Below are 72,089 nucleotides of genomic sequence, written 5' to 3'. Positions count from 1 at the left end.
GTGAGGCTGACTAGCTTGTAGTTCCCCAGATCCTCCTTCTTCCCTTTTTTAAAGATGGGAACTACATTAGCCTTTTTCCAGTCATCCGGGACCTCCCGCGATCGCCATGAGTTTTCAAAGATAATGGCCAATGGCTCTGCAATCACATCCGCCAATTCCTTTAGCACCCTCGGATGTAGTTCATCTGGCCCCATGGACTTGTGCTCGTCCAGTTTTACTAAATAGTTCCGAACCACTTCTTTCTCCACAGAGGGCTGGTCACCTCCACAGAGTGCAGCAGTCTGGAAGCTGACCTTGTTTGTGAAGACAGAGGCAAAAAAAGCATTGAGTACATTAGCTTTTTCCACATCCTCTGTCACTAGGTTGCCTCCCTCATTCAGTAAGGGGCCCACACTTTCCTTGACTTTCTTCTTGTTGTTAAGATACCTGAAGAAACCCTTCTTGTTACTCTTAACATCCCTCGCTAGCTGCAACTCCAAGTGTGATTTGGCCTTCCTGATTTCACTCCTGCATGCCTGAGCAATATTTTTATACTCCTCCCTGGTCATTTGTCCAATCTTCCACTTCTTGTAAGCTTCTTTTTTGCGTTTAACACAATCTGATCCCTGATCCAGCATGATAGGCTTGAGGTTTGAGAGACAATAAAAACATCTTTGGCTATACAATTCCAGAAAATGGACACAAGTGATCCTGATTCTGCCCTCACACAGATGTAAATCTTGAGTCCTCTTCTTACTGGATGCATAGCTTGCCAAGCCAATTTGCGGCAGTCTTATCAGCAAAGTACATAGCCCTCAGATCACCATCAAATTTGGTCAGAGGGCAGTCATCAGTGACGTGTGACATTGTCCATCTTTGGCCACAGTCACATGTAAGATCCTCCCATTGGCCCCAGGTGTGAAGGTTGGCTGTACATTGACCCTGTCCATTCATAATTGGTTCAGAAGGGCCCAGGAGCGTCATGGCAAATCAAAGCCAGGTGCACACATGGTCAGGTCAGTTATGAGAGACTGGTTTCAGATGTCAGCTGCAGACCATTCTTCATGCCACACTGATGTCATAAAGAAATCTAGGCAGGGCAAGAGGGCCCACAATGGACACATTAACGACAAGCACACTCTTCGGTGGTTGAAGAGTTCTGAGTGGTAGGCGTGGGTTTCCCCTGATCTTCTCAACCGTTCTGGCTGTAGCACCCTCATGATGGATGTGTGGAGGAATGATGTTGCTTAACATGGGGAGCCACAGGACTGGTGTGGGTCGAACTGTCCTATTTATGATGAGCATGGTTGAGTGTAGTTGTGAGTCAACCAACTTGACGTGAGATAAATGGAACCAGACCAGAGCACGGTATTCTGCTGCAGAGTAACGAGGGGGCAATGGAGCAGTGTTCTTGTTGCGCACCCAGTGAGTATCTGGTTCATACCAAGGAAATTGATGATCCAATCAGCGGACCACATTTGACCAATCAGCGGATCTTTCTAGACAGAACCTCTGTCACTTGCCAGCCAACATTCATGATGCAATTCCATCCCTGAAACACTTTTACTAGTACTATGCAAGCATTAGACTAGCTTTCAGAGAAGGAACTTGCAGAAGATCCAAAATGAAAACCCCAAGAAGAAATTGATCCAAGAAGCAAAAAGGAAAATCAATTAGTTGGAAAAGAGATGAGAACATAGAGCAATAAAGTCAATATAAATAAAAAAAATAGAGGAAACAGAAAACTAAGAGAGAATCAGAGACTGAAAACTGCTGAGAGGAGGCAGTGTTTAAAATACAGTGGAATCTAAGCATGCGTTTATATAAGCAAATCATATATAAGTTACTCCTGAATTACACCAGATAAGATCAGAATCAGGCCTATTAACTCAAAGTAAATCATAACCTAATTTAAATTTTAATTTTAATTATTTCAGTCCAGCCACCCTAACTTATGTCTAATACTTTATTCCACCAGAACTCTGACTGAAATCAAAGGCTTTTTGAAAGACCACATAAATTATGTCATCCAATCTGTCTTTAGCCACTATTCTGCTGACATGCTCAAAGAATTCTAGTAGCTTAGAGACACAAGATTTTCCTTTATAGAAGCAGTGTTCATTTGTCCTTGTCATATCATGTCATCTGGGTGCTTTATAAATCCATTTTTAATTAGCATTTCAACCAAATTACTTGAAGTAAGGCTTACTGGTCTATAATTCCCAGGATCACCTCTTAGCATCTTTTTTAAAGACAGTTATGATATTTGCTATCATTCAGTCCCCCAATGTACTTGCTGATTTTAACGATAGAATATGTATTTGTGTTAGCAGCTCAACCTCTTCATTCTTATGTTCCATTAGAATTTTTGATTGTTATGCCATGCAGTCCTGGAAGCTTGTTGCTCATTAATTTGTCAATTTGCTCCTGCATCTCCTCTTTTGAAAACTCAATCTTTGACATTATTTCCTCTTTGTTATTTGATAAGAGTAGGTCCAGTGTAAGTATCTCCCCAACATCCTCTGTGGAGAAGACTGATGCAAATAAATTATTTAGCTTCTCTACAATGTACTAATACTCCTTAATTGCTTCCTTAACCCTTTGATAGTCTAGAAACTGACCAATTCTCTCATGTTTCTGATATACTTAAAGATTTCTTGTAATTTGTTCTTGTGTTTCTTGACATTTGCTTTTTAAATTCCATCTATTTAGTTTTTGAGAACAGTGTGGGGTTGTGTTTGTTACTCACTTCTCAGATACTACAGGAATACACTTTAAAATGTGTAGCAGCCATATTTTGCAAGGCATTTGTGTGCAATACATGAATGTGCACACACACACAAGAATAAAATCACATACATAAAGGCTGCATACACATGCTACATGTATATTCACTATATATGTGATAGAGAGAATAAATAATGGACAAGTGTGAATTATGGGGATACAATTCCTTCAAGAAGCTCTAGTAATATCAAACCAAAAAAGCAAAGCTTGATGGGTTTGTGTAGTCCTCAGCCTCTGCAGAATTATAGCCCTGTAATTCAGAAATTGTTATGTACTTCATATAATATATACATCCATCACCCCAATCCATTCCCATCCTGCTCCTACTGACATCAAACCTCTTCCAGGACAAGACCAAATCTCCCTGACAGCTCCCACTCAGTGAGGCACTCGCATTCCCTTAACATGAAAGGCCTCACAGTGGCAGTTGCAGCATCAAGGAGGGGGTTAGAAGCTGCTTCTCTTTAGCTGATTTTAAAGAATTTCTGATGAGGACTCCTGTGATTTATGAGAGGTTTTGGTGTTTTTGGTACTGGAATCTATGGATTTACACATGGTGTACAATATCTGCTAGGAATTTTGTTTGAAATAATGATTTTTTTTAAATTAAAGGTTACCCAGTTTTGCAAAGGAATTATGTAGCCTGCTTCTGATCTCACTAATTGTAATGTAAAATAGGAATAACTGTATTAAACTCAGTAGGGTTCCACTGGTGACACAGCAATGAGAGAGGAAAATCAGGCACCGTATTGCTTCCCTCCATGTACTTCTCTACTCTCTGAATATACATCCTGGGCCCAAGTTTCCTACTTACACTGAAAGTCAGTGAAGTTACACTGATGTAAAAGTGGCATGATTGCAGAATCAGCCCTCCTGTCTGCTCTCTCCTTGCCATATTTAACTCTCACTTACCCCAGTATAAATCTTGAGTTGCTCTGGATTTACATTCAGGAACATGAGAACAAAATTGATCCTGTGTATTATAGCAATTCACTTTCTATTTTAATAAGGCTTGGAACTGTGATTAACTTGTAACTACCTGTGATTAACCACTCAAAAATGACTTGAGACATTGGTTTGCTTCTATTTTCTAGACAAGCTTTCTTCCCAAAGCAAAATAATATGGATTCAAGTCCAATTAAGTCCGCTGAAGTTTTGAAAGGAATACGATAAGATTTCCTTTTACCATTTTTCAGTGTATATGTTTACACTCATATTTTGGCCACCAGCAAAGAGATATGAGACCAGGCACAACTCTCCACTGAGTCAATGGGCTGCTTAGGCCAGTGACAAATGTAGACCATGGACAGTAGCACACATTGCCAAGAATCAGTGTTAAAATGAACAGTTCATCTGTTGTTCCACAGAAGTGGGGAAGAAGCACAAGTTACCAAAATAAAATAAATAGCTCAATTGTTTAAAAAATATTAAAATTCATATCATATCACCTCTGTAATTTCATTAGAAAATTTTATTATTAGTTTTTAATAGGCGTGGACTTCCTACAGACTACTAATAGACACTTTACACAACCAGGCTATAAAATCCCAAGGAACAACAACAAGAAGAAGAAGAAAAGCAAAGCAAATCACCATCATTTTATTTGTTATTCATATTATTCCAATTATCAAACTCCATTTATGAGATGACAGTCACAGCAGGGTTATAAAGGTTCTATGTCAGAGCTCCCAGCTGTTTCATGCACACCATAAACAAACAATAACTGCACTTAGTCAGTGTTCATTGAAATAACTCCCACTACCAATTCCCTACCTAATACTGATCCAGAGGATTCTAAGGGGTAACATCATTCTGTATAACTAAGACTTAGGATAGCGCTAACCATCAAACGTGTGTCACCACCGGATAACTTTTACCAAACTCACATCTGCAGCTATGCTTACGAGATAAACATTTAAAATAGTTGTCATCAGTGGCAGCTCTAGTTCAGAATTTCATAGAAGGGTCTTTAACCTTCCTCAGTTGTATATTTACTTGCTAATGAAGGACACTTATAAAAGTGCCTTTCAATCATCTGAGGTGGCTATTCCATTAACTGTCCCATCCTACCCATGCACCACACACTGTCAGATCCTCCCCACTACATACACGCCTCCCTGATGTCCTGTCTGGCTATTGCTTTGGAGGTTTTTATTAAACTCACTGAGATTGTGGGTGTTCAACATCTCTAAGGATCAGGCCTATTGTTTGCACAACACTGAAAAATGCTGTTATTATTTCCATATATGTAAAAGAAAAAAATTCTAAGGCTTTGTCTATGCACAGAAGTTGCACCGATTTAATTTAAATGGATTTTAAAACTGATTTCGTTAAATCAATGTAGTGCCGTGTGTGACCAATCTCATATCAGCTTAAACCTAGTTTGTTGGTTTAGCTTGCACCAGGAATATATTGATATATACCAGGTTTAATCTGATATAAGAGTGTCCACACACAAAAGTCCATTGATTTAATTAAAGGTATGAGTTAAAACAAGTTTAGTTAAACCACGGCAGGTTGTGTGTATAGGTCAGGTATAAATTGGAAGGGTGAACTTTCCTACTGATACACAGGCAGAAAACAAAAATACAGGTATATTTGGAAGATTAAAGATAGTGACAAAAGCCTCATTGAAGTGAAGCAATGAAGTACAGTGAACACAAAGGGTTAATCATGCAATGGCACAAACTAAAGCCCTGACCTACTGAAGGTATTCCTGAAGGATTATCCCAGGGTCCTGTAAAAGATTATGTGGGTTTGATCAGTCTAGATTTGCTGTAAATTGGAAAACACTTAGATGCTTTAATAAGAACACTCTTCCCCTTCCCTATAATCTACATAATATTCTCCTAAGAATCTCCAGGAGACTTTTTTTTTTTAATAATGGAGAATATGGGGGAATTCCTGGCTCCATTCAAGTCAATGGGAGTTTTGCGATTGACTTCACTGGAGTTGGATTTCACCCCATATTTATAGCATATAGGGAAATATATATAATGACATTCATGATGAAAGTGCCTGTAAAACTTGGTGATGTTTGCGCTTTTTTTTGTTTACTTTTTAATAACTTCAGCATGATATATGACACGTCTTTACACAAATCTGTTCATTACGCCACCGTCCCTACCATATTCAAATCTCTGCTAAATACTCATTTCCATCATTTTGCCTACACGTGATGGGTAAGGTAGGTAACCAAATCAAGATGTGTACATGCCTCACTGTAGCTATGTTACCTTATTACCATCACCCTTGTCCTTCCTCTCCTCTTCCTTCCGCTCCCCCAGAATCTTTATTATGACCTTCACTTGTGTCATATTTAATGTAGACTATACAATCTTTGGGACAGGAGATGCCTCTTTACTTGTTTTGTGAGATACCTAAAATTTTGACGCTTGCAAAAAAAATGATGATATAAAATGTTATGCAGCCGCATACAATAACTTGATCTGAAATCTTATCAGCAATAGCAGGCACTATATATCTAGGGAGCCAAATCAGAACATGGAGCCATTAGACCTCAGTGAGTAGAAGGGTTGGTAATTAAAATGACAATTTTCACAACTTTCTCAAAGAAATGAATTAGTGTAACACATAACATAGCCTAACACTGTCTATGGGCCAATTAGAATAAATATAGTCATTAGCTAATTGTTTACTAAGCTGTAACTTCATTCTATATTCAGCTAAAAACATCTTTGACCATTTGGTTAAGACAAAAACTGCTAAAATTGGTTCAGATCACAGCAGTTCCAGAAGAGAGACTGCAATTAAAGAACCAGATACAATTTTCCAGGATAAACGGAATGCCTGAAAAGATGTTCAGGAAGGAATATTATGTTAAACATACTAAAATTAACTATTTATAATTCAGGACAAGGTAGTACTTCTGTCCGTCTGCAGTTTTTCCATATAATGATTACAAATATTGTCGTCCTTTTGGGAATATCCTGTAGAATTAAACAGAGATTGATCATTTTTCTATACAATTTTCAAACAAACCTTTAGAACTGTTCAGCAGTGATATAATTATCTATTGAACCGTATAGGTTAGTTTAAAAATTCTACAGGAAGGATTCCATTCCCTATTATACTCTGTAGTTTTTAAGAGTCATTTCTATAAAAATCTATTTAATTACTATTGAAGCTTATTGGTTTCAGCTCTAAAGTTAGATTCCATATGACTGTTCCATATGGAAAGGCTTTCTTTTATAAAGCTACAGCTAAAATAAGGTTATTTTACCATGGTTATAGAGATCACATTTAAAATTCCTAATATTGTTTGGAGAACACTGCAGCTCACTGAGTCAGATCCTGTCTGTGATGTATCTATAGTATGGAGTCCTCCTGGAGGTGTGCAGCCTAGAAGGGCTCTGCAGCAGGGAGGTTCTACACATAACCTGTGCCAGGATCCCCACTCAGGTGCAGCTGCATAATGCCACCCTGGCCACTAAACCCCTCCTGCTGCCCAGGGTACAGAATCACACACTCCACCACACCAGGTACTTCACTTGGAGATGATATCAACATCCCCCCTAACTCCACGACAAGAGGATTGATTCCTCCTCTCCACAGAGGAGGAAACTTAAAGTACTTACATCCCAAAATGGAGCTTCAAGCCAGGGAGTGGAGTCGGCCTTAATGGCAATCAAAGGGGTAGTCCCTTTCTCAGAGGTCTACCTCCCTTCCAAGGGGAAACTTAGTATTTTTAAGGAGAACAGGTCCAGTACCTCATCTCCAAGCTTGTCTCACCCTGAACAGGAGATCTATGGGGCTAATGTTGCCCTAGAACTTTCTTAAAATCCACAGTCTCTATGCTGGAGGAGAGAAGTTCAGGATCTGAGGATGAGGGGGAAGCAAGTTCATGCTAACTGAAATTAATGTGAGTTTTGCTGGAATAAGAAATTCAGGATCAGATGAGTGAGCCTTCTGCTTAGCTCCTCTCTAAGGACAATCCTGCATAAGCTCCACTTTCAGAATTCCCATTCACTTGACAAGTGGGTGGAACATAATTTAACTGCCTTTTTGATAGTGTGCAGCTCTAGAAATCAAAGTGTGGCCTCACCTTCTCTTTACCAAATCTCTATGAAAAAGAATTATTACCTCCCCAGCCCTACATGCGAAACCCTTCCATAACTATCCCAATATATTATTGTGTTTTTGGAATGGCATGCCACCAGTAAGCCTATACATAACTCTCTTCACCCACACATCACATCTGAAACCTAGAACAAAATTCCAAGACTATGGTTGTGTCATTTATGATTGTTTCTACACTGCAATATGTCCATCCTACACAGAAGTCTGGTATTATTGGCCAGTGGTCTTAACTCACTTGTGACATTTTCATAATATTCTACTGGCTCCTGACGTAGTCTGCGTACCCTCACAGAGCACATGTAACATCTGTGCAGAGTTATGAAATTACACAATTGGATGTTTCAAAAGTGATTCGTCGCATTACCTTCCACTGAAGAGAAATACATTCTTTTTGGTTCAAATTAGTTTTTCATTTATCCCTAGCCAAACGATGCTCACTCTCTCTATTTTTTAACTTGCTACTTTAATGAGAATATTTATATTTTTCCTCAAAAACAGAGCAATTTCATCCTACCACAGTTGTCGTTTTCTGTAACATAAATATGTCTAATTTTCAAGTATATATTAAAATTCGGTGAGGCTGAATATCCAGTCTTATCTAAAATTACACAGTATACTGCACATATAATTTTTTTCTAAGAATCAATGTGTACTTCTCTACCCATCATTTACTAATAGGCTTACCATTTGTATTCACCTTTAAATTCCACCAATTAATAGACTTGAGCCCGGCAACACTGTGTACAGCTTTAATAATGTGAAAAAACTGATAAGCAATCCGTTTAACATTGAGGAATTTAACCCAATACCAAAGAGATTGTATGAATAGATTTGTTGCAAAGACTTAAACATAAATTGATTTAGTTAGATGAGACGTTCATTTCATAAGCACTTATTTTAAAAGCTAAATTTACCCAGCAGCACAGAGTTAACAAATGGTGCTACAAAGTACTAGAACTCCCACGCAAGCTGACTCACAAAAGATAACAAAACCATCTGAACTTCAAAGAACTCTATTTTTTTTTAATGGTTCCAATGACTTCTCCAATTTTGAGGAGGCGAGATCTCAGAAGTGTACAGTATACAGAGGGTGATGTATGGAGATGGATGGATGACCAGATTATAAATCAAAGTCAAAGGGTTCTGATGACAAGAGGTTTATGTCCACACCTGAGCTGCAAAATTCATTTGAAACTAAAGTAATTTATCGAGTCAAATCCATTATTTTAATAACCAGCTACTAGCCCATTCCAAAACAAGAATGATCATTGCAGTTTTGCTCCTTCTCTGCTTCCTTCTCCTTCTTGTCTCATCTTTCCTCTTTTCATGGCTCTCATGTGGAAACCATGTTCCTTATCTCCTCAGTTAACTTGCACACTACATTCATTTGTGTGTCCAAGTGACATTTTAAGTCTTACATGCACTCTTACAATACAATTCTTATCTTGCTTGTTGGTCACTGAAATACTTTTCTCCCCTTTTGGCTCAAGCTCCAGCCCGAGCCCAAATGTCTACACAGCAATTTTTTGCCCCACAGCCTAGGCCAGCCACAGCTGTGCCACAGGGCTTTTATTCCAGTGTAGATATACCCATAGGCATATAACTCAGAAATTAGGTCTTGATCCAGCATCTGTCAATAGGAGCTCTTTCCATTGACTTCAGTGAGTACTGAACCAGCCCCCTTGATCGCTAGGACTCAAATTCTGGAAGCAGCAGCAGCTGCCAGCAGCTTCAAAGATCAGGCTGCACACTGGGAATTCTCCAATGGGGGCAGGAGGGGCTGAAGGGGGAACAGATCCTGTTCATGTAGGATGCTGATAATAATTGGAGCCATTTCCTGGCTGCTACTGCAAGCTCAAGTCAGTGGTGAAACTGAGATTAGAACTCAGGAATGCCTGGCTTTCATTCAGATCGTACACTTGCTGCCTCTCTAAATGTATTGCCAAAATTTATTAATTTATGATAAACGGCTGAAGAGTATTGTTGCAGTTGTCACTTTGAATAATATGTATTTTTAAAATGATTTACTGTTTCCTAGATTTGAAATATAAATTGCGGATTTGCAATATCAGTGGCCAGATATCAAATATTGCAATGTTGGAAATAAGTTATTATTGTCTCTTTGAATTTCAAACTTTATTCAAACAATAAATATGGAAAAAATTCTCAGGTTTACAGACATATGTTCAAAACTAATGAGCTGTAGATTTAATACCTTGCACTCCATCGAACTATTTAACATTTCTGAGATCAATATTTTATTTTCTTTATTTTACATAATATGAAGGAGCTTATCATGTTTGAGAAAACTATTATTTTTTTTAAAACATGATGTATATTTTGTATTGAAGGTTATGAACTATTTGATAGGGAATTTCAAATTGTGATTTAAAGATCTAATAGACTAGGGAACTGTACCATATTATATATTTTAATAAGTGTTTTATTCCTCTTTTCTGTTTCCTTTTTTCTTCCTAAAGAATTTAATTAAAAGAATAAATGTAATATTTAGAAATAGATATTACTCAGCTCCACAACATGGAATATGTTAGGCTTTGACAATCCCTTACAAATGAAATGAAAATGTGACATAGTATGTCATGTTTCTCATAATATGTGAAATATTTCTTTAATCAAACACAATAAAACATTATTTTGCTCCCACAGCTGTATATTTTAAAGCTATCTCTGTTCAATAGGCTCTCACCAGGTCTTTATTTCCTGCCATGGTTACTATAACTCCTCCTCTCTGTCCTCTCCAACATTTACATCACCCCCTCCACATCATACAAACTGCAACCTCAAAATGACCGTTGCTCTGGTCACACCCCTCTCTACTGACTCCTGCCCTCTTCCACTACAGCAAGTTCAAGGTCTTTGTCCTTACCTGCTAGGCCCTATGTCACCCTGTCCCTCCTTAACTAATAGCCTAATATTTTTTGCATAGTTCCCTGCCTCCTGAGTTCCACCAGGGATGTCAACCTTGACCCCTGTGTGTCCTCTTCTCCCACAATCATCTCTGTACTTTCTGCCAGGCTGCTCCCTATGCATGGAATACCCTTGCTGAACTGCTACACGAGGGCCCTCTCCTCATTCATATCTCGCTTTATTTTAGTTATTAAACAAAACACTGTTTATTCCATCATGTTGTCCATTAGCCTTTCTAAATTACATTGTAATTTTATTGATAATATCCCGTCCTGTCTCTCTCAGACTTGGTATCCCCCAGTAATGTCATGTCTTAAATAAGTTTATAAGCTCCTTCTGGCTAGGATCGTGCCTTCTCTGCATTTTACAAGCTCCTCATGGCTAGGTCTTCTTGCTGTTGTGAGGTACCTAGCATACACTTTGGGCACTAAAATATTTGTATTAACTATAGAACGATACATGTCTCCTCAATTATTTGGAACCTTGTTGTGAGTAGGAGTGTAGTCAAAGTGGATCTCCAATACTACTGGGGGGGGACTGCTCCAGATCAAGCAATGACCTTTCCTATACCCCTTCCTTCTAACATGCCCCACCTCTGAGGAAAGTGTCACTGCCAGATGCTTTCTCTGCTTGTTAGCCTAAAATGAAGCCAAATTTCCTATATAAGAACACCTTCCAAGGCACTGAAGCAAAGCAGACTAATTGGATCCTAGCTCCTGAATATTCCACTGGTGTATGCAGAATCCTGTAGTGGCATTGGGCTGTCCTAAAGCCTCCTGCATCACCCCTGCTTCCAGCCACCAGCACAAGGGATGCAGCTAGAAGCAAGGGGGAAAGCTAAGGTATGGAGCATCGCCATTAGCTTGCAATAATCCTGATGCTGCTTGAAACCATGCTGGAGATGGGTTGCAGGACTGAAGAGCTGCAGAGGGCTCCTTTCTGGTCCTTCCTCCTTAGCTCTGCCCAGTGTTCCTTGGACCATATGATTTTAACCTGCTATTGCTGACCCAGTTCAGTATTGACATAGATGGTGGATGTAAATTACACATTGTTAAGTCACTGCAAATTGATGCAATGTAACGTAAGCCACTGTAAGAGAGTGTAAACTGGGATAACTTACACAGTCGGGGGTTGTAGCAGGAAGTGTAACCAATAGGAGCATATAAGAAACAATAATAAACCAAAGCTTCATCCACCTTCTCTTTCCTCCTAGAACTGTGCAGACTTTGGTAGAGGGCTCTCAAAAGCAAAAAGTATGACAGCAAGGTGTCTGCAACCTCCTCTTCATCAGCGTGCCCACAGCTGGCCAGCATAGCCCCAACAGGGAGCAGTGCTGTTGACAGGGTGACTGTGCTATCCACCGGGAAGAAGGAGCAAGAAGGAGTTGCTCTCAGCCTCTACTGACTAGTCTCCTAAGGAGCCTCCAGCAAACATTAAACTGGCCTGATTGAGAGACGTTCCAGAGGAGTGAGGCAGTGAAAACAAAGTCAGCCGTCTCCCATGGAAAAAGCCTCCTGGGATAGAAGGGGCCAGGCTGGCACAGTGAGATGCATGCCAAGAAGGATAAATTATAGTGGCAACTATACTTAAGGTTACGACAGGACTTCCTCTGCAGCATGGGACATGGGTCACTTGCAGGTTTAAACTAGTGTAAATGGTGAATTGTCTATAATCTGAAGTCTTTAAACCATGATTTGAGGACTTCAGTAACTCAGACAGAGGTTAGGAGTTTATTACAGGAGTGGGTTGGTAAAATTCTGTGGCCTGCAATGTGCAGGAGGTCAGACTAGATGATAACGATGGTCCCTTCTGACCTTTAAGTCTATGAGTCTATGAGACTTCGTTTTAGAGATTGACATTTTTAATTCCCCTACAATAGATATGCTTAGTCAGATTCCTTTCAAATTTGGTGTTCCTCAGGAGGGTGCAGTATAGAGTTAGTGACCTAAATTTGAGGTCATTTGAGTTAGGTTTTGTGGAGATATAACCCCACACAAATAGCCATTTTTCAAAGAGTTTCTATGTGGGTTTTTTTGTGCTCAGAGCTAGAGACCAAACTACTGATGTGTCAAAATGGTCTCAATCTGTCAAGTTTTACTCAGGGTAGTGCATGGCACCCACTAAGTCTTTGGAGGACCCACACTGAGAATGTATTTATAAAAACTATACATTTTCTTAATGTGGATGTGTAGATGTACATACTGGAAGGATTACAGTGTGTACACACCAATAAAGAAAAAAATGTTAGGGTTTCTATGCAGCCACTTTATACTTGCCTGAGTAGTTTGAGGAAATTTGCAGACATCATTGGCCCCAGTGAACACCCCATCACTGACATTTCTAGTCCAAATTTTTGTACTCCTGTGGCAGTAAAGATTTGATAACTCATGCTGCTGCTTGCTACAAGCTCTCTCTGTGATAATATAATCTGTTTGTATTTTATGGGGATATTTACTGTGAACACAGCAGAATAGTAAGCAGATAGTCTATCTAAAATGTTTGGTTTGGGCACAGAGGAGCTGGAGCAAGAGCACTTTGGGGAGGGAACCAGGTGGGGGAGGACAGGGAGAAAGCATGTGGCTGTGGAGAATTTGGACAATGAGGACGGGTGGTAGGCAAGCCTTGGATTGTTTGTTTGAGAAAAATCCATATTTTACTAGCCCCTTTTGAAACTTAACATTTGGTGGATGATTTCCAAGCCAGAGAGAATCCAGCTCATTCTTTGAAAGCTATGTTGGTTCTGTACTGCTAATTATAGTAGAAGGTAGTAAAACTTATTCTTGTCAGTACACTAATTAGATATGATTCAATAAACACCGGGAACTTATTTGCTGAGTATGATGCTATCATTTTAAAATAGTCACTTTTCAGAAAAGAACCACTTTTAAGTATGTAAAGTTCTAAACATTTTTACTGTACCTGTAATAACTATTAAGTATAATTAAAGTTGAAAGCCAGACAACCATACTCAATTCTGCTGCAGGACTGTGGAACACTTCTGTGGCCAGCGCTGTAAAGTACCTTATGTCAGCCAAGTAATAGTGTAGTCAATAGCCTAAACTACAATACTGTGTATGACAACATTTGTGCAAAGTTACAGAAATCAGAAATGTACTATCATTCTGAGAAACAGGACCAACAAATAGATACGACAGCTACAACATTGCACCCTCATCATTTTCACTAATATATAAAACTTATCAAAAATAAAACCAACAGCTTGGGACATAAGAAAAGTAAACCTCTTCCTATGGACACCAAACTTTTTACAGTAGTTCCCTAGGTAATACACCTCAAAGATATCACAGCTAGTCTACATACTTCACCTCTTGACTTTTCTGGATGCCTTAGTGTGATTTTTTTTTCTGACACAAAAGTTACATAGACTATTCTATGTGGATTTTGTAAATTTTAGATGTAGACAACAAAAGCTTGGTTTTTCTACACTATGTTTTGTTCGCTATCTGATGAAAAGACGATTTGAAACTATGGGCCAAAGTCACTCTTTTGCCTTTATCTGTATTAGGACAGTGAACCATTGCTGACAGTGGTTTTTCAGCTACAGAACCCCCGATGCAGCACTGAGAACAGATTGAGAGCTAAGATGTTTTCAATGCTATTTCAGAAAGTGTGATTGAAATGACTCCTTTGCAACAGCCTAGCCACTGCATCCCAAGTGATATTCACCAGAGAAATGGGCAAGCAGTGAGCACTGCTGAGAGCAAGTAAGATCGCTGTTCTAGCCTGCATTTGAGAACAAACTGGTCCCCAGCATTCCCAGGATAGGGGAGGCATAAACCATCCTACTCCCATTGGTCATTATCCTGGGCTCAGGGGTGAACTGTCCCCACAAGTACAATTGCACAGGGTTTAAAGGGTAATACAAAAACCTGTAAACATGACCTATGTAGTCCTTCTGCCCGGTGGAGTTGGTAGCAACAAGAGCCGGGTCCAATATCCAGGGGTCCCTCTTAACGATATAATACAGAACCGGCGTGAGCCCCCACCCAGTAATCTGGGAAAATTAAAAACTACCCCTGGGAACCTCTCAGAGGCAATACTTCCCCACTCAGAACACTGAGTCTGTGTGTAGCAAAGAAAACTTTTAATAAAAAGGGGAAAGGAACATAGCATTAATTTGGAAAAACACCACAACCATGATTCAAACACATCTGACTCTGAGCAAAACACCAACCAAAAATTGATCACTTTGGCAATACAGCTCTGTCTGCTCATACCTAAGCAGAGGGGTGTGTTCATGTAAATACAGTCCGGTCCTGAAGCCTTTTCCCCTCCCCAGCTCATCACTAGCTGTCAGGGGATGGATCATCCAAATGTTGCTTACATCTAAAATACCTTTTCAATACACAAAGATGTTATATATTGGACCATTCCAGAGCTGAATGATATAATGTGGGCAAGGGGAGAAGTCTAACACTCCAATTTTGAGCCCTGTATGGCTGAGATAACTTTAAAGTTATGACATTCAAGGCATGATTCTCAGTGACACTAAAGGCTCTTTATGATACTCTGGCTGCTGTTGGGAAAAACAGCCCCTTAAAAATGCCCCGTGTGCTCCCCAACTGGCGTAATGCTAGTACACCTCTACCCCGATATAACGCTGTCCTTGGGAGCCAAAAAATCTTACCGCATTATAGGTGAAACCGCATTATATCGAACTTGCTTTGATCCGCTGGAGGGCGAACTCCCCCCCCCCCCCCCCCCCGGAGCACTGCTTTACCACGTTATATCCGAATTCATGTTATATCAGGTCACATTATATCGGGGTAGAGGTGTATAAGAGGAATATACTGCTCCTAGACCCTAACATAACATGAAGATTGGGATTTGGTATAACCAAGATGCACTATGGGTATTCTCTGCTTCTCAGGGCTCACAGGGGGCCTTGAAAAGCAAAGTATATGATAGAGCAGCCCTGAAGTTTCTCTAACATACACCAGGGACCAGGTTGTTCCCTGCATAGCTCCAGAATATGGGGAGCACAAAGATGTTTTTAAAGCCTGTTCCAAGCAAAGCAATAGAATGACTGAAGGTATGTACACACTGGAGCTGGAGATGCAATTTCCAGCTTGAATAGACATACCCATGCTAGCTCTGATCAAGTGCTCACACTAAAAATCAAAGCATACCTGCAGCCATGCAAGCAGCAGGAGGAACTAGCTGCTTTGAGTACAATCATGCAGGCATGTACTCAGGGCAGTTAACCCTCCTGCACATATGCTCTCACTGCTGCATTTCTATTTTTAGTGTGCTAGCTTGATCAGAGTTAGTATGCCTATTGAGCTGGAACATATACCCTATAGCTCCAGTGTAAACATACCCTGAGAATCAAGACCTGTATCTATAATGAAGCTGTTACTGGTCCAGGCATGAATCTTGCCTATTCTGGACCTCAGGCAGGTGTAATTTTGAGAAGAAATTCTACATTTGAGGAGGTAAGGAGAAAACATTTTCCTTACAGGTTGCTTAAAAAAAATGAATGAGGGCTATTTGAAGTTTCTTAGGGGATTAGAATGTTAGTGAGATGGATTAGTGAGCAGAGAGCAGGGCAGGTAGTCATGTCTTTATAATTTACCACATCGCTCCACAGCTTTATCACATGCAAATCACCTCGGGGGGGGGGAGGGGAGAGAGATTCTTGTCATTCTGGGCCATTTTATATTCTTAATTTTATATACATAGCATCCTCTCCTTACCTCTGCTAGTTGACATGGAGTCACCTTATTCCAATCAAGGTGAACCTGCACTGTCCACTGAGATTACTGTAGATACCACTTATTGGCTCATTAGTGGATGGCTGATATCAAAGAGTTGTGTAATTCCTACAACTTGCACTTTAATTTCCATTAGAAATGAGTTCAAAGATACCAAGGTCACCCCTAAATCTGCATTCCCAGCACTACAAAACTTTGTAAACTTGCCCCTGGAAAGCTCACAAATGGAGTACATTTTTAAGAACAGTGGATTTTCAGATGCTTTAGTGAAGAGGGCTATAGAAATACCTATATATACATTAAAATAACAGGAGTACTTGTGGCACCTTAGAGACTACCAAATTTATTAGAGCATAAGCTTTCGTGGGCTACAACCCACTTCTTCGGATGCCCGAAGAAGTGGGTTGTAGCCCACGAAAGCTTATGCTCTAATAAATTTGGTAGTCTCTAAGGTGCCACAAGTACTCCTGTTATTTTTGCGGATACAGACTAACACGGCTGCTACTCTGAAACCTATATATACATTAAATTTAATGTATTATAAGTGGATCTTTTGTTTATCTTCTCTCTCCCTTTTGGTTGCATTAAACCCTATTTGTGAAGTGATCTGCATTTATTTCCATAAGAGAGGGCACCCCCACTTCTCCTACTCTGGTCCTTAGTCACAATGTGTGGGCAGAAAGAAAAAGTCACTCACATTCCGTTAAATGCCACAACAAAATAAAAAAAGAAAACTATTGACCTGATATTTAGATAAATACTAGTACAATTATGTCATGTACTCTTTTCCATAACTGAATTGTGTCCTCAAAATGTTAATAGGAAACATGATGTTTGTATCTATAGTTCATTTCACTCCATTCAAACAACAAGGAAAAGATTAATAATAAGGGTCTAATTTATTTGATACGCAGCATTTATTCACTTAAAATACAAATGAAGGAGTGGGGGGAAGGAAGCAGTAGAGGCCTGATCCTGTTCCCATTGAAGAAAATGGGAAGATTCCCACTGACTACAATGGGAGCTGGATTAGGCCCTTGGGTTGCTAGCAATGCATTATCTGAATTTTGTATTTTCTCTTGTTGCTGAAAAGCAGTCATTTGCTGCCCTCTAGAAGTAGATTACTGCATATACTCTACTTTTATGCAACACTCTTGCCATCTTTAGACAGCCATCTGAGTTTAAATGAAAATACATATGACAATGCAAAACAATATGGAAATGTTCGTTGTTTTTAAGTACTCTGGATAAATCATAAGAGTTACAATGCAATATATAAAACTTTTAAGTTAAAGAAACTAACTTTAAAGTTCACCCACTGCTACTTTCCTTTGACTTCACTGGATGTTGGATCGGGGCCTAGAAGAAGAAGAAGCATACAGATGTGAAAAAATGTGGGTTATCCCAGAATTTCAGGTTCATAGTATTTTGGTAACATATTCATGGTAATCTGGTAACCTACAGCAGATCATGTTACTTTGTGTCACTATTAGAATTATTGCACACAAATCTACTTCCAGGAATCAGGTTCCATAAATGGTTAATCCTGATATTGTGGTGTCATTCTTGAGGTACCTCCTTCATTATTTCTCCTGGGAACAATAAGCAATATTTTTACCTTAGTTACACCTCTGTAAACCCAGTGACCTCAGCAGGGTTGCAAAGGTGTAATTAAAGGAAAAATTTGACACAGTGTGAAAAAATATGTTGCAACCTCTTTAAAATACATTTGCAGAAGTTAATTGGTTAGAAGGGTGAAGGGAGAAAGAGGATGAAGAGGGGGTAATGGCAGTAAGAGGTTACATAGAGGTGGGATTTATTTTTTTTATTCAATTTGTTCCCTGTCGAGTTTATTCAAAAGCTCTTGCTGCAGTAACAAGTGTGACTGTCTAATTCTAGATTATTTGCTGGTATTTGATGCCATTTTATATCCCAAAGCCGTGCATTTTCTCCTCATTGCAGAAAAGGTCCACAAAACCCCAAAATAAATAAAAAAAATTACTCATAATTAAAACTGCACACTTCATTGCAAAATCAAAACTTAGACAACTTCCAAGAAAAATTTTGCTTAGGGACATTTTTTTGTGAAAGGGTCTTGTTTTCCAGTGAATATTAGCCTATTCTTAGCACCAGGTGGTCTTGATTTTTTTAAACCACACACTTAGCTACAGCTCCTGGGCATGTCATGCCATCTAGGTTCATTGTGATGACACAAAAAAGAAGGGGGCTTTGTTAGGCTCTGCTAAAATTACCAGGTGTTAACTCAGCATGCTCAGAACTAGAAGTGATTTTTCAATCCCATGTAACTTTTTGATGTTTTATTCCCCCCCTCCAAACCTAATTAGGGGCCTACTCCTCAGTAAGGACTAATTGCATGTCAGGTTTGGAGGGATTTTGTTCAGTTGTTTAAGTTATTAATGAGGAAAAAATAAAATGCTGGAAAAGTATCTGATTCTTACCAACTTTCCAAAGACCCAAGAATGGCTAATGGGATTTTCTTCAAATTTAAAAACAAACTCCCCTCATCTCTGGGCTAAAGTTAAAGGGAGATTTGGGTGTGAAAATGGGTGCTTAAAATAAAAATCCTGATGTAATCTTAATTATCTTACAATCATTAATATTATTAATACCACCTAGCTCTATGATAGCACTTTTCAGCAGTAGATTTTAAAGCACTTTTACAGAGGTCAGTATCACTATTCTCATTTTAATGATGGGGAAACTGAAGCACAGAGAGGAAGTCACTTGCCCACCGTCACCCAGCAGTCCAATGATGGAGCCAGGACTAGAACTCAGGTCTCCTGAGTCCCACTCCAGTGTTCTAGCCACCACGTGGCAATGATATAAAGATTTTTCATAAGGGAAGTGTTTATTATCATGCTATCAACACAAATTGAAAAGTTACAGCTGAAATTTTCAAGAATACAAATACTGTCCCAGTACCTAGCATGTGGCGAACTGCCAGTTGCTATTTATCTAAGCCTTTATACCATGCTCATCTCTGTATTATCTGAGTTATGTGATCATATAGTGAACAATAGATTTGGTGGCCAAAATATTCCAAAAGAGACTAGTGATTTGGGATGCCTGCATTTTTGTATGCCCAACCTGAATTTCAGGATGTGCTGGAGACCCACCTTCTGAAAAATCAGGCCTCTTTAGGTTGTCTGAAGTTGGGCAACAAAAATCTGAAGCATCCAAATTCAGCAGCCACTTTGGAAAAATCTTGGCTCATATCCATTCATAAAACAATCACACAAGGTGGCAAAACTGAGAATGCTATTGCAGCCTTAAATCCAAAGTTTTTTTTACTCCTGAGAAGTCAAGAAAGCTATTGTGCCATTTGCAATTTTTTGGTCACCATACCTGGAACCAAGTATCAGAGGGGTAGCCGTGTTAGTCTGTATCCACAAAAACAAAGAGGAGTCCGGTGGCACCTTAAAGACTAACAGATTTATTTGGGCATAAGCTTTTGCAGGTAAAAAACCCCAATTCTTCAGATAGTCTTTAAGGTGCCACCAGACTCCTCGTTGTATACCTGGAACGTGTTTTCTCCTAACCTCTCTAATACTAACCACAGTGTTAGTAGCAATGCTAATGTTCCATACCTCCCAGAGCCATTCTGTAAAGTTCTTCCTTTGAAAAGTTGAATCAAAAGTTCCAATAATGCTTGCAACTACTGGCTCTGTAAATCAGTTACCCAGCTATTGACTAGTCACCCACTTTAAAAGCTTGATTGCAGGCGAGCATGGCATCAATTGCCAGTAGATAGGGGAGGCTCATTCTCCTCATACATCAGTTTAATACTATTTTTTCTTCAATTGACTTCACTGAAATTACTGCCTGGTTTACATCAATGTAAGTGGCACAGGACCTGACCTTGGAGCAGAAGACTGTCTGGAATGGCATGCAGACAACTGATCTAGTGGCACTTTGATACCCCAGAAGGGGAGGAATATACAGTGACCTGGATGGAGGGCTGAGCCACAAAGAAGCACTGCAAATCTCAGAGAGTAAGGGGTGGGGGGATGCAGTGCAAACAGTTGTTGGAAGGGAGGTGTCAGACATGAAAGGACCTAATTCTCAGATGGAGCCACAAGGAAGTGCCCCAATGGCGAGTGGACCCTATTACTCCAGGGTTCTGACATCACCTCTCTCCCTCCCCCCATTGCCGTGATCTTGGCATGCCAGAGGTCTGGGTTTAGCTGGGTGTGCCCTGCGGAAGGCACCGACTTTTTCAGGGGCATGTACCAGGTGAGCTGGTTCCCAGGTCTGCTCCTCAGCACTATAGCCTTCCCAATCAATGGAGGTACCACATCTTAGAATCATAGAATATCAGGGTTAGAAGGGACCTCAGAAGGTCATCTAGTCCAACCCCCTGCTCAAAGCAGGACCAATCCCCAGACAGATTTTTACCCCTAAATGGCCCCCTCAAGGATTGAACTCACAACCCTGGGTTTAGCAGGCCAATGTTCAAACCACTGAGCTATCCCTCCTCATCATATCCAGGAATCTATAATCTTGTGGACAAAATACTTTTTCTTGCCCTTGAATCTGAACTGGGGGGGGGGGGGAGGGGAAGGGTTGTGTTTTGTTTGGGAAAGAATTATCAGACAACAATTTCAGGAGGAAAGTATAAATACAGAATGCAGCTTGAGGGATCAGAGAAGCCAAAGCTTGAAGGTTCATGGATTGATTCGTCTGCAGATTTGGTAAGGACCCACATACTGGTGGTCTAGTTTGCAGATGAGTCAGCCTGTCTTGAGGTATTTGACCAATAGCTCCACCTTCTGTCCCACAGCAAAAAAAAGTGGGACTTTGCTGTTGGTGGCAGTCAGCATAATGCTTGTGTTGTCCTGGCTACATCAAGATGTCACTTTAGCTCCCCTTGGGTTTGTGGTATATCGGGTCCACTGCTGCAGGAACAATGGGTGCTGTGGGCAGTGGAGGATGAAAACAGGTGAAAATCATAGATAGCCAAAATATGGGCTCATCTAGAGGTGTGGTCCTCATTATTATATGCAAATTCCACACATGGAATCTGTCATCTTGGTGGAAATTTGTGAAGCACCCTAGTTACTATTCTAGTACTTTGGCTCATCCTTTCTGGTTGGCCATGTTCGCGGATGATAGGTAGTTCAATAGATATATGAAGACACTCTTCTTGTAAGTGCAACACCTCCTTCTAAACCATGACACAAACTGGGGTCCCCTGTTTGAAGTAGTGTGGTTTGAGAGGCTGTGGACGCAGAAATCATGGGAGATGAGGAAGCAGATGGTGTCCTCAGCAGGGTGAGTTATGTGCAGGGGATAAAAAGTGCCATCTTTGTAAGCTGATCCATCACTGTCAAGATGGTACAGCAACCCTTGGATTTAAGGAGTTAGACAATGAAGCCTGCGGTGAACTGGCCTGAGGGCCTTGCAGAGGTCTCAGCACATATTAACATTCCAAAGGATTTAGTTTGAGGTCACTTTATATGGGTGCAGATGTCACATGATCTGACATAAGCCTGAACATCAGACCGCAGTTTTGGCCACAAGAACGATCAACATGTTTGGCTTTTACCTGGCTGAAATGGCTCATCCAAGGGACATCGTGGCATAGGCAAAAAGCTTCCAGACAAGGGTTTTCCTGGGGGGACAAGTATGCTCATAATGATAAAGGAGTCAGTCTCTCTGTGTACTTTCAGCTGAAGTCTTTGGTATCAGAGGTTAGGAACTTCTGGACAAAACCCAGGTGTGGTGCCTGGCTGGGAATCCCAGGAACCCTGGTCTGGGAGCCAAAAGGCAGTTGGTTTGGCAGTACTCTGAGCTAAATATCACTATGTACCATTGCCAGGTGATACCTGGGTCATGCTTGGCCAGCCAGGGATTCCAAGTATCCTTTGGAAGGAGAGTGTCGGGATTGGATTAGGCTGAACTGAAAGAATACATGGTGTTCCTCAATTACTGCTTCCAGAGCTGGAGTTTCCTGATTTCCTGATTCCTGACCAGAGGCGGCCATCAACTGTCTCGACCAGATCAGAGGTGCCTTAGATTGTATGGGGAGACCCAGTACTTGGGCTATGGTGGCATCCATGAAATTATTCTCTGCCCCAGAGTCAAAGCCCACTGGAGGGAAAAAAACTGTCTGGAGCCCTAAAGTCAGAGTTGTAGCTGCAGCTGTAGGTGAAGGGATGATCTTGAGGAGGTGGGGAGGATGCCTGGAAGGACTTGCCGAGTGAGGTTTCCTATGTTACGCAAGCTCAACCCCCATTAGCAAGGCTAGGCAGGGGCATTTTCCCAAAGCCACTCAGTTCAGGGCCTGGTCTGGGTAAACAGAAGCCACATGGCCCATGCTGCCACAGTAAAAACCACAAATTATTTTGCCATCACAAATCCAAAGTTACATAGCAAAACGCTTCCTTCTATACATCTTTAGTAACATCTGCATTCCTGACTATACACTGCAACATGTGCTTCATGATTGGCTTGGTTACTTTTCAGGAACCAATCCTTGTGTAGCATACACTGTCCATGTATAACCTGATCTCTACATTCCAGGTTTATTTTGTCCATTGTCCCTACCAATTTGTTCCTGCTTATCTTAGCTAGACTGACTCCAGCTTGATGCTTATATAAGCCTTCTAGAAAGTGGAGGCAAGCAACAAGGGCTGGGTTCTATACCTAGGGGTTCCTCTTAACAATACAAAACAGAACTAGTGCAAGCCCCCATTCAGTAATCTGGGAAAACTAAACCCCACCCCTGGGCACTTCTAAGAGGCAATACATCCCTTCTCACAAGCACTGAGTCTATGTATAACAAAAGAAAGCTTTTATTAGAAGGAGAAAGGAATCCACCATTAATTTGAGAAAACACCACAACCACATTCAAAAGTATGTAACCATAAGCCAACCTCCCCACCCCACAGTACATTGGGCAGTGTCCTTTGCCTCAGTTTCCCATTTGCAGTGTGAAAGTCCAATGAACAAATGTCCCTTTAACATGCCATTCCCTTTTCCCTCCACTGCATCCTATTCACAACTGGTTGTCTTTGATCAGCAAAGGCTCAGTATTCAGAGGGGGCATTCGTGTGGGTTCACCTGCCACCCCTGAAAAGGAGGGGGTGTCAAGCCATGACTCTGCTGCTGCCGCACACCTCTGTGACTGCTTATGTCTGCTGCTGTTATCTCTGCCATTGTCTCTGCTGCCACTGCTGGCTGCTTGCTGCTGCTGTTTTCTCTGACACTCACTGCCACTTCTGTAATGCAGTGTTCTGAAGTTCCACTGCTTAGCCCAGCTCTTAGTGATTTCACTGGGTAGCAGGGAACCTCACAGCTACTACAGCAACTGCACTGTTTTCATTGCAACATTGTCCCCACACTAGACCTAAGGGTTAGCTCTAAGACCAGCTCATCAGTGACTGAGCTCTGGTAATCACTGACCAAAAACAAGGACTCTCCATTGAGCCTAATTGGCTATGTCTTTCAACACTGAAGAGGGGAGGGGCAAATGGTGTCAAGGATTCTTTAAGCAGATGCTACAGGTGGCCTGAGCAAACAGTAATGCCCAAGGATCAGATGGGTCAAAGGGCAGTGCAGATCAGTGGTCAGAGTTCACACAAGCGGCCCTGTCAAGGCTGATTCCCCACTCTGGCACTTTGAGTGCAGAAGGTGGGGGCCCGCAAGGATTCTAAAAATTAATACTGGCCACTCCAGGCTTGTATTAAACTCCCAAGGTTACAGCCTTTCTCTGACCTTGGATGGGTAGATGCTGCCACCACCCAAGTGCAAAAAAACCCCTTTGGACCCAGGAAGGTGCACATGGGAATTCCTTCCTGTGGAGTACCCTCAAGCCCTTTCACCCCCACCTGCCCCCCGGGGAAGAGCTGAGAAAGAAAACAAAGGAAATTACCTGTTGCCACCAGCTAATTAAACAACATGTACACAAGCCTCTTAGGACAAAAAATCCAATTCTGTTCTTAAAAACAAAAAGAAAGAAAATACAGCTGGAAACTCAGGCTATTGCTAGATTTAAAAAAAAACAGTTACAAGGATTAAGCATTAAGAAGAACTGTCTTGAGGTCCAGCTTAAAGGTTACAAGCAAAACAAAAGCATTTGGGGTTAGCACAGAGGAGTCCACAAGCCATAAAGAAATATAAAAGAGATAACCCTAATAGCCTCTTCCTAGACATTTCCTGATCTACTTACATATCTGGGGGTTTCAAGTAAGTAGTTTCTAGGTATGATTCAGATGACTTTGCATACCTGGCCCCAAGCTTCTTACAGCATAGTTCCAGCCCTGTCTCTGCTTCTTCCCAAGAACAACAGACAGACAGACAAAGGGGAAGTTTTTTTCCCAATTTTAAAAAGTTCAAGCCTTCCCATTGGTCAGGTGCCCACTCCCTTCCTTTTACCTATGCAGGGAGACTTTTTAACCCTTTACAGGTAAAGCAAGTAGAGAACAACTACTAAGAGGGATTTTATGGCTGACTGGGTGTCCATAAAAGGGAGCTACCTACCCCCCACCCCTTTCATTTATCACAGGTCTGATAGCCAGGAGATCCAATTCAAGGGGAACGTATAGCAAGGCAGAGTCAAACAGGGTCCAAGAAACAACCAGCACAGAATGGCTTATTGCTCAAACAAGGCCAGAAAGGAAGCAGGAAGTTTATATACTGTGACCAGGTAATCAGGATCAAGACTATTTGGCCTATCAGGAAGCAGGTCATGGAACCCTAGAAGCTGGTTTACCCAAGCCTGTGAATTCCACGGTAATTCAATAATTTGGTATTGCATGACAGCTAAGACTGTTTCCCAATAACCCTGTGGGCCTGGGTTTGAGACAAGTGTTGTGATACCTATGCCATTAATTATGCTTATAGTTATAAAGATTTTCCTACTGTCTAACCTAAATTTCCTTTGCTGCAGAATAAGCTGATTACTTTTTACCCTACCATTGGCAGACGTGGAGAACAACTGATCAGAATCCTCTATATCAGTGCTTCTCAAAGCCGGTCCGCCACTTGTGCAGGGAAAGCCCCTGGCGGTCCAGGCAGGTTTGTTTACCTGCCGCGTCCGCAGGTTCTGCCGATCGCGGCTCCCACTGGCCGCGGTTCGCCGCTCCAGGCCAATGGGGGCTGCGGGAAGCGGCGTGAGCCAAGGGATGTGCTGGCCGCAGCTTCCCGCAGTCCCCATTGGCCTGGAGCAGCGAACCACGGCCAGTGGGAGCCGCGATCGGCCGAACCTGCGGACGCGGCAGGTAAACAAACCGGCCCGGACCGCATGGGGCTTTCCCTGCACAATTGGCGGACCGGCTTTGAGAAGCACTGCTCTATATGACAACCTTTTATATATTTAAAGACTGCTGTATTTCAAGTCCTAAACAAAATAACCAAGAGTAGTTTAAGTTTAGCAGTTTTCAGTATCCATAAAAAACGCCCAACCATGAGTTTACAAGATTTTCCAATCTACAAAGGCACAGTTTTAAGATAAATAAAGTATGTACTGGATGCCACCAAGTGGTAGCTGTTATCACATACCAATATCCTTGGCATTATCCATTTTAAGCCAGCACTTCAACTTCAGGAAATATTGATTTAATGTTACAAAAGTTAGTGTCCTGATACAGCAGTTTTTTGGAAACAGGATACTACTGCTGGGGAAAGAGATAAAATATTCCAGTAGGGTCAAATTCTATTCCTACTTTCGTGGCAAAACTTCCATAGGCAGCGGGTTTAAAACAAACAAAAGGAAGTATTTTTTCACACAATGCAGTCAACCTGTGGAACTCCTTGCCAGAGGATGTTGTGAAGGCCAAGACTATAACAGGGTTCAAAAAAGAACTAGATAAGTTCATGGAGCATGGGTCCATCAATGGCTATTAGCAAAGATGGGCAGGGATGGTGTCCCTAACCTATGTTTGCCAGAAGCTGGGAATGGGCAACAGGGGATGGATCACTTGATGATTACCTGTTCTGTTCATTCCCTCATTGGCCACTGTGGGAAGACAGGATACTGGGCTAGATGGACCTTTGGTCTGACCCAATATAGCCGTTCTTATGTTCTTATTTTTTTCTAATGAACTTGTTTTTAAATAAAATACCCTTGTGACACTCTGTACCTCAAAGTAGCAACCTGGAGCCCCCATATTCACCACTGTGAATTATATGTCTTTTTACAATGCATGCCTTGTGAGGTATCATTTGAAGAGTCTTGATCTGTTGAACATTAATATTCTGTTGGATTGTATGTAACTATCATTGTATGTGAAGTTATGAAGTATTACTATATGTGTTACTGAAATCTGTTGTAAGGCTGGGAACACCCACAACCAGCCTTTCAGTTACAACAAAGGAGTAGCCATCAATAGCCAGCATTAATGGCTCATCCAGACACAATCCACTATCCTACAGAGGAGGAGGCACATATGCCCTGGGCACAGACTCACCCATGTCACAGCAAAGCTCTTTCCAGCAAACTGGAAGAAAGTATAAAAGAGAGACAGTGACATCATCACGTGGCCTTTTTCTCCTCCCTTCCCCCCATCTCAACAATAAGGTCTGGAGGAAAAAGACTTTGAACTGGGGAAGATTGGTCCCTAGCTGGAAGTTAGTCCCAGCATGTGGATTAAGGAACTGCAACCTGCTTGTTACCATCTATCAGGATGAGAAAAGCTGTGTGATTCAATTTTTGCTTAGACTAAAAATTTAGGATTTAGCAAGCGTGTTTACTTTTTATTTTCTTAAGGTAACTATCTCTGACCTTTATGCCTACCATTTATAATCATTTAAAATCTATCTTTCTACAGTAAATAAATCTGTTTTATATTTTACTTAAAACAGTGTGTTTTGGTTGAAGTGCTTGGGAAATCTCAAGTCAGTTTACAAAGGCTAGTGTGTGTCCACTCCACACTGAGGGAGAGGTGAACTACTTAATGAACTTGCACTGCCCAAGGGAGCCTTGAGCAGTGTAAGACAGTACAGTCCCGAGGTGCAAGACTGGGGAGCTGGGGGCAATTGGCTGGAGCCTCTCTATTGAGCCAGCCCAAGTTGGTGGGATAGAGGGCTCAAGAGTCCCACAGTCCACATTGCACCCCGGGGACCCCGTCACAACCCTGAACCTGGAACCGATAACTACTACATTAGCAAATAATTGCTCCCAGAACCTGTCTCTTGATCCTGAGAAAAAAAGACAGAAATATTGCTGTTCAAGACCCATGGTTCAAGCAAGGGAACTGTAGGGTCCTCTTCTCAAAAAATGAACAAAAATACAAGGGAGAGAGCTGGGGAGGGGGGATTTAAAAACCAACATAGAAGTTGTTGAAGCTAGAATGGCAATAGCAGAGTTCACCTGGAATTACATTTTTTATGCTCATTTTCAGAATGTCAGGCACCTACATACTACTGTGATTGATGTGGCTCAAATTTGATAGAAAGATGGAGAGGTTGCTGGCATAGCTACATCTGCAAATAGAATAATAATAAACTTAAAGAATGTAAGAGAATATGTAAGAAAACTTCTGCAAATTTAAAAAAATAATTCAACTTGAAATAAGAACATTCTTATAAAGTTATAAAACATAAAAACAACATGTGCTGGGTCAAAAGGGGCAGTCAGACCAACACGTATACAACAGACCAGTACTGTATAAGACCCTGATAATGCAAGCTAATCCTTGCAGATGGACCTCTGTGCCCATGTGGATCAGTTTGTAGTAACGCACCTTGGCCTATTCCATTATCTGAAATGAAGGTGATTGTATGTTGCAGTGATGTTCTACATATATATCCAGGATATGCTAACTACTGAAATGCTGCTACATTCCAGTCCAGAGGTGTTTTCGCTTCAATGGTGGCTGAAATGATTTCTGGATTGCCAGATTCTGCCCTGGTTTATGTGCTTGAGGCTTGCACACAAGGGGTTCCTTGTGATGATGGACAACTGTTTGCCATTGCTGAAAGACTCCTAGCATCCCTCAAGGAGATCATATCTCCCATGTTGTTCAACGTCCGGGGAATGGGTCTGATTCAAAAATCCTAGTCCAGTCAGTGGGAATCTTTCTTTGACTTCAATGGGCTTTGGGTAAGAGTGTATGTGAGGCCTCTTGATGAGAACATTTCTAAACTCGGGGTTAGACGATCCTCAATAGAGATCAGATACACAGCTGTATATCTCTTGCAGGAATGCTGCAAATTCTCTCTGTACTCTGGATGGTAGTGCCAGCTGGATGTCACAGCTACCTTGTCCTCAGCCCTAGAAAAAGAGACGTATGTGGCTGGTGGATAGAAGTTGTCATTATTAGGATACAGAATCGTCTTTTATGTTTTATACAGGGGACTGGCTGGGAGGCAATGAGTCTTGGCATCATTCAGTCTCACTCTTACCCTAGAAAGGCGTTGGGGGAGGGCCAGGCTCAGCAGCCCGGGCCGTGGGCGGCGCTCGGTGTCCATGGGAACTGGGTGTAAGCGGAGCGTGCGCCGCGGCTCCCCTTCGCTCCCGGCCGCCATCATGATGCTAGGCCGCGGGCTGGACGCCAGGTAAGTGCGGTGCCCCCTGGCCCGGGGGCCTAGAATGGCGCTTCCCCTCCCCCGCCCGCGTCTGGCCGAGAGGTCTGGGCTGTTGGAGCGCGGGGAGGGGGGTAGACAAAGCCCTCGTTATTGGGGGGGGGGGCAGGCAGACGGAGTCCCGTTAGTGGGAGGAGGGGCGGGAGAGGGGGCAGAGTCCCTCCCTGTTATTTGTGACTAGGCTTGGGGGAGAGGGAAGGAGGGAGAGTTTGGCTCTTTGGCTTCTCCAGTCCTTATTTGTTACCCATCAGCCCCAGGCTTTTGAGACAGGGTGCCCTGAGGTTTGGGGGTGCTGGGTTTATTGTCTTCAGATTAGCTGTTTTATATTTGTCTAAGGGGATGAATCCAGTCTTTATGTTGTGTTTTAATTGGGGGGGGGGTTGCCAAAAATAGTTTTTAAAAGTCTAAATAAAATAGTTTGGGTAGGGTAACAGGATGTTCAAAGTGAAAATAAAGCCGGCTCTATTCCAACAAAAAAGTTACCTGCACCTATACATGACCAATCTCGTCCACTCATCCCAGCTGTCTGTTTTAAGCCATTTCATACTGTGCCCATCACTATAAAGTCTAGGTAACAAAATGTATCTAGGTTTAGTATTCTGGGATAAAATGAAGAGTAGTTGCTAATATAATCAAGCCTTGTGGTGTCCGTCCTTTTGTGGCCTTTAAGTAGCATTTTTAAAAACAAACTAACCTTTTCACACCTTCCTTTAAGGAAATGTAATTCCTATCTCTCAGAATTGAATGCTGTTCACATGGGGAAACTGTAGGCACAAAGTTGCTGAATGTCACTCTCATTACTTGATGTGGGGAGGTGGTGGTTATATGTAAAGAGCGTCAGATGGTTCAATAGGAGAGGGGAGGGACCCCACATTGGAGATTATTTTTAGATTAGTGTTAATTGTGGAAGAAAGATTTTTATGATGGGCTTTTCAATGAGTTTTTTTATACTCTCACTCAGTTTGTGAAATATTCCTTATTTAGATGGTAGCAGACTTGAGAAAACCATTGGGAGCTAGGAGACTATCCCCTGGTATTTGTCTTTAAAAGAAAACAACCTCCCTACCTCAAATTGTGCCTGCTTACTTTGAGGTAACATAAACTGATCTTCCTCTGCAATGGTATTTTCTTCTGAAAGACTTAGCATAACACACATGTTCATTTTCAGCATGTATTTTCACATATCTGTCTTGTCAAGAAAATATAGACTGAGAGACAATACTTTGGTCTTGAAGTACTGAATTTGCTTTGATTTTTCTGGGTTTGGAAGGTTGGTGACAGTGGTCAAAATTAAGAGCCAGGATCATTTCAAGCTGTTAGAATCGCAATTTACACAAATGAAAGAAGTTTTAAATTTTTCCTCCAAATAAGTGAGATGTGAGCAAATTCCAAGGCTAAGGATCTTGACCTGTGTTGCTAATAACATAGGGCCTGATCTTCCATACCCTAGCAAGCACAGTGTTTGAGCAGTTTTATTGGGGCCAATGGGACTTCTTACAGTACTCTGCAATTGGTAGTTAACATTTGCAGAATTGGGTCTGTATCATATTGTTGTGGGCACCAAGCAATGGAATGAATCTGATGAGAATCATATGAACTTCAGCAGCAGTAGAATTATGTTGCCAGTAGCAGTGAAGTGCTACTATATAGTGATATGTAGGACCAGCAGAGGTGAGACCCTCAACTGAAGGCACTCATTAAACAGATAGGAGGAGGAGGAGACTGAAGTATCAAGCAAAATATTAATGCCAACTGAATAAGTCTTGACTTCAATATATGGAGTGGTTTAAGAAGATTAATAAGTATAAACCAGGGATTGGCAGCCTTTGGCACGCAGCCTGTCAGGGAAATCCGCTGGCAGGCCGGAACAGTTTGTTTACCTGCAGTGTTCGCAGGTTTGACAGATCGCAGCTGCCACGGTTCACCGTTCCAGGCCAGTGGGGGCTGTGGGAAGCGGCGTGGGCTGAGGGATGTGCTGGCTGCCGCTTCCTGCAGCCCCCATTGGCCTGGAACGGTGAACTGCGGCCAGTGGGAGTTGCGATCGGCCGAACCTGCGGACGCTGCAGGTAAACAAACCGTCCCGGCTCGCCAGCGGATTTCCCTGATGGGCCGCGTGTCAAAGGTTGCCGATCCCTGGTATAAAATATGCAGGTGTTTGGTTGGAAGTTGAAATTTAAGTCCTACTCATAACCCATCATTAGCTTGAGTTTCTGAATTAATTAGTAAACTTCTTATCAAATACATAGCTATTGTATTAGTATTAAAATTTGTACTCATATAAAAAGCAAAATATAACCAATTAAAGTAATTTACATATATATTATTTTACCCTTATGGTTAATACATTCAGTCTAAGATGTTGATACGTGAAAATTTACCTTGCATGTTTTTGACAACCCACCCTGTTTCACAAGACCATACCTATGAACTCTAAGGATGTTAGGTAGAGAAGGTACCTGCTTCAAGGACTTCCTAAGCTCTATTGGAGCATATATTGTTTGAGTTCCATTGAGCAGGCATATTTTTCTGTAAATACCCCTCCTCCCACCTAACCAAAGGGCTCACATAAAATGTTATGCACCAGTGTTTTACCCTGCAACATTTTATGTTGTTGGTATTGCATAATTAATACTTTCTTTGTTTGCTATTGTGATGGAGATAGCATTGTTAATATTTCTTACAATTAGGCTTTTTATTTTTTGTTTGGTTAAATAACTAATACTCTTTGTGCTAGATTTTATTTACCTCTTGTGAAAGTTAGAACCATTAAAACTAAGGCCCTGATCCTGCAATCGACATAAGCAGAGCCCTATGCCTGCGCAGTACCCCATAAAAGTTAAGTTGTTTTCTGGTACTATGCCTGCCTCAATGTCTCACTGCTGATTTTTGTGGGGTTTACGTTCATATTTTCCTGTTTTAAAATACTTTTTCTCCTCTGCTGCTGTGTGAAAAACCTGCATTAAAACACGAGAAACAGACTAACAATACAAAGAAACATTGAAAATGACTATACCCAAACTGTTGTCAATTGAATACAGTTAAAAACAAGGGGAAAAACTCTTTATTCTTTCAGTTATAGTAAATTAGGTATAACATTTGTAAGTTTAAAAAAATTCAGACAAGTGAGGCAGGGTTTGTTTTTTTTTTTAATTGATTATGTCCTTTAAGTCACTGAGACTTCTAAAATACTGAACGGATTTACTTCAAACGATAATAAAGATGGATCTTTACATAAGTGGTGTAATTTTGTTTGTATTCAGTATTTGCTGTCATGCCTAACAAATTTTTTAAACTTGCACTTTGAAAAATTGAAATGAGCCTAACTATGGAGTTGGTATTGAGGACTTCAGGGGAAAAAATGAGTTCCTGAATCTAATAGACTTTGTTTACTTCTATAGTTACAACACTTTACTTTCAAAACCAATGCACACTGGCACTTTTGAGTAGATTCCAAGGAAAGATCACTAGTCTGTGAATCAGGAGACCTGGCTTTTTGTTCCCAGTCACATACTTGCTGTGTGTGAGTTAGGATAAATCAATTCACCACTTTGTGCCTCAGTTTTTCCATCTGTAAAATGGGGATATGGATACTCGGATTCTTTGAAAAGGGCTTTGAGAACTACAGATGAAAAAGGTGTTTCCATCCATCCACCTATTCCAATAACATGTTCTACTACCCAGTGACAGATAGACATTCAGAGACTTGCATGTTATTTCTAATAATGGTTTAACATTCACACATTAATGTATTGGGGATTTTTATATTTTAAGAGATTGGGGTGGTTTTGTGGTTATGGTCCTGGACTAGGACTCAGGAGGCCTGGGTTCAGTTCCTGGCTCTTCCACAGACTTCCTGTCAATCTTGGGCAACTAAGTTAAGTGAGACCACTCATGCTTAAATTTAAGCTTGTGTGTAAGTGTCTGGGGCTTTCATTTCTCTGGGACAGATTTTTAAATGTATGGAGGTGTCTAAAGATGCAGATAGATCGCTTTTGAGATTTCCAAAGCATCTAACTGCATAGGAATTTTATGAAGCTTTTCTCAAGTATATAGCTGTATCTGGTTTGGCTCTTCAGTTACTGTATTTTTACTTTTTAAAGTTCAGTTTGGTGAGTCTTAGGCTAAAATTAAATTAAATTAATGGAGCTATCCTATCTCCTAGAACTGGAAGGGACCTTGAAAGGTCATTGAGTCCAGCCCCCTGCCTTCACTAGCAGGACCAAGTACTGATTTTGCCCCAGATCCCTAAGTGGCCCTGTCAAGGATTGAACTCACAATCCTGAGTTTAGCAGGCCAATGCTCACACCACTGAGCTATCCCTCCTCCCCCCCGGCTGGAATATAAATCTCAATGTTTTATTATTTTATTTGTCTTTTTTAGATAAGCAAACACCACATCGGAATATTAAGTATAATTTTCCTCTAGTAAATTTCCATTTTGCCGAAAAGTAAAATGACCAATTTGAAATATTTATGGTATAGTGATGACAGTACCGTCAAACCTGTTTAATCTGTATGTATTGTAATCATATTGGTTTTTTTGCTTGTTTTTCATTTTTCCTTGGTTTCTAGGGACAATCAAACTAGACAAGTACGAGAGGCTGTTTCAAATGTGGAAAAACATTTTGGTGAATTGTGCCAAATATTTGCTGCATATGTACGTAAAACTGCTAGACTACGAGACAAAGCAGACCTGCTAGTAAATGAAATATATGCATATGCAGCTACAGAGACACCAAGCTTAAAACTTGGATTGAAAAATTTTGCAGATGAATTTTCCAAACTTCAAGATTATCGCCAAGCAGAGGTATAGAATTAAAGCTGTGCATGTTGTGCTTGCAAACTTATCTTTTTAATACGATTACCATAATGTATACCTTGGTTCTCTTTTAAGACTGAGGGAAACCACTTTTAAATGCATTAGTAACAAACGTGTTAGGAACAAAGCAAAATAAGCCCCATCAACTTTCATAGTTTACCCTACTAGTGACCTTTCTGCAGACCTAGGCCCCAATTGTGAAATGCCTTATGCTCATGCTTAACTTCATGTCTTGTGAATAGTCCCCCTGAGTAGCTTCTCACACCTTTTGAAGAATGAGGGACAGATAACAGGTCTTCAGTGGAGATGAGAAGAGCCAATGGATTTTATTGGGCTATAGATTATGCTTAATAAATTTGTTTTTTGGTTTTGTGACTTGGGCTGTCTTCTGGAAACTGGAATGATACTGTAAGTCATTTCTTCTGCAAAATCTATTAAATGTTATTTGTGTTTCTTTTTTCCATGTTAAATTACACTGCTCTACAGCCAAAATGCTTCTGAAATAAATGTAGTCAAACTTTACTAATTCTGGGTCACTGAGAACGAAAATGATGCTTAAAATTGTTGATTGGCTCTAGTTTTCAAGATATGCTATTGGGTCAGTATATACGACCCTTGACTTGGGAATGGCGGAGGATAAGTGAGTTATAAAGGGAAGGGATCTCAATTTAAACCAGAAATGACTAAAATACATCTTTGACTGGATCTATGAATAAATCTATGACTGGGTTTGGACAGTACTTGCTTTTTAGGCAAAACAATGAATGATGCAATCTGAAGCTGGTATTGCGTCATACATGATATGAATTGCATCATGTTATTCCTAGAAAACATGGATGATGCAATCATAACGAAGCTTACATCACTCTGCTGAACAAATTGCCCTATATCAGCTCTAGAAATCATACAGTGTCGTGCTCTCTTATTTGTCAGTGTTTGATTTTGCAAAGGGACACATTTCTGTTTAGCCAAAGTGAGCAGAGATGCCTCGTACTTGTGTGAACAGTGCAGATAACTTCTGCTATGTTTGTGGTGAAGTGACTTTTGCATCACAAAAGCGCAGTATAACCACTATGGTTAAGAGAGCCTATCACCTGTATTTTGGCTGCACGATTGGAGATCAGGACAAGAGGTAGGCCCCACACATATGCTGCAACACTTGTGCAACAAATCTTCGCCAGTGGTTGAACAGGAAAAGGAAATCTATGCCTTTTGCAGTGCCAATGATTTGGAGAGAGCCAACAGATCATACCAGCAATTGTTACTTCTGCATGGTGCCTCCAGTTGGGAAAGGTGTGTCAAAGAAGAAAAAGTGGACTGTGCATTATCCAAACATTCCATCAGCTATACGCCCAGTACCCCACGGAGAAGGACTGCCGCTTCCTGATGCACCAGAATCATTCTCACTTGAGTCAGACGAGGAAGAGGATGAAACTTCTGGTCCTGAACCATCAATGTCACAGGACCCACATTTTCTCCCATCCTCCTCCTCTGAACCACAGCTCATAACACAAGGTGAACTGAATGACCTTGTCAGGGATTTGGAACTACCCAAGAGTAAGGCAGAGCTGTTGGGCTCCAGACTACCGCAGTGGAATCTCCTGGCAGGTGATGTTAGGGTTTCCATGTTCCGTGACCGTCAAAAGGATCTTGTCCCATTCTTCTTCATGGAAGGTGATCTTGTAGCCTGCAACAACATCGATGGTGTGATGGCAGCCCTCAACATCGTTCACAATCCAGATGAGTGGAGACTGTTCATTGATTCATCGAAGACGAGTCTTAAAGCTGTTTTACTGCATAATGGCAATGTTTTGCCATCAATTCCAGTTGGTCATGCAGTCCATATGAAGGAAACCTATGACAACATGAAACAACTTTTGAGGTGCATAAACTATGACCAACATCAGTGGCAGCTTTGTGGCGATTTGAAGGTTGTTGCTCTCTTGCTTGGTCTGCAGACTGGATACACAAAGTACTGCTGTTTTCTCTGCGAATGGGATAGTCGTGCAAGAGATTCCCACTACATCAAGAAAGATTGGCCACTCTGACAGTCATTGGAGCCTGGGAGAAAAAGTGCTCAGCATCCACCACTTGTTGAATCAAGGAAGATTTTGTTACCACCCTTACACATCAAGCTGGGTCTGATGAAGAACTTTGTCAAGGCCATTGACAAAACACAAGCAGCTTTCAAGTACCTCCGTGGAAAATTTCCAAGGTTAAGTGAAGCTAAGATAAAGGAAGATGTCTTTGTTGGTCCTCAGATTCGTGAACTTCTTCGAGATGATGCATTTGACCATGCACTGCGTGGCAAGGAAAAGACGGCCTGGAAAGCCTTCCAGTTAGTGGCAATAAAGTTTCTCGGAAACAACAAGGCAGACAACTACAGGTTGTTGGTGGAAAACCTCCTCAAGGCATACAAAAGCCTTGGTTGCAACATGTCACTAAAGATACATTTTTTGCACTCTCATCTAGATTTTTTTTCACCGAACTGCGGAGCAGTGAGCAACGAGCACGGCGAGCGATTTCACCAGGACATTGTAACAATGGAGAAACGCTATCAGGGCAAATGGAGCCCATCAATGCTTGCAGACTATTGCTGGACAGTGACAAGAGATGCTCCATTTAATGAATACAAGAGACAAGCCAAGAAGCGCCGAGTAGACACTGAATAGGACTAAACTATGTACAGAATAGTTTTTTGGCTTTTGTTTCATAATAAATTTGATTTAAATAACCCTTTTGCTGATTTTTAAAGTGTTACATAAACAGGACAGGTGAAATATTATCATGTAAAGCAACCATAAACACATGAAAAGACCTAGGTTTACAATTTTTGATTAAAACTCTACTATCTACACAATATACATAGACATAAAATGTAAAAACTTAAATATCTTAGAAACAGTAGCCAATCAGTTGTTTTAATTGTCATATTTGAATTCAGCACATCAAAATACATAATAAATAGCACATTTTATCTCTGAAGCAGATGACTTCTCAAAAATTGTAGACCAGTGTTGTTATGCTTTGTACTCCCAAAATTAGGCTCCTGAAAAGAATTATGCAGATGATTAACTTTTCACACGTGAATAGTCTCTTTGATTTCAATGCGATGACTCATATGAGTCAAGTTAAACACATAATTTTTTTTTTTTTTTCAGGATCAGGGCCCTAAGAATAGTTTGACACTGTCCTGAAATAGGTCATATTACCTAGATGAGTTTGGTTCATGATTTTAAGTTCACTCTAAACAAAGCTTTTTTTGATGTTAAAAGGTAACATGCGAAAGAGAAAAAGTGGCCATCTATTTATTGGGATGGGGATGTTCTCCATTCATTATAATACCTAAAAATGCCTCAATGTGTTTTAAAGTTGTTGGGTTTTTTTGCTCATATTTTGAATTAGAATTCAGGTATTGTTCACTTTGTTATAAGTTATTGTAGACAGCTGGAAAATGGGTGATTTTATGACATCAAATGTATCAAGGAAGAGAGGTATTGATCCCGCAGTGGATCTGCAAGGGTCAACCCTGGCACTAGCATGGAGCTCCACTGACTTCAGTGAGTCTCTACACGTGTGCAAGAGTCCAGCCACATGAATCTAATTGCAGGATTGGCGCATAATTAGAATGCAATGGATTTTTATTCAGCTTGTTTAAAATTCTGTTTTAAGCTAACACCTATTTAATTAAAACTTCTGGGAGTTTATTAAGGATACCTCTTACCCCTTTACTAAAGAGCTCAGAAAGCTCCTACTTCACATTTGAGTCACCAAGGAGTACGCTAACTGAAAAGGGGAATGCAATTGTTGACCTTCTTGCTGTTTTTATAAAGAAAAAAGGAAATAGAAAAAAACTTTAAAAACCCCAAAGAAGCCTTTAACATCATCTGTATACATTAAGAAACAAAAGAAAAAATCATAAATCCCTTTTTTTCTTTTGAAGTTCACCTTTAAGAGGTTCAGCCCTTGTTACTCAGAAAGGGCAATTGAAAATAAAAGCGCTATGTCTGGTCCTTTCACTATGTATTTAGGGCCAGATTTTTAAGGGTATTTAGGCATCTAGAGATGCAGATAGGTGCATAGTGGGATTTTTGGAAGCACATAGATGCCTAACTCCCATTGATTTCAATGAGTTAGGCATCTAAGCACTCTTGAGAATCTCATTGTCACAGTTCCCAAGGTAGTTGCACTTCTGCCCCCTTCTTGATTTCCTTGAGGGAACCCCACTCAGGTCCTATCTGTCACTTTTCTCAAGGTGGGAACCCACATTCCTCTCACACCAGATCAGGGATTTAGGCTGTAATTCCTCCTGCAATTCACTGTGATCATCTTAACAAGTTGGAGTCTAGTTCAGAACCTGCTGTCCTGTTTTTTCCCTGAGATAATGACAGGATAGACCGGTGACCAGCCAGTTTGTTTAAAACAAAAGCTTTACAGAGAAAACATACCATAAAACAATAAATAGCTTATTGCATGCTTACCATGTAATACTTCTCTACCATACAGGACCCTGGTCAGTTTCAGTCCTTCAAACCCTTTCTGCGGGGTCTGTCCCTCTTGTTCACAGTTCATATCAGTTCTTCCATGGAGAGAAAGTGACTCCTCTTCTATATCAGGCTAGTCACTTGATATAATACTTTGTTTGCTGGGCATCTTGAACCCAGTCAAAAACAAATCAAGTATAGCCAATTTCCTCCAGAAGGTGATACTTCTCTACTCCAGACATGTTTATCTGTCAAAGGTTTTGCATTAATTACCCCCCAGTGATTTTAGTTCCTGAAAGTTCCTTCATTCAAGCTAGGCAACTTCCCCACAGTCACTGTACTGCTTGTCTTGTTTCAAGAAAGAAATTAACCCCTTCACGCCTGCTGAGTAACCATACAAAGGGAGAAGGGAAACAGTCCTGCATATTTAAAAAAAAAAAAAAATCAGTAGCCCTCCAAGTTCTCCACATCCACTAGGCACACATTTCTGCAGCTTTAGGCACCTAGATACCTTTAAAAATGTGGCCCTTCAGTCAAGCCATTTTCCACCATTCCAACAATTAATTGGGGTGGGGTTGGGGGGCAAAGACATTATAGAGACAAGGATAAAAAAGCGAACAGGGAATGGCTACATAAGTTCCATCTCTTGTTATCCATCTGTCTCCATTCCCCTTCTCCTCTTTGTGGGCATCAATTTATGCAGCAGCTTTCATAAGTATTTTGTCAGAACTAGCAAGTGAAATAGCTCATAAGGACTGCTGATTCCATTCATTCTTCAGTAACAGCACCAGATACTTAAAAAGATTTTGAAGTTCTTTAATTCATAAAAGTTCCAGGAGTATTAGCTTAAGAGCCTTTTAATTTCAGCATGCTATAGTCATCTAGTGTTGTAGATCTCCAGTTTCAAACCTGGTTTCTTTGTTGAGTATAAAAGAGGAAGATTAGAAAAACATGCAGAGGATGGGAGGAAAGTCAGGAGACAAAAAGCCAGCATAGAAAAATAATGGGATTTAGCTCTGTAAAGATTAGGATAAACATTTATGGTTCTAAAAAGTCCAGTTCTTAATGCAGTGCTTAACTCATGTCGAACTTTGAAACAATTGAGATAATTGATAGTACCCTTCACAGTCATGTACCTTGTAAATCAGTTTTTATTTAGATCTTAAGCGTTGTCCATTAATAATAATTAGGAAACAAGTCTTTCCCCAAAATTTCTCTTCCTCTGTGGAACCTAACTTTAACTTGGCTGGCATTTTTTCTTTCATCACAACATTTTCTTTTTAAGATCCCTGGTTTTAAAATCGTTGGTTCTATTTTGTTTGTAATTGTAAAGCTTTACAATTGGAGTTGGAACTTTGCTTTATAAATTGTGTAGCAACAGAGCTCTTTTTTGTTACTTAACAAGTTAATGTGCCCCTATAAAAGAATGCATATCTATATAAAAGAGAGCATAGTATGATGAAAGGCATAATTGTAAATGAGTGAATAAGGATGGCAGTTCATTGATTGGCTGCCAGTGTCACATACTTTATTATTATGGGCACTAGCATGCTATGTGTTCTACAGTCGTTCAGTAAAAAGTCCTTGTCCTCAAAAGCTCACAGGTAGGCAAGACAAAAGGGGTGGTAGAAGCAGAGAGAGAGGAAGGACAAAGTAACAATAACTTCCATTTTTGTATGCAGTGATGTTGTAGCTGTGTTGATTCCAGGATATTAGAGAGACAATGTGGGTGAGGTAATATCTTTTATTGTACCAACTTCTGTTCTAAAGTAACAAACAGACACAATATTGTATGACATGCATAGTCTTAGCTCCATTACCTGTCTGTTTTCATCTGTTTTTCCATGTAGAAGGTATTAAAACAAAATCTCAAAATGTAAATATCTCTGAATGCCTTCATATATGTGCATAATATTTCTGATATTTTGAGTATATAGTTTGCTGCTCCCATAGCTTTCAAAAATCTGGAGCTTTGCATCTCTTAAAGCATATTAATGAGCAAACAATTTTAAATCATAATCTAACATTTAAAAACAAATGTTTACTTTTAATCTCTTAAAAGCTGTAGAATGTAAGAGATTTAACATTGTCTATTTCCAGTAGTCAGTTCTTAGAATTCCCAGCCTAATTTGGTATAGTGCCATTGAAATAAAAGAAGTTACACTAGGGATTAATCAAGACAAGTTATTTCTTGATTAGTTTTATTGGTTCTGCATTTGCCTATATAAATACATATAATATATATATACAACCTCTGCTTCCACTGTTTCTTCAGTGAATGTGGTTAAAATCCTAGTCGGATAGAATCAACATTACTCTTAAAGCAATCAGTTTTCTAGAAATACATTTAATATGCAGAGGACTTGGGTAACTTGACTTTTTTTCCAGGTTGAAAGGCTTGAAGCCAAAGTGGTTGACCCTCTGAAAAGTTACGGGACCATAGTAAAACTTAAAAGGGTAGGTACTATAATGGTGTATTTTCTCTCAAAATTTAGTGTATTCTCATGGCCATTTTTGTGAAGCTTGTTAAGTATACCAAATTATTTAAACTTTTCTTATTAAAAATAATTACTGCAACAAAAATGTATAGATGTGTAACTCACAACAATACATTGGAATTGCAGCTGGGAACATGTGTGAAGCAGATGCAGTTCAGGAAACAGCTGAGAGGAGGGGGTCCAATCCTCTAGAGAACGGTGTCCAGCTGCGGGGTGGGAGGACAGAGTGGCTTATAGAGTACATGTAGAATAGTGTGCATGTGCAGCAACTTGCAAAAGCAACAGAACTCCATCATATCACATCTCAGAACTCCAAAATGGCATTCCCTGTAAATCCTGGTATATTTTTATTTTGAAGAGATATGTAAAACATGTTTGCAAATGCTTTAGGACAACAACTAAATTTCTGTATATATGAAATAAAGAGACTTTACTGTGTTAATTGAATTAACCCCTCACATTTGAACTAATTTAATTTGAATTAAAACAAGTCTTTGTGTCATCTGGAAACTTTATCAGCTGTGATTTTATATTTACTTCCAGTGCACTGATGAAAATCTTGAATAGGAATCAGGCCTAGTCCTGATCCCAGTAGACCCTCACTTGAAATACAGTAACTCCTCGCTTAACGTTGTAGTTATGTTCCTGAAAAATGCGACTTTAAGCGAAACGATGTTAAGCAAATCCAATTTCCCCATAAGAATTAATGTAAATGGGGGGGTTAGGTTCCAGGGAAATTTTTTTCACCAGACAAAAAACTATATATTATATAGATATACACACAGTATACATTTTAAACAAACAATTTAATACTGTTCACAGCTATGATGATTGTGAAGCTTGGTTGAGGTGGTGAAGTTAGAGAGTGAAAGAGGGAGGGATATTTCCCAGGGAATGCCTTACTGCTAAATGATGAACTAGCACTCGGCTGAGCCCTCAAGGGTTAACACGTTGTTAATGTAGCCTCTCACACAGGGCAGCACGAACGCGAGGGAGGGGAGACAGCATAGCAGACAGACAGAGACAGACACACACCTTGTGTGTAGGAGAGAGAGAGAGATGCACACTTCCCCTTTAAGTAAAAAAAGTGCATTGTCTTTTTAAGTGGATCAGGAAGTTGAGACAGCAGCTGCTGTTCCAAGCTCTCTCTGTCTCTCTCCATCCGTGTCCCCACCCTGCTCTATATGGAGAAGGGGTAAGCTGGGTGCAGGAGCAGGAGGGAGGGGGACACCCTGACATTAGCCCCCTCCCTTCCCACCCTGCACAGCAAGCAGGTGTCTCTGGGAGCAGCTCCAGGGCAGAGGGCAGGAGCAGCACAAGACAGTGGGGGGGAGGGACAGCTGAACTGCCGATTGATAGCCTGCTGGGCGGCTGCAGCACAGGGAACTTAGGGGAGCGGGGAGCTGATGGGGGGGCTGCCAAGCTGTTACAAGCCCCCACCAGCTAGCTGCAATGGGCTGCTCTTCCTGCAAGCAGTGGACAAAGCAGGCGGCTGCCAAATAGGGTGACCAGATGATAACTTCAAAATATCGGGACCGCCGCAGGGGGAGCGCCTTTTCAATTGTTACACTCACCGCGTCCGGGTCTTCGGCAGCACTCCGGCGGCGGGTCCTTCAGTCGCTGATGGTCTTCGGCAGCGGGTAATAAATAAGCCGCCAAAGACAGAAGTACCCGCTGCCGAAATGCTGCCGAAGACACAGATGTGCCTGGTGAGTGTAACAATTGAAAAGGCACTCCCCCTGCCTCTCGCCGCCGCCTAATAAAAAAAAAATGGGCCACCGTGCCCGAAACAAAAATATCGGGACAAATGGCATCCTGACCGTACTTCAGACGGGATGCGGGACAAACTGCTCAATATCGGGACAGTCCCGATTTTATTGGGACGTCTGGTCACCCTACTGCCAAATGACGTTAGAAGGGAGCATTGCACAACTTTAAACGAGCATGTTCCCTAATTGATCAGCAACGTAACAGCGAAACAACGTTAACCGGGATGACTTTAAGTGAGGAGTTACTGTACTCCCATTTAGTGATGATTCCCCATTGACAACTACTTGTTGGAATCTGTCAGGTAGCCAGTTCTTAATCCATTCATCATGTGCTCTCTTGATATTGTATAGTGCCCATTTTTTAATCAGAATGTTGTGCAATACTAAGTTAAACACTTTACAAGTATAATTGTTATATCAACCTAATTTATAATCTTCTCAAAGAACTAAATATATTTGTTTGACAAGACTTGTTTTCCTTAAAACTATGTTGACTTCCATTAATTGTATTCCTATTCCTGAATTCTTTATTAATTGAATCCAGTATCAGCTTCTGTTCTGTTTTTGCCAGGGATTAACGTTGGGCTAACCAGCCTATAATTCCCTGTATCATCCTGTTTGCCTTTTTTGAATATAGGCACAACATTATTATTCTTCCAGTCTTCTGGAATTTCCCCAGAATTCCAAGATTTACTAAAAATTAATATCAGTGGGCTACAGATCACCTCAACTAACTCTTCTAGGGCTCTTGAGTGCAAGTTATTCAGGCCAGCTGATTGAAAAATGTTTATCCTGAGTAGATATTGTCTAACATCCTCCTCAGTTACTAATGGACTGTAAAGTACTTCATCATTCTCATATAATATGAGTATATCATCCTACTTCTTTCCAAATACAGAACAGAAATATTTATTGAGCATCTCTGCCTTTTCTGCATCATTAATAACAATTTTACCATTTTAATCTAGTAGTGGGCCTATAACATTGCTATGCTTTCTTTTGTTCCTAATGTACTTTAAAACTCTAGTCTTGCCCGCCTTGGATTTTCCCTAATGTATTTAGCTTCCCTTATCAATCTTCTGCACTTCATACTTCTAATTTATATTGATTGCTATTTCTCCTTTTTCTATTTGTTATATATTGCTTTTTTATTTCTAAACACTGGCTACACTTTGCCACTGAACCAGCATGGGCTTTTAGCCAAAGTTGACCTCTTTCTTGATTGTAGAATTGCGCTTTTTGCCCATCTAATAAACTCTGCTTTAAGAACTCCTGATTTTCGTTCACATTTTTCCCTCCAAAAATTTAAAAGATGGCACACACAGCCTGGGGCCCAATCCTGCAAGGTGTTGAGTACCCTCAGTTCACATTGATCTCTTTTTCAGGAAGTGCTCATCACTTCACAGGATTAGTCTATAAAAACCTGGTTTGATTTAAAGCAAAAAAAAATTGTCTTAAGTTTTCAGGACAACTCATAAATGCAGACAAATGTATTTTATATGCCCCAGCTCTATTTCAATATATACAAAATGGTATAAATATATTTGCAGGATGATCTCAAAGCAACTTTAACAGCAAAGAATCGAGAGGCTAAACAGTTATCTCAACTGGAAAGGACACGTCAGAGGAATCCATCAGATCGACACATTATTGTATCCTTTCTGTTTCTAATGAATATAAGAAGTAGTTGATTCTCCAGTAATTAAAAATATTGTATTTAGAAAGAGATGTAAAAGCAATTGTCTTTAAAGTGATTATTTCATACATTGATCATGAATCACAAATTCTTTATGCTATATTTTGTGACAGCTAATTGGCTATAGCTTATAACATTTGCTATAGTAGCATTTATTAAACAAAAAGTACCTGAGAGTATCTGACATGTTTTCAGTCACCATATTCACATTTTCAATTTTTCTACATTTTTCTATCATTGATAGTAGGTTTAAATGTCTGTTGTATGATGTCTGAGGGTTATGGAAAGATTATATCCTATTGTGAATAACTCTTTGGAAAGTAAGTGTGGGACAAACTTTCACGTTATGTTTTGTTTAATTTTAGCTTTGTTTCCATTATTTTGTCTCCTTACCACCCTGGCAATTTTATTGATCTTTCCTGCAGCCATAGGGACATGAACTTCCCCCAGAGTTGATGTTGATGTTGCTCATTGAGGCTGATTGGGGTGGGGAAATCTGTAGTCTACCAGCTAAGACCCATTTTAGGCACTAAGGCGTAACCCATCGTCTAGAAAAACTTCATTGCTACCACTTGTTAGGTACATATCTGGTGGTCATCACCAGGGTGGATGTAGATTCTGGAAATAGTACCGTTTTTTCTATATCACATAATGTTTAAACATTATCGGCATCCAAACTGAAAAAAATCATAAAATCACAAAAAGGGCCATAACTCAAAGAAACAGTCTAATTTTGACCAAAATTGGCAGAAAGCTTCTAAATACAATTGATAATGCAGCTATGTACTCAAAAATAGTACTGTTTTGGAAAGTTTGGGAAATATTTAGCCCCAGGTGATATATTTTATGCATTTTCCCATATAACAGTATGAGCTTGTTTGTACCATGTAATACATCAAAATATTTGTCATTATTTTTAGAATGGACTGATTTGAGAAGGTTCTTTTTTTTGCCTGCTATTTATATGAAGTTTGCCGATAAGAAGACCCCTACATCCTAATTATAAAATGTTATCAATATTTAAAATGCTATGGCAGATTTCATGACCAGCACCCAATCACTCTGCCAGCTCATAGACACTTATGTTACCCAAGGAAAAAATTGTTCGAATACACTTCTGGGAAAACTATGTAATGGATTTGGTCCAACTATTGATGGATTACATAGAGGCAAAGAGAGATGATGATAGGTTCATGGAGCTTGACATTCACAGAGATTATTCCACTTGACTTCCAGTGTGGTCAGGTGAATTTTGCTAGATGGGGTTGTGTAAATGTAGCAGAAGACAGACTTCTGGAGGAGGAGAAGCCAGATATATATCATGCCTTAGTTGATAATCTGGGAGCAGTATACCAGACTGCCTGACCCTTCAGTGATATATGGCATGGCGTGGCCATTGAGCAATCTCTCAACAAGGATTATGGGAAGCATCAGCATCTTTGCACAGAAGATAAGGCTCTGACCAAGTGTTACTTGACTCATTAATAGCTATGACAAAACAAATGTGTGGAATTCAGCCTTCAGCGGCAGATCCCCACAAAGAAACAACCATAGAGTGCATGACTGCTGATGAAAATGTCCATGATACTACAAAAATTGTGACTGAAAGAATGACAAATCCTTTTAGTACTGAACCTGGAACAAGCCCAGACAGCAGAAAGCTGCTTGTGTACATTGCAATGTCTACTGTGGCTCCACCTGAAACTGCAGAAAGTTTGTGCATAATAAGAGGGAACGGCATAAAATAAATGAAGTGGTTTGTAACCAGTCGAGTGCAAAGGGGTGAGGTAGACCTCTTTGATTTCATAAAAAGATATAATCTCAAATCATTTGGTAATCTCAACAAGCCAATTGAGCAGCAGAAGCAGACAGCACAAGCAATAACTTTTGTCAGACATTCAGCAAGCTAACTGCACTTGCCAAGTTCAGATATGTTGATATCCAGGGTTTGTTGAAGTATGAGTTGGCACCTCTCCCACTTTCCTTCTTCAATTTGGATGGATCTCTAAGAAAGACCCAAAAGAGCAACACACCATCTTAGCTGGAGAAAAATCTGTCAGTGGTTGAGCTACTATCATCCGATGAGCCAACATTAGCTATTTATTGACCTCATGATGCTTCTGCAGATGGTGGGCACTAATACTGCCAAGTGCAAAACTTTTGGGGAGCTGTCTGATCAGCTGCTGAACATTATCCTTTGATTAAAATGTCAAGACACTGCTCTTGTTGGTGACAAGCATGCAAATGAAGAATCAGTCATCTGGTGAGAGAGACCTCAGGGGGAACGTCCAAATGCAAGACATTTGGAACCCCACTGTGTTAATATCATTACCAAAGCAATGCTTGAAGATATCAAATTCAAAGAGTAAATCAGACGTTACAGAATTTCTTCTCTATGACTGAATTATGAAGTATGAACAGAGATTGTTACCTGGTTGTGAAGTATACCTTGCTGCTAGATTTCATGACATCTCACAAGCAGTAAAAGTAGCATCTGGCAACCATTCTGCAATACCAGAACTCAAGGCATATCACAAGGAAGCAGATTCACACATGTTCTTGCATATTGCTCATGCAAAGCAAACACTCAGTAAATAGGGTGCTAATGTGGAGCTTAGATCCAGATGTTGCATCTATGTGCCCAAGATATTGCTCTACTCTTGGGGAAAATGAATTCTATTTCAAAACTGGTGTTGGCCAAAAGAAGAGATTCATTCCCATGCACAGAATGGCTATGGAGCTGGGAATGGACATGTCTTACACTGTCAGACATTCATGCTGTCAGTGGATGTAATTCTGCTTCAGCTTTCATGTACAAAAAGATGACTGAAGACAAAAATTGAGCACCCAGAGTTCACAGAAGTTTGAAACATCTTGAGATCAGTGCAGCTCAGATAGGCTGCCTCTCTTTCTTCCTCTATGCCTCCATGGTATCTTTATTGTACTGTGATAAGAAGCAAACATCTCTGGATAATGTTTGCTAAGAAGATGAAAACAAGTGAGAAATTGCCACCAACAATGGTCTCCTTCAGGTAGCACCTGAAACATGCAAATTATCAATCATACAGATAGAATCACACAACAGCTCAGTATTTTTAAGTGTCCCCTGTCAAAAATGGATGGGTGATATTTAGCCCAGAACATCTTGTTTCTAACATGATGGTGCTGCTACCTGCTCCAGAAGCTATCCTCGCCTTTGCACAGTATGAGTGTGAGAGTACTTGTGAAACAAGGTGATGGAAATGCTGTAGGTAAGATTTGGTGTGCTCTGATACATGGTACTGTGACAGTGACGAGTATAGCAAGAGACTATTGAGCACTTCAGACAGGTTCTGAGGGAGAATAGTAATGTTTCAACTATCTGCAAATTACTGTGGCTATTTTTCTGAGGTTAAAAGAGTGTTTCATTAGACATTCAGTAGTTCATAATTATATGTAGGATTATATAAGAGTACATGGTTATGCTTCATTATTCACACGATCTATTCATACAAGACATTCTACAGCTCTTCTACTAAGAGTCATTCCTTTTATAAGTAGTTTACATGTATTGTCATTGTATTCGATGATGGTAAGAAGATAAGATAATTACAGATGTACCAGGTGTGTTTTAGACTTATGTCTGCAGCCAAGCAGATAACATCAAAAAATATGTTTTATAATTAAGGGGTAGGGTCATCTTATCTGCACAACTTCATAAAAATAGCAGACAGAAAAACTTTTCTCAAATCAACCCCTTCTACAAATAATGACAAATATTTTGATGTATTACATGGTACAAACAAGCTCATATTGTTATGTGACTACAGACTTTTGCTTTAACTGAAGGCAAAAAAGTATGGGGAAAATGCATACAATATATCACCTAGGGCTAAATATTTCCCAAACTTTTCAGAACAGTACTATTTGAGTACATAATTGCATTATCAATTGTATTTAGAAGCTTTCTGCCAATTTTGGTCAAAATTAAACTGTTTCTTTGAGTTTTGGCCCTTTTTGTGATTTGATTATTTTTTTCAGATTGATGTCTGATAATGATTAAACATTATGTGATAAAGAAAACCTGCACCACTTCTAGCAGCTGTCTACCCTGGTGATGACCACCAGATATGTGCCTAACATGTAGTAGCAATGATGTTTTTCTATCATATGGGTTACCTTAACTCATTAATAAGACCCCTTTTTAACTCTAACTGGTAGACTACTATAAAATTATTAGTGAAATAGGCTGATAGAACTGCTCTCTCCTCCAAAAGACTGCTGACTACCTGCAGCATAATATTCCATTCTATATTTTAAGTATACAGAAGCATGCAACTGTTTCTGCTATAGCATATTTGTGACAAGCTCCCAGAAGGAACATTCACGGTTACTGGGTATTTTTGGTGTATCAAATATTTCACACATGAACACACATAATGTATTAAAGATAGACATTGTAGATAAAAATAATTTTTATGTAAGCATATTGACTTTTTACCAAAGGTCACATGTAACAATTGTACTATAAATATTTTACTTTCATTTTCATCAAAAATATTTTCCTTTATTAATAATTTCAGTCACAGGTGCATGTTTGTGTTTCTGAAGAGGAAACATCAGAATAAAATCTTTTAATTATTTAATTTCAAACTATGCATGTTTTATTATTCTATTGTATTACAACATTCTGTTTTCCCTAAGAAATTAGTATATAAAATATGTCCATATCTGTTTAAAGTGGATCAAGAATAACATTCTATTACCATGACAATAATATAATTAACATTACAGTATCTACTACTTACTAAATACCAGTAAGGACAGAACTGTATCAGACAAACATGATATGCCAAAAGCTGTCTATTGCAGTGCATTATGGGAGGATTCAGGAAAACACTTACGCGCATACTTAATGATTTGCTGAACAGGGAAGGTGTTACTGATGCTTAAAATTAAGATAGTCCTAAGAACTTTGCTGAATTCGGGCCTAAAGGAGGAGATGAAGATGATGTATGTTTATTTATTACTAATTCCATAGAACAGGGATGTGCTGGCCATAGAATTCCATAGAATAGGGACGTGCTGGCCGCCGCTTCCTGCAGCTCCCATTCGCCGGGAACGGCGAACCGCAGCCACTGGGAGCTGCGGGCGGCTGTGCCTGCGGACGGTCAGTGTAAACAAACTGTCTCGCGGCCCGCCAGTGGATTACCCTGACAGGCCGCATGCGGCCAGCGGGCCACAGATTGCCCACCACTGCTTTAAAGACTCACTTGCTTAGCATACTTTTTTACATCAGGATTTATAGTTCATGTTCTCTACATTTTCCTTTTTTTCTTGTACAAATCTTTGAAAATTCTTCTGAAGGGCTCTACCTCTGTGTAAGTGATATTAATGTCCAACTCACAAGAAGTCTAAACTATAGTAACTTGCATGTGCAGGACAGCCTATTGGTTTCTAAAGTAAAGCATAGTACACAACTTTTTAAATATCAATTCGAGGAATAACAGTCTTTATTTGGTTATTTTTAAAGGCTGAAAGTGATCTACAGAGAGCTTCGATGGATGCAACTCGAACAAGTCGGCAGTTGGAGGAAACCATTGACAATTTTGAGAAACAGAAAATAAAGGACATAAAGGTGTGCATGTAAAAATATATATATATATATATAGTTCACATTTAAATTTATGGCATCACTCTTGATATGTCAAATGGTTTTAGTTGCTGTTTGTTTGGCAAGATTAGGCAACACTTCCAGTTCACGTGAGTTGTGCACAAACACAAATTGGGGCAAATACTGTGATATTCACAACTATTTCAATACTCAAGTAACATTACACACACACAAAATCAACTAGTTATTCATCATTTCATTTGGATACAATATTAACTGTTGCCTTAAAATGTCATTTAGTGTCTCACTGAACTGTTAAATAGCTGCCATATTCCCCCCCAGTAGATACTTGCGTTTGTGGGTGGAATGAAGTGGCAATTCTGAACAACAGTAACAGCTATCAGTAGCAGATTATAATTACCAAACTTGGAATTCGGCTAGGTTATGGGGGTTAAAACCCCTACTATTACAAGAAGTGTTTTCAGATTCTTAATGATTACAAGTGGGCAAGTCCTTCATTTCCCTCTTATCTGAGAGGACAAAGGTAAGACACTTAAGCCCAAAGGATATAAATGACTGAAAAGGGGTTAGAAAATGTCATCACAGCTTTACTATAAAGTTACTGAAGTGGGCTACTTTTTAAAAAAAATTAAATAACTAGACCAAACAGGAAAGAATGAGGGAGGAAGAAAAGATAAAACATTATGCAGTATATAGTAACATGGATGAGAATCATCCCAATAGTTTTGGAGATTCAGTGACTGTTTATGTTCAAGGGAGGGTAGGGTTTTGTGGTATGTATTAACTAGGGCTTTGGAGCTGTGCTCCGGCTCCGCTCCAGCTCCAGGCAAAAACCTGCAGCTCCACTGCTCTTGAGCTGCTCCGCGCTCCAGCTCTGGGCTCTGCTCCAAAGCCCTGAAGTAGAATAAAAAATAGACATAGATTCTTCCTAACCAATTTTAAGTTTTCAGTAGATGGCTATCGGTAAGTTGTAATTCACAGAATATTTTTAAGGAAACGAAATGCAACATTTGAATGAGAAGGGCTGTGTAAATCAGCCATATATATATATCAGTTTGATAATCTAACACTCTGCTAGTGTGAGTTTTCATAGGCAGGCTTGTTTTGTTCTGATCGATCATTTTCCTCTTCAGTGCCTGTCATATATGTCACTAGTCAGCTGTTCACTAGGAATTAAAATGGTATATGAAGTGGGAACAGGATAATCAGGGGTTCTCAAACTGGGGTCGTGATCCCTCAGGGGTTTGTGAGGTTATTACATGGTGGGTCGCGAGCTGTCAGCCTCCACCCCCAAACCCTGCTTCGCTTCCAGCATTTATAATAGTGTTAAATATTAAAAATGTGTTTTTATTTATAAGGGTGTTGCACACACAGGCTTGCTGAGTGAAAGGGGTCACCGGTGTAAAAGTTTGAGAACCAATGGGATAGATAGTGTTTGCCAAGCTGCCAGCAGACTTAGGGGTTAATAGCTAGAATTAAAGTCCAACTTTTTTTTAAAAAAAATGCATTCAACTATTTTGCTGTTTGTGTCCTAGGATATCAGTGATATAATTCTGATACAGTTTTTGTGTGTTTGAAGCAGGAGTGTACTTTTGTCATGTAAATTAATAAATCTGCATACAAATAAAACCTTTCTCTTTTAATTAATTTTTAGAGCATATTTTCTGAATTTATAACTATTGAAATGTTATTCCATGGAAAAGCTTTAGAGATTTACACTGCTGCCTACCAAAATATACACAATATTGATGAGAATGAAGATTTAGAGGTAAGAGCAATCAACATTCTTTTTTTATTATTTACATACAAGGCCAAGTTGCACACTGGATCTACAAATGTTGCCTAATTCAGAAAATGCAAAGGACAGATTCTCATTTACACTAAGGCCTCTTTTACACTACTCCAGCTGTGTAAAGGTGCCTTAAAGTGGGTATAGATTCATATACTGATTTTTAAAGCCATTGTTATCATCTCATCTAATCCTCTGAATAACACAGGTCATTAGAACTTCCTTAGCTCCTGCTTCAAGTCCAATAGCTGTGGTTGAATGCTAGAGTATTTCTTTTAGAAAAACATCCAATTCTGATTGATTCAAAAATGTCCATTGATGAAGAATCCATCACAACCCTTGGTAAATTGTTTCAATGGTTAATTACTCTCACTGTTAAAAAATGTGCACCTTATTTCAAGTCTCAATTTGTCTAGCTTCAATTTCCAGCCATTGGATTTTGTTATACCTTTGTCTGCTAGATTCAAGAGCCCATTATTTAAATATTTGTTCCCCATGTAGATACTTATAGACTGTAACTAAGTCACTCCTTAGCCTTCTATTTTATAAACTAAATACATTAAGCTCCTTGAGTCTCTTATTAGAAGGCACATTTTCCAATCCTTTAATCATACTCGTGGCTCTTTTCTGAACCTTCTTCAATTTTTCAACATCCTTCTTGAAGTGTGGACACCAGAACTGGACACAGTATTCCAGTAGCAGTTGCACCATTGCCAAATACAGAGGTAATATAACCTCCCTACTCCTACTAGATATTCCCCTGTTTGTAAATCCAGAAATTGTGTTAGCACTTCTAGCCACAACATCACAGTGGGAGCGTATGTTCATTTGATTATCCACTAGGACCCCCCAAGTTTCTTTCAGAGTCACTGCTTCTAAGAATAGAGTCCCCCATCCTGTAAGTATGACGTACATTCTTTGTCTCTATATGGTATGACCTTATATTTGGCTGTATTGAAATGTATATTGTTTGCTTGCACCCACCTTACCAAACAAGTCAGATTACTCTCTATCAGTGAGCTGTACTCTTCATTATTTACCACTCCCTTATCGTGTGTTTTCTGCAAACTTTATCAATAATTTTCCCCTCAAGGTCATTGATAAAAATATATAATGTAGGCCCAAGAACTGATCCCTTCAGGACCTCACTAGAAATGCTTGATGATGATTCCCCATTTATAATGATATTTGAGACCTACCATTTAGCCAGTTTTTAATCCATTTCATGTGTATCATTCCAGTTTCTCAATTAAAATGTCATGTGGTACCAAGTCAGATACCTTACAGAAGTCTGAATATATTACATCACTGTTACTTTTATCAGCTTAATTTGTAATCTCATCAAAAACTCATAAAAAAAAATGATCAAGTTAATTTGCCAGGATGTATCTTCCATAAAACTATGTTGAATGGCATTAACTAATATAGACTATTACAGTGGTTCTCAAACTGGGGTTTGTGAACCCCCTGGGGGTTCATGAAATGTTACAGGGGATTCTCAGGGAAAAAATTCCCTAATGGCAGACAGAGCTAGGGACCCTGGGTAGCACGGGGCCAGCAGCCCGGAGCCTCTGGACTTCCCAGAGCTAAGCAGATCAAAGCAAGCCTATCTATCACACTGAGGAGATTTAAACTTCAAGACTCCTTATAAGAAATGGAAAGGGAGGTGGATATTTTTTGCTGTTTTTAAAATTAAATAGGCAGCTAGTATTGTTTTTTAAATTATTATGAAGAACAAGTTTAAGCTTTGTTGTAATGTGCATTGTTTGCCTGGACTGCTCAAGACCTGAATGCTTGTGTAGGAGGAACTCTTTGAGTTGGCTTCTTAAATACCTTCATGCTGTTTCACATCTGATACTCCTTGATGAAACATAGGAACCTTGTCTTATAACAGGCTTATTCAAAGTGATACAAGCTATGAAAGTGAGATCTTGAGTGTTGCCATTTTCATAATGTAATAAAAATACTGTAATGATAAATAATAATAAATAGTGTGTTGGGAGGGTAAGATTGTATAGTCCAGGGGTCGGCAACCTACGGCATGCGTGCCAGACACGGCACGCGAACCGATTCTGAGTGGCACGCTGCTGCCCACTGAGAGGAGGAGGAGGAGGATGGGCAGAGGGGCTGGAAAGCGCCACGCTGGGGGAAGAAGCGGGGGAGGAGGAGGGAAACTTGGCTGCGGCAGGATCAAGCTTCTGCCTCCTGCCCCGGCAGGGGAGAGCGGTGGGGGGGTCCCGGCCCCCCGCCCCACTCAGCCCCCCCGCCCACCGCTCTCCCCTGCGGGGGCAGGAGACAGAAGCTTGGTCCTGCAGCAGCCAAGTTTCCCCCCCCCCCACTTCTTCCAACAGCTTGGTGCATTCCGGCCCCTCTGCCCCTCCTCCTCCCTCTCCCTGCCCGCATGGCCCTTGCGAGGGGGAGGGGGAAGAGCGGCAGCCTGCACACAGCTCTGTAGAGCAGGCAGAGAGAGGTAGGGACGGGCCTGGGGGAAGGGGGTGGAACAGGGCATATCCCTCCCAACCCCTGCCATGAGCCGCTCAGGGCAGGGGGCTGGGAGCACCCCCATGAGCCGAGTACCCCAGCCTTCTGCTCTGCACCCCCCACACACCCTCCAGCCCTCTGCCCTGACCTCCCCCCAACACCCAGTCTTCTGCCCTGCACGTCCCAACACCCAGCCCTCTGCCCTGAACCCCCCCCCACCGCAACACACACCCAGCCTTCTGCCCTGCACCCCCACACACACCCCAGCCCTCTGCCCTGACCTCCCCCCAACACCCAGCCTTCTGCCCCGTACCCCCATGCCTCTGCCCTGAACCCCCCACCCCAACACACACCCAGCCTTCTGCCCTGAACCCCCCCACACACACCCAGCCTTCTGCCCTGCACCCCCCACACTCCCTAGCCCTCTGCCCTGACCTCGAGTCTCCCCCAACACCCAGCCTTCTGCCCTGCACCCCACACACCCCCAGCCCTCTGCCCTGACCTCCCCCCAACACCCAGCCTTCTGCCCTGCACCCCAACACACCCCCAGCCTTTTGCCCTGCATCTCCACACACCCCCAGCCTTCTGCCCTGAACCCCCCCCACACCCCCAGCCCTCTGCCCTGACCTCCACATACACCCAGCCCTCTGCCCTGCACCTCCACACACACCCCAGCCCTCTGCCCTGACCTCGAGTCCCCCCCAACACCCAGCCTTCTGCCCTGCACCTACACACACACCCCCAGCCCTCTGCCCTGAACCCCCCCCCAACACCCAGCCTTCTGCCCTGCACCTCCACACACACCCCCAGCCCTCTGCCCTGACCTTGAGTCGCCCTGCTCAGCCCACTGCAGGCCTAGGTGAACAGAACCCCAGGCTGGAAGCGGGCTGAGCAGGCTGGCGGCGTAAGATCAGCATTTTAATTTAATTTTAAATGAAGCTTCTTAAATATTTTGAAAACCTTGTTTACTTTACATACAACAGTAGTTTAGTTATATAATATAGACTTATAGAGAGAGACCTTCTAAAAAACGTTAACATGTATTACCGGCACGCGAAACCTTAAATTAAAGAGAATAAATGAAGACTCGGCACACCACTTCTGAAAGGTTGCCTACCCCTGGTATAGTCACTATCCAATGCTGTACTTATGTTAGAGAGCTTCAGTCTCTTGGGCTGTCAGTCTGGCATTTATATCATGGCACTAAAGTCACTGCCATTTTACCTTGAACAGGTTTTTCGGAGTTCACTGTATCCACCAGACTATCAGTCTCGTTTAGACATAGTCCGTGCAAACTCAAAGTCCCCCCTTCAAAGAACTGGTTCATCAAAATTTTCACCTGGAATAATACAGGTAAGATAGAAAACATGAATGTTAGGTTCAAGGTTAATTTCAGAAGGTGTGTTAAATTAGAGACAGTATCTCAGGAGCATAGCCTCAGGTGATGTAAATTGTCATAGGCCCACTGACTTTAATGGGCCTTTGACAAATTACACCATCTGAGCGTGGAGAAGGGTTCATTCCAGATACATTCAGTGAACATTTTAATTTTGTATCTTGTACCTAGGAATTATAATAACCTTGTTAAAACTGACTAAGATTTGCATACAATAGTAAATACTCTACTATAAACTATTTTATATAAAAAAGAAACAATTGGGAAGAGACATGTCAGAAACAAAGTTCTTTCCAACACTTGGGTGATAGAAGAATAAAATAGATAAAACATGTTTCTCTTCTTAATTTTAGAATACTAACTTTATAAAATGATTTTGTAGGAAATAAAAACTGGCCGTTATTGAGTATGAGATGTGGAGAAGAATTCTGTAGAAACTTTTTTTAATATTTATTTCATTTTAGAAGAGCAGCTTTGTTGCAGTGACTTTTTAGGAAATGTGAACTGACTGTGATAAGAATAAGATACAGAAATTGGGTAGGATAGACGTGTCAATATTAATGATTGCAACAAGAATGCATTCCACTTAAGGATAAATATATCAAGATGGGTAAAATGATCTAGTATGGATGAACAAGGAGATTTCATAGTACATTTTAAAATGTGTCCAATAAATTGAAAAAATATAAAGAGGGAGATGATAATGGAGAAATGAAAAAAAAAGTGAAGTAATGCAAAAAATTGGAGGTATGACAGAAGCAAAAATTCTTGACAATATTGGAAGAAATAAGATGTCTAAAAATATACCATAATAGGGCAAAAAAGGAGCGTAAGAAGAAGAGAGATCATACAAACAAAACAGTCGCAGGTTGTGAGAAATTGAACATTTCCTAATCTCTAAAATGAAAAGTTTTAGGACTGTGATCAGTGTTAAGCAAGGTAGCAGGCTTTTGGCTCTCATGTTGCATTTTATGCAGCAGTCTAGTAATAGGAGCGTTTTAGAGACACAGTGACATTCTTTGAGTGGCCTCTGCACATTCCCACTCTTGAACTGCATCAACAGTGTAGCTTGGACCAGTGGAACCTTCTAATAAAAGTGCTCATTGGAGCACTCTCATGCTCCATGCCCCTCTCCTTATGGCTCTAAAGATTTGAGGGCAGGGCTATAAAGGAGGCGTGGTGTGATGATTGCTTCTGTTCTTTCCAACTACGGTAGCAGATGGACCAGGACACTTGCCAGGTCCTCAGGGCCGGCTCTAGGCACCAGCAAAACAAGCTGGTGCTTGGGGCGGCACATTTTTAGGGGCGGCATGGCCGGCGCCAGAATGCCGCCCTTAAAAATGTGCCCCGGCCGCCCTAGCTCACCTCCGCTGGCACTCGCGCGCCGCTAATCGCCCTCCCTCCCAGGCTTGAGAGCCTGGGAGGGGGGAGGAGAAGCGGCGCCCGCGCCGCAGCCACTCAGTCTCCCCCTCCCTCCCAGGCTCTCAAACCTGGGAGGGGGGGGAGATCCCGAGCGGCCGCGGCGCGCGAACGCTGCTCCCCCTCCCTCCCAGACTTGAGAGCCTGGGAGGGAGAGGTAGAAGCGGCGCCCGCGCCGTGGCCACTCGGTGTCTCCCCCTCCCTCCCAGGCTCTCAAACCTGGGAGGGAGGGGGAGACTCCGAGTGGCCGTGGCGCGGGCGCCGCTTCTCCCCCTCCCTCTTAGGCTTGAGAGCCTGGGGGGAGGAGGCAGGGCTGGGGATTTGGGGAAGGGGCGGAGTTGAGGCGGGGCGGGGGGGGTAATTAAAAAACGGGGGGGTGCGGCCAAAATTGTTTTTGCTTTGGGCGGCATAAATCCTAGAGCCGGCCCTGCAGGTCCTGGCACCCCCAATTCAAAGGAACATATTGTTCCCAGTGTCATCACCTTAGTTTAGCTAGATGTTAGTTCTTTTTTTCTTGTCTTCTTTTTTTGAGGGGTTTTTGACTAAGGATCTTAGTGCCCTGGCACAGGTCCTTGTTTCTAGTATGTTGGAAACAAAGACAAAGAAATCAGGCTTCTTGCCCTGCTTCTTTTCCTGCTTTGAATACACATGTGTTATCTGGCCTGTTTGAGGAAATGTCATTCACCTTCTCTTTGCTCTATATGCAGCACCTTCACCCCTATGGCCAGAAAGGAGTTGCATTTGCCTCCAACCTATGTTATTGCAGGAAGCATTAGCACCTAAACCTTTCAGTTCCTGAAACCCAGGGATCTGCAGATGCTGGGAGACCAGCCTCAGCTTTGGCCCCAAAGGGGGTCAAAAAGTCCAGCAGAGTCCTAGTATAGGTATCTGTCTCTTTGACTGGAGTCAAACCTAAGGTACTAGCAGTCACTGTGAATCCATAAGATCAGAGGTGACACCTGTGCTGAAAAAGCTAATTCTCGAGAGCATATCTCTAAGGAATTTATATGTCTGGTTCCATGCACTGAAGTGCAAAAGTGTCCTCATAAGGCTTCAGCCTTGGAAGTCAGAGCCACAGCAAAGAGTGGTTATAGAAGGCCAAGACCAAATTACAGAGCTGTATTCTGGTCTGGATCAGAGGCCATTGGTTCCATACTTGAAACTTCATTGTGAGCCTGATGAGGCTTCTTGTGAGCCACTAAGTTCCTACTGGAGGATCCACTGTTAATAGGGTGACTCAGTAACATGGTGGCTCAGGTATCAAGCCCTGGGAACACCCTCATTCAGATCAGGGGGACCTTCAATGCTTAAAGGTAAAGAAGTGTAAGGTAGTGGGATGCTAGTTTCCCCTTCTCCAGAAAAGAAAAAGCCTTACAAGGGTAAATCAGTTTCCCTATCTATACAGATCTCTCCAAAGATAAATGAACCTGCCCCTAGAACCTCTACTAGTTCCTCAGGGAAATGTCTCACCTCCTTTGACTTTTTGCTTACCAAACTATTGTTGTCACCCTTGGAAACAGGCTCTGATCCAGAATCGGGCCATGTCCTGCCTGATACCATTCCTTGCCCTTCTTTTGCCAGGGAAAGGATGAGGGAAATTAGAGTTATCAAGACTCTCCGTTCCAACTGTTCAGACCATAAGATCGCCCTTCCTTGGACTAGGAGGAACCACCTGGGTATTATTGCCATATTTGCCTTCCCCTATGTATTAACCTGAATTTAAAAGGGCCGAAGAAAGGCAGCTTCCAACAGAGCCTTCTCCCAAAAGAATTCAGGTGAAATATCCTGCCCTGATTTGTGACTGTCTGGTACTGAAGGAACAGTCTCCTTTACTTGTCCCAGACATACTGCCTGAAGAGGAACTAAAGGGGCCTGTTGAACCTTTGAATGCAGATATGGATCTGGATGATCAAACTTCACCAGATGATAGTGTGGGTACATCATCTTCCTCCCCTCCAGAAGATATGTTCCAATTTCACAAACACATGGAAAGGTTGGGTACTAATTACCTTGAACATCCTTTAGGAACCTTAGAGTAAACGACACATCTGTTCTTGATATACTGGGGTCACCTTCTAGAAGTGATACCTTGCCAGTCTTTGATGGTTTATTATACCTGGCAAAAAGTATCTGGTTAAACCCAGCACCCGGACAGACAATTTCTAAGAAAGCAGACAAATTATACAGCTGCTTGCTGAGGAATTCTCATTCTCCTGACCCACCCAGCTCCAAATTCATTGGTGATGACAGCTGCCATTCAAAGAGCTAAAATGCGTGGGTCAAGACCACTTTGTCCCTTCAGTTAGATAGGTAAGTTAGATGTTCTCTTTTGCAACACTGAGCATTAGACTTGTGAGCTATCAGGTGGTAATGTCCACAAGAGCTTAGTAGGCTAGTCTCTCCGTTGAAATGGAGCCACCGCAGTGGGACTTCGCTGGGCTGGACATTGTGTGCGGATGCCAGACTCTCACCTCCCAAAACAAGTCCTCTACTCTCTGCTCACCCATGGTCAGAGATCCCATGGTGGTCAGAGGAAACGCTACAAAGACACACTGAAAGCGTATCTTAAGAAAACTGATGTAGACATCACAAGCTGGGAAGAGCAAGCCACGAACCGACCATATAGCGCCATATCCTCCATCAGACAGTGGCCCACTTCGAGGAGAAGCGCCTTGCCCTTGAAGCTGAAAAGAGAGAGAAAAGGAAGGAAAAAGAAAGAACTTTCTCCCAGCAGGCAGCTGGCCTGCCACAAAATGACTGTACCTACTGCGGGTGGATTTGCGGTTCCAGGATCGGACTCCTGAGTCATCTCAGGACCCATATGTAAATCCGTGATAAAGATCATCCTCGAATCGAGGGATTGCCAATCAATCACAGCAGTGCAGCTAGTGTAGATGCTCTATGCAACGGGAGAGAGCTCTCCCATTGGCATAATAAACCCACTTCTGCGAGAGATGGTAGCTATGTCAACAGGAGAAGCTCTCTGGCCATCATAGCGCTGTCCTCACTGGCACTTAGGTTGGTGTAACTTACATTTTCACACCCCTGAGTGACATAAGTTATACTGACATAAATGCTAGTGTGTACAAGCCCTAAGTAACAGTTAAAAATTACTTTTATAGAATGAAGGTAAACTTTTGTGTTTCATGGATGTAGTTTTGCCTTTTTGTGGGGTGGGTTGAAAAATGTCTTAATAGTATATATTGATACACTGGAATTTTGCTGTCTCTTGTGCGTCATATTTCATCAAATGATCTAAATGTATTTTCTCCAAACTGATGGCAGAATTTTGATATACCTGTAAGTTCCCAAATGTCAAAACTTCCTAGGTTTTTATGGTGTTAATTTCTATATTGTCTGTCATGGATATTAGAGGTGATAAATGTGGATTTAGCTTTCTAAATAAATTATCCCAAGCTTCTATTGTTGTTTTTAATGAAAGAATGGTTATAAAGCCAATCCTCCCTTTTAGCCTGGCCTTTATAACATAGATTGCTTAACCCTGGGATTCTTATTTCTCCAAATGAATTTATTTATTGTGGACGCCATTAATCTACGAGACTTCCTGGGACTAAAACCTGGAGCATTTGGAAAAGGAAGCTAATTAGGGATCCGATATTCATTTTAACTACCTGTAGTTTCGCCTTTGAAATTTCATATTTTTACCAAATTTCCAGATGTCTCAGTTTTCTTAATCAAAGGAATATAATTAATATTATGTAAGTCTTGCCCTCTTTTAGAAAAGTATATTCCGAGGTATCTTAATGATGTAGTTACCCATTTATATTTGTATTTATCTTGTATAGCATTCAATAAATCAGAGCCCTCACCTACATCCAGGCATTCTGACTTGATTATTTTAAATCCTGACTTTTTGCCACATTTTAAGATTTCCTCTTGCAACTAGTAGTGTGTGAGCTGGATTTGTAACGCATACCATGACTTCTGCATATAAGGGCGACTTGTGTTCCCTGTTTACTATTGTAATTCCATTTATATTAGGATTATTTGAGTGATTGGGCAAATGAATCCTTTGCTGTGGCAAAAAGAGGTGATAAGGGGCATTCTTGGTTTGTGCCTCTAAAAATGAGGAATGTTTCTGATAATTATCCATTCACTCATATAATAGCATATGGGTTGGAATATAAGAAGTTAATCCAATTTTGAAATTTAGGGCCTAAACCAAATGTATCTGAAGTATCTTTTAAGGAATGCCAATTTACTCAGTCAAAAACTTTTTCTGCATCTAGTGATTAAAAATAGATGGGACTCATAGGTAGAATCTGCACAGAAGATCAGGTCCAAAACTGCAAACATGATCTGATAGCTGCCTGTCTAGGATCTGTTAATGTAGCTAGGTAATAATTATAAATCAGATGGTTTCAAAGGACACTTGGAAATAAAACCTTAACTTTTCAGAAAAGTGAATCAGGGAGAAAAATAACCAGACTTGTTTTAATATTTGCATTGTTTTACTCCTCCAGCACCTCTGTTTTGGGTTGAGATTTTTTTGTTTTGTTTTCAGGAAGACCTACTCCCTTCTTTGAACGGTTAACTATAGGCGTGATCCCTGCTCCCATAAAAGAGTGGGAGTCAAGTTTAAGCCCTTATGTCAGTAGCAAGGGGGATTGGCCAGAATAAAATTGGACAGCAGCCTCCTCAGATGTAGGTTATGGTTGGGGAAGCAAAGAAAGAACATATACATTGCACCCCTCCACGATAACTAGTAGCAGGAAGGCAGAGACAGCAATACCATCTCGTATGCATGGAAAACTGTGGTGAGAAAGGAGTTCTGATATTGGTGGGAATAGGGAGGTTGCAGAAAGAACACCAAGACCATACCTTGTGGTGATCCTTTCTCAGGAGAAAGACATGAATGTTCCACTGGAGCTTGTCATTGCTGATTCTTGGCTAACTGAAGAGGTTGGATTCTTTTTTCCTAATTCTTACAAGGCCTCCACAGAGTTCCCTGTACAACTGGCTTGCGGTATCAAGGAAATAAACTTCGATTTCCCACAGCCAGGTCTACGCTTAAAAATTAGGTCGACATAGCTACAGCAAGCAGGGATCTGAAAACGTCATCCCCCCTGAGCACTGGAGCTATGCTAACCTACGCCCTAGTGTAGACAGAGCTAGGTTGATGGAAGAATGGTTCCTTCAACCTAGCTACCATCGCTTGGGCAAGTGAAGTTCCTACAGCAATAGAAAAACCCCTTCCATCACTGCAGGAAGGATCTACACTTTGGTGCTATGGCACCATAGTGGTGTCGCTGTAACAGCCATAGCCTAGACATGGCCCACCTAGCTGTGTTGGACTGCTACTAGCTTATTAACTCCGTCCCATAAATGTATATTTATTTTTCCTCTTTTACTGACACTGGTATCATATGAGCAACATTTTTAAATCAGTCTCTGCAGTTAGCTAGCTGAAGTTTATATTATGTACTGTGTCTTATGCTTGGTATTATATTCCTTGCAGGAAATTTAGATTTTATATATAACCAGTTCACTCCTAAAACTGCATGGATTTGGGATGGGGAATTTTTTTTTCCAAAGTGTCATGCAAAAAGTATGATTTATGTGTTGGATTCCATTTTTAGCAAATGTCTAACAGTCGGCTAAGAAAAGAAGAGGAGGAAGATGAAGAGGAGGAAGAAGAGGAGGAGGAGGAGGAGGATGAATTGGAAGCTACCAAGGAAGAGAGATAACTTTGAGAACTCTAAGTATTTTATTTTTTTCACATGACAAGGCCTGTCTTTGCTTAACAGCTTTTATATTTTAGATTATGAGAATTTCACTGAGGTCATCCATTAAAATAATTACAGCAGAGCAGCAAGAAATTGGCAGTATTTAATCCTGTTCATTTGATTGGATATTTGTTACTTGAACAGCAGGTCAGTCTTGAAGATTGTAACTAAGTGTACTGAAAATGGATGATTTCAGTAGACAGAAAATGAAAAGCAAGTAACATTTCAATAGAAGAATTACACTACAAGCTTGTATAGTCTATTTAATTTTAGTCAAACTTCATTTTTGTCTACTATTGCATTCAAAGTGATATACTGTAATATTTAATTATTGCCTAGACAGATAGTGAACATAAGGATCCAAATTCTTAGGTCTAGCTGAGCTGTATTTGTCACAGGATTTGGGTATCTGTATACTAGCTTCATTTCACCCACTCCCTCCCAATCTTGGGGCCAGGTTGTAATGCAGCTACTATTGCAACTTGTGCCTGGCTATCCACAACCCCAAAGAGCTGCTGTGGTAGCTGCAAAGCAGAATACAGAAGTGATCCTGGCATATTACTTTGCCTTGCCAATGCCCCTATGTTATGGAGTAGGAGGCAGGGTAACATATTGCTGTCTTCTACCTTTCTGTTTCTTGGGGATTCCCCCAAACAGGGGAAAGCCTCAACTGGCTAGTTAAGATAGCTTTGTGGTTTTTACACTACTGGGGTGGTGCAAATGGCTTGTATCAGAACCAAGGATCTAGTCCAAGAGCTCTCTTTTTTCATACAGCTTTTTACGTGAAAGTGCCTTCATGATAAAAGAACCATTGTATAAGTATACATCACCTTTTCATACTTGCCTTTTATACTAGTCAATTCAGTTACTGATTCTTACCACTAGAGCAGTTATGGACAGTTGATACAAGATTTCAATGTATTTTCCTATATAAGTATCTCTTATACACATTCCTGTATCAAATTTATATTCAGTATTATTGTATGGAGTGAAAGTCTGTCTGCCAGATAGTTATTTCAGTATTTTATCGATCTTGAACTTCAGTATTTACTAATCTTAATCTGCAGTTATTGAAACTATCTGTGTACAGGATGGAAAAATAAAAGTTTAAGGAACTCCTTTTTCGTCATTTGGAATTTTGACACTGTTTACTTATCTGTATCCAGGAATGAGTAACACACAATCTAAATTAGTATCTTAAGTAGGCTCGTATGTAAATTAAGTTGTCATGGGATAAAAGGGAAGGTCCTTTCATGGATTGAGAACTGGTTAAAAGACCGGGAACAAAGGGTAGGAATTAATGGTAAATTCTCAGAGTGGAGAGGTGTTCCCCAACGGTCAGTCCTAGGACCAATCCTATTCAACTTATTCATAAATGATCTGGAGAAAGGGGTAAAAAGTGAGGTGGCAAAGTTTGCAGATGATACTAAACTGCTCAAGATAGTTAAGACCAAAGCAGACTGTGAAGAACTTCAAAAAGATCTCACAAAACTAAGTGATTGGGCAACAAAATGGCAAATGAAATTTAATGTGGATAAATGTAAAAATAACCGCAACTATACATACAATATGATGGGGGCTAATTTAGCTATAACAAATCAGGAAAAAGATCTTGGAGTCATTGTGGATAGTTCTCTGAAGATGTCCACGCAGTGTGCAGAGGCGGTCAAAAAAGCAAACAGGATGTTAGGAATCATTAAAAAGGGGATAGAGAATAAGACGGAGAATATATTATTGACCTTATATAAATCGATGGTGCGCCCACATCTTGAATACTGCATACAGATGTGGTCTCCTCATCTCAAAAAAGATATACTGGCACTAGAAAAGATTCAGAGAAGGGCAACTAAAATGATTAGGGGTTTGGAGAGGTTCTCATATGAGGAAAGATTAAAGAGGCTAGGACTTTTCAGCTTGGAAAAGAGGAGACTAAGGGGGGATATGATAGAGGTATATAAAATCATGAGTGATGTAGAGAAAGTAGATAAGGAAAAGTTATTTACTTATTCCCATAATACAAGAACTAGGGGTCACCAAATTAAATTAATAGGCAGCAGGTTTAAAACAAATAAAGGGAAGTTCTTCTTCACACAGCGCACAGTCAACTTGTGGAACTCCTTACCTGAGGAGGTTGTGAAGGCTAGGACTATAACAGCGTTTAAAAGAGAACTGGATAAATTCATGGAGGTTAAGTCCATTAATGGCTATTAGCCACGATGGGTAAGGAATGGTGTCCCTAGATTCTGTTTGTCAGAGGGTGGAGATGGATGACAGGAGAGAGATCACTTGATCATTACCTGTTAGGTTCACTCCCTCTGGGGCACCTGGCATTGGCCACTGTCGGTAGACAGGATACTGGGCTAGATGGACCTTTGGTCTGACCCAGTATGGCCATTCTTATGTTAATAAAAGAGGCAATTATGATGTCCCAGACAGTCTCCATCTTTGGAGGTGACTAACAGTCAAATTGGCCCAGTCTAGGGAGCATTAGCTAGGTATAGCAAGATGAAATTAAAAGTACAGTAGAAGAGGGCACAGTCATGAAGAATCATAAGGATTGTTGTAGCATGGGAGGGCAAGCTACAGTCTGTGGGCCGGATCCGGCCCGTGGAATTGCCAGCCCCATGGCACAATGGGGCTAAGGCAGGCTCCCTGCCTGCCCTGGCCCCGCGCAGCTCCCGCAAGTGGCCGGCACCACATCCCCGTGGCCCCTGGGGGAGTAGGAGGAGGCAGAGGGCTCCGTGTGCTGCCCTCGTCAGCAGGCACTGCCCCCCGCAGCTCCCATTGGCCAGGAATGGGGAATCACGGCCAATGGGAGCTTCAGGGGTGGTACCCACAGGTGAGGGCAGCACGTGATGGAGCCTCCTTCCCCACCCCACCCGGTCACTGCTGGACATGCTGGCCACTTCCAGGAGCAGCGTGAGGCCAGGGCAGACAGGAAGCCTGCCTTAGCCCCGCTGCATGCCACTGCCACCCCAGAGCCGCTCGAGGTAAGCGGCGCCGGGCTGGAACCTGAACCCCTCCTGCAGTTTTCACCAAAAAAAGTTAGCAGTGACTGGACAACTACCAGTGAACATCAGTGTAAATGGGATAGGGGCTGAGGCTAAAATAGGAAACAAGAAGTAAAGAATTACTTAGACAATTCAGATGTCTTCAAGTCAGCAGGGCCTGATGAAATACATCCAAGAATACTTAAGGAAATGGCTGAAGAAATTTCTGAGCCATAAGTGATTATCTTTTAGAACTCATGGAGGACAGGAGAGAGACCCTGAGAACTGGAAAAGGGCCAATATAGTATCTATTAAAAGAGGGAATAAGGACAACCCAGGGAATTAGACCAGTCAGCTTAAATTCAGTACCTGGGAAGATAATAGAGCAAATAACTTTGTAAGCAACTAGAAGAAAATAAAGTGATCAGTCAACCTGCATTTGTCAAGATTTGGCAGGATACCAAGCCTTGTGGATAAGTTGCGATACATCTTGACTTTACTAAGGCTTCTGATACTGTCTCATATAACTTTCTTATAAACAAACTAGAGAAACAGAGCCTAACTGGCGGGTGTACAACTGGCTGGAAAACTGTACTCAGTAGTTATCAATGGATCACAATCGATCTGGAAGGGCATATCGAGTGGGGTTGCACAGGGATCTGGCCTAGGTCCAGTTCTATTCAGTATCTTCATAAGTGATTTGGATAATGGCATAGAGTACAGTTATAAAGTTTGTGGACAATACAGAGCTGGGAGGGGGGGACAGAATTAGAATTCAAAATGATCTGGACAAATTGGAGAAATGATCTGAAATAGATAGGATGAAATTCAACACAGAACAAATGCAAAGTACTATCCTTAGGAAGGAATAATCAATTGCACAAATACAAAACGGGAAAAAGAGTGCCTAGAGAGGAGTACTACAAAAAAGAATCTGAGTTATAGTGGATCACAAACTAAATAAGGGCTGGTCTACACTGGGGGGGGGGAGGGGAAATCGATCTAAGATACGCAACTTCAGCTACGCAAATAGCGTAGCTGAAGTCGAAGTATCTTAGATCGAATTACCTGGGGTCCACACGGCGTGGGATCAACGGCCGCGGCTCCCCCGTCGACTGCGCTACCGCCGCTCGCTCTGGTGGAGTTCCGGAGTCGACGGTGAGCGCATTCTCTTAATGAGACACGATATATCGATCCCGGATAAATCGATTGCTACCCGCCGATACGGCGGGTAGTGAAGACGTACCCTAAGTCAACAATGGAACCCTGTAACAAAAAAAAGCAAACATTCTAGGATGTGTTAGTATGAGTGTTGTAAGCAAGACATGAGAAGGCATTCTTCCACTCTATTCAGTAATGATAAGGCCTCAACTGAAGGATTGTGTCCAGTTCTGGGCACCACACTTCAGGAGAGATGTAGACAAATTGGAGAAGGTCCAGAGAACAGCAACAAAAATGATTAAAGGTCTAGAAAACATGACCTATGAGGAAAGATTGAAAAAACTGGGTTTGTTTAGTCAGAAGAAGAGAAGACTCAGGGAAGACATGAGTCTTCAAGTACATAAAAGGTTGTTAGAAAGAGGAGGGTGATAAATTGTTCTCCTTAATCACCGGGGACAGGACAAGAAGCAATGGGTTTAAATTGTAGCAAGGGAGATTTTGGTTAGCCATTAGGAAAAAATTCCTAACTGTAGTTAAGCACTGGAACAAGTCATTGAGGGAGGTTGTGGAATCTCTACCATTGGAGATTTTTAAGAACAGGTTAGAAAAAGACCTGTCAGGAATGGTCTACATCAGTGTTTCCCAAACTGTGTTCCGCGGAACACTGGTGTTCCGCACGATGTGAATAGGTGTTCCGTGAAAGAATCATTATTTAAAAAAAGGTTCTTTACATTTTTTTTAATTTTAAATTTGGCATATTTGAAGCATAGTTTACAACTCTTTTTGAATGACTATAATTTAACATAAAACTCTTTTTCCGGTTATTGATAGATCTCGTATTGAATATCATGGCGTAAAGAGAACGTGGCACGCAAGCATGTTGACGTCTACCCCGTTTGGGCACGTTTCAGTTAGTGACGTCGTACCCCTTCCGCTCGAGGCTGTGTGAACTGCAGTGGTATGCACACACCATTCTCTTTACGCCATGTTGAATATAACATATTCTTTACCATGTGTGCGATAAGCACAACTAAACTAGCTTCACTTGAAACAATATAAATATTTGTGACAAACAAAATTTGACAAAAATCAGTATTTCTAAATATTGTTACTAAACCTAATCACCACGGATTTGTGGCTAAAAGAAGGAACTTTGAAACGAAAAGCAAGTTCTTCTGGTACTCCAACTGTGGCTGAAATAAACGAGCAAAATATTGTGACGCTTCAAAGTGAGGATGAACAATCGCAGGCTTTTGTTGCTGAAAAATCTGTTAGTATTAGTGAGTTATCCAAGGTGAAAGAATTTCCACCGAAATATATCAAAAAACAAGAAGCAGGTGTTAAAAGACCGAAACGAAAGTATGATGAAAGTTATTTGTCTTTTGGTTTTACGTGTGTTAGAAATAAAGATGTTCCTGATGCACAGTGCATTGTGTGCAACAAAATACTAGCAAACAGTTCATTGGCTCCTGCTAAACTTTGTAGGCATTTGGAAACCAAGCATGCTGAATACAAAGACAAAGATATAATTTTTTTCAAGAGGAAGCATGACTCACTTGGAAATTGTAAACTTTCGATGATTAAAATTGCTAAAACAGACAACAAAAGTGCAACAGAGGCATCTTGTCAAGTAAGTTACTGTACAGCGCTTGCCGGAGAAGCTCACACTATTGGAGAAACGCTTATCAAGCCTTGCGCGAAAGATATTGTAACGTGCATGTTGAGCGAGCAGTCTGGTAAAAAAATTGATGCTGTACAGTTGTCAAATAATACTGTTGCACGCCGTATTAAAGATCTTGCCGATGACATAGAAAAAGAACTAGTTTGCTGACTGAAAATTTGCCATGAGTATTCATTGCAGCTAGATGAGTCCTCTGACGTTTCAGGACTTGCTGTGCTACTAGTATTTGTCCGACATAGATTTAATAATATTATTGAAGAGGACCTGCTCTTATGTGAATCTCTGCAAAGCAACACAACTGGAGAAGAAATATTCAACTGCATCAACAATTTTATCAGAAAGCATGAAATTAATTGGGGAAAATGTATTGATGTATGTACTGACGGTGCTCGAGCAATGATCGGGAAGATGGAGGGAGCTGTAACGCGAATCATAAGTGTGGCACCAGAAAGCACTAAGAGCCACTGTGTTCTACACAGACAAGCACTTGCAGTTAAAAAAATACCAGCATATCTGAAAACTGTGCTCGATGAAGCAGTACAAATTATCAATTTTGTCAAATCTCGACCACTTCAATCCAGGTTATTTAAAATTTTGTGTGAGGAAATGGGTAGTCAGCACAAAGCGCTTCTTTTACATATGGAAGTGAGGTGGCTATCCAGAGGGAAAGTGCTTGTGAGGCTTTTTGAGCTTCGTAGTGAACTACTGGTATTCTTCACTTCAAATAATTCAGGATGAAAATTTAATGACTGTCTGACAAATTCCTCATGGCTAATGAGACTTGTGTATCTTGCAGATATTTTTGCAAAATTAAATGAAATTAATCTGTCGCTGCAAGGAAAGAATGTGACCATTTTTACTACAATGGATAACATTTCGTCGTTAAAAAAGAAACTGGAATTCTGGACATCTTCTGTAGAACAGAATAACTTCGACTGCTTCCCTACAGTACATGAATTTCTGACTGAAATAAATTCTACAGTCCATGAAAATGTTTCCAGCACCATTTTACAGCACTTACGTGACGTGTAGGCCTCTTTATTAGAATATTTTCCTACGACTACTGATGATAATGCTTGGGTTCGAAATCCATTTATAGTTACAGACAAACCAGTCGGCTTTACTGCGCACGATTATGAAAGCCTAATTGACTTAATTTCTGACTCTGATTTGAAACAAAAGTTTAAGGATCTTCCGCTGAATAATTTTTGGAGCAGCCTAATAGAAGAGTACCCTAAAGTGGCTAAACGTGCAGTTTGAGTGCTCCTTCCTTTTGCTACAACTTATTTGTGTGAGACGGGATTTTCGTATTATACTGCAACAAAAACCAAAATAGGAATAGACTTGATGATGTGCCTGACATGAGGATTCAACTTTCTAGCATTATTCCTAATATTAAGCGAATTTGTGATAGAAAAACGCAGAAACACCAATCCCATTAAATCCAAATTTGTATTTGTTTATATAGATTTTCCTAGTAAAAATCTAATTTGTTTGGTGTTTGTGTATATATAAAAGTTTTTTTAAAGTAGAACAGTTTTTAATTTTGACTCTTGCACTTGATTTTTGTACTACTTTATATGCATTTTCCAGTTAGAAACTGTTAGTTCAAGTTATTTTAAATTTGTATTTTTGCTTTGTTTTATAAAATAAAATATATTTGAGCATAAATAACGCAATTTTTTATTTGAAAACCAAACGACTACAAAATAATATGTGTTCCATAATAGGCTAAAAAGTGTTCCGTGGCCAAAAAAGTTTGGGAAATGCTGGTCTAGATAATATTTAGTCCTGCCACGGTGCAGGGGAAGGGACTAGATGACCTACTGAGGTCCCTTCCAGTCCTACATTTCTATTACTCTCGCTGTTAAAAATGTACACCTTATTTCCAGTCTGAATTTGTCTAGATACAACTTCCAGGCATCGGATTGTGTTATATCTTTCTCTGCTAGATTGAAGAGCCCATTATTAAATATTTGTTCCCCACGTTAAGTATTCATAGATTGTAATTCAATTACCCATACCCCATCTATTTGTTAAACTAAAGGGATAGAGCTCCTTGATTCTGTCACTATAAGGCATGTTTTCTAATCCTTTAATCATTCTCTGGGCTCTCCTCTTCACCTTCTCCCATTTATCAACATCCTTCTTGAATTGTGGGCACCAGAACAGCACACAATATTCCAGCAGCAGTCACACCAGTTCCAAATATGGAGGTAAAATAACCTCTCTGCTCCTACTCAAGGTTCCCATTTATGCATCCCAGGATCACCTTAGTGCTTTTGGCCACAGTGTCACACTGGGAGCTCATGTTCAGCTGAGTATCCACCACAACCACTAAATCTTTTTCAAAGTCACTGCTTTTTACGATACAGTAGGGGGTACATTCTTTGTTCCCCCATTTAGCTATATTAAAACATCTACTGTATGCGTGTACAGTTTACCAAGCAATCTTTTAAACAGTAGTTTTAATTAGAACATAACTTGACACTGAACACTTGTTGCAGCCACAATACTGTGAGCTGGACAATTTTAGCTTGGTTTCTAAATTGCTCAATTTAGTAAGAATTTCAAAAAGTGACCTGCAAAAGTGCAAAATATGGACTTATTCCCTTTTGCTGTATTATGATGCATGAGAAAGATATGAAAGGTTTGTTTTAATATTTCCTGCTTGTTTCTTAGAAAATATCTGAAACTATCATGTATCTGAGAAACTAGAGAAGAGTGGTCTAACCTCACAAAAAACATAGCTGAGGAATGAATTTTTAGTTCCACTACTTTGAACTGTTTTTGTTGCCATTTACTTAATATCTGACATCGCCCCACCCCCCTTCAGTTATTGTGGGGAGAGTTTTCTGTACACATTAAAACCTCCAACCTCTGTTCCAGTAAAACCAAGGGAATCTAGATTTGACATTTTTGGAATTTCTAAGGCAGAAAGAGCCATAATATCTATACTTCTAGACTTTAATACATCACAAGTGGGGGAGGGGATGTAAAATAATTCTTTTGAGTTATATATAATTCAGAATAAAATTAATGTGATCAAGAAATGTGTGAAATATTAACCTTTTGCATACAATTTAATTCCTGGAACTATGTGAGGAGGTATGAAGTGCACTTCTTGAAGTGCCATTTACAACAAGGGATCGTGTGAGATGTCTCCTCCAGTGCTCATATTTGATTATATAGATGGTTTTACCATAACCTCAGTTCGAATTAATAGCAGGGGTGGGGGAAAGGGAGGGGAGGTGGAAAAGTCAAACACTGGCCTCCCTAAATACAAAGCACGGTATAGAGTATAAAAACACAACCAAATTCAGGAACTGACATGAAAGAACACTTGTCTTTTTTTCAGTCTTACAATCTATAAATCAGTGAATCAAATGCTCAAGATTCTAGTTGGGAAGCCTTTCCTTATTTTATTCTAGATTTGAAAACAGACCTCACAGATTTGTATTTTCACATTCT

The 72,089-nt window shown here is 40.7% G+C and overlaps 1 protein-coding gene and 1 pseudogene across 1 annotated transcript; both read left to right on the top strand.

Annotated features, from left to right (window-relative positions):
- Positions 1–28,959: 28,959 nt before the first annotated feature.
- Positions 28,960–62,767, top strand: CIBAR1 (CBY1 interacting BAR domain containing 1). The gene is made up of 9 exons (XM_065399376.1): positions 28,960–29,048; positions 33,647–33,881; positions 40,766–40,834; positions 44,195–44,296; positions 48,903–48,908; positions 49,853–49,957; positions 51,609–51,722; positions 55,458–55,577; positions 62,640–62,767. Exons 1-9 carry the CDS (start codon positions 28,960–28,962, stop codon positions 62,745–62,747), a joined length of 948 nt encoding a protein of 315 aa, XP_065255448.1. The 3' UTR covers positions 62,748–62,767.
- A 5,290-nt stretch (positions 62,768–68,057) lies between these two features.
- On the top strand, positions 68,058–70,060 carry LOC135873654 (zinc finger BED domain-containing protein 5-like; annotated as a pseudogene).
- Positions 70,061–72,089: the final 2,029 nt, after the last annotated feature.

Source organism: Emys orbicularis, chromosome 2 (assembly GCF_028017835.1).
Source record: "Emys orbicularis isolate rEmyOrb1 chromosome 2, rEmyOrb1.hap1, whole genome shotgun sequence".
Classification (NCBI taxonomy): domain Eukaryota; kingdom Metazoa; phylum Chordata; order Testudines; family Emydidae; genus Emys; species Emys orbicularis.
This window is presented reverse-complemented; position numbering and strand designations above follow the sequence as displayed.

What these genes read in the sequence shown, in the direction of transcription:
- CIBAR1 (XM_065399376.1), top strand. Translation starts at nt 28,960, where the DNA reads ATGGGAACTGGGTGTAAGCGGAGCGTGCGCCGCGGCTCCCCTTCGCTC. An exon ending in AAGATTATCGCCAAGCAGAG is followed by an intron (nt 33,882 to 40,765) that starts GTATAGAATTAA and finishes CTTTTTTTCCAG; the next exon opens with GTTGAAAGGCTTGAAGCCAA. An exon ending in CCATAGTAAAACTTAAAAGG is followed by an intron (nt 40,835 to 44,194) that starts GTAGGTACTATA and finishes ATATATTTGCAG; the next exon opens with GATGATCTCAAAGCAACTTT.